The sequence below is a fragment of the Gymnoscopelus braueri genome (genome assembly GCF_963280865.1).
Source record: "Gymnoscopelus braueri genome assembly, chromosome: 13".
Lineage (NCBI taxonomy): Eukaryota > Metazoa > Chordata > Actinopteri > Myctophiformes > Myctophidae > Gymnoscopelus > Gymnoscopelus braueri.
The window spans coordinates 28,552,416-28,624,504 of record NC_137615.1 but is presented as its reverse complement, the minus strand read 5'-3'; the positions used below and the strand labels follow the sequence as shown (position 1 = coordinate 28,624,504).

Here is a 72,089-nt window from a genome sequence, read left to right as displayed (position 1 = left end):
TGTTGCATTGTGCTGGAATGCTGCCATATCTCTTTTCTATGCTACATTGCGTTGAACGCATTGCACTGAAGCAGGTCAGAGTAATGTTGGAGAAATAGCCTGATAGGCAGATCATGAGGGAAGGTCCCTCATGAATACTGTATTGCTAAAAGCAATAAGGTATTCATAATAGAGGAGATGAAAGGCTTAGCATATAGGCATGTGTGTGTGTGTGTGTGTGTGTGTGTGTGTGTGTGTGTGTGTGTGTGTGTGTGTGTGTGTGTGTGTGTGTGTGTGTGTGTGTGTGTGTGTGTGTGTGTGTGTGTGTCATACATTACATACCGTATGGGGAGACATAGCTTTTTGTATCCTTAATTGTCTTTGAACCTTGCTGACCGATACAATATTTGAATTGTGTGTGTCAATCTGCAGCAGCTGGAGAGCCTGGTGTGGGAACGTACTGGAAACTCCTTCGTCAGTTCCCATAGCGACGGGGGATATTCTGTGTGGCCTGTAACCAGCGGCAACCCCTATATTCACCAGCCAGTGTCCTCTACTATACCTTATGGTGAGACAGACACATACACACACACACACACACACACACACACACACCTCTACCTTATACCTGATAAAACCTGAAAAAACACCTGTTTGTCACAGGTCCATTCCCCTGCAAGGCCATTAACAAGATCCTATGGAGGACCACACAGTCAGGGTGAGTGGCACGTTGACACAATGAGGAATTGAGTAAGTCAAAGTAATGATATTACAAGTTCCTTTTGCAATGGATAATTCAAAGCAAAATCAAAGCTGCAACTCCAGTGTTTCTCCCATTACTCTTTTTTTTTTTAATAGAGCTTGGAAAATGGTGTTATGTATTTTTTTCATCTAATGACTAACCCAACTGGGCACTTTTCCTCGTACGACCCATTAGTACATAAAAAAATATAAATCCTACGCTAGTGCTTGCAGCTCTCTCCTTTTCCATTTCATTGTGTTAGAATGGAGAGCCTTTGTGTTGCTTTCATTTTTTCTGTCTTGCCATGGAGAGCCTTTGTGTTGCTTTAATTTTTTCTGTCTTGCCTTGGATAAGCCTGATTTATACTAAGTTACACGCCAGTGTCACCCGCAAGAATAGCTGGTCTACAAGCGCACGACGCATTGCACCCCAACCTACAGTATAAGAATAAATTGGGCTTAATTCCAACAATATCAACTATTGTTCCCCATCCCATTCTCTCCTCCAGTTCTCCAGTGTTGTTGTACAGTGGGGGGATGCCCAGAGCCAGTTATGGAGACCGCCACTGTCTGTCCATCCAAAAGGACAAAGAGCACATCACTTTAGACTTCACATCCAGAGTCATTGACTTCTTCACTGTCCACAATGTGGAGCAGGAGAAAGGTGAGGGGCTTCATACAGTGTATATACCCAAGCAGCTTGCCTGGTGTTGCCAGGGATATTGCGCTGACAAGGTGTTGCATTGCGACGTTTTGATCAGCGTGTTCAGGCTTCAGACTTTTCAGTCTATTGCCCTCTCTTTCTTTCTCGCTAATCGAGCTCTGATCTGAAGTCACACACAACAGAAACCGTTGCTTAACAATTTGCGCAAATCAGCAAAGACGTGCCTGATGTCTGTGCAAACCAGCGTTTTACGCAACGGTTAACGTGAGCGCAAATATCCGTTCATTCCGTTGATAGACAAAAGCTTCTGTGTGTGTGTGTGTGTGTGTGTGTGTGTGTGTGTGTGTGTGTGTGTGTGTGTGTGTGTGTGTGTGTGTGTGTGTGTGTGTGTGTGTGTGTGTGTGTGTGTGTGTGTGTGTGTGTGTGTGAGATGTCAGACCAGAGCTTGATCAGCAAGGGAGAGAGAGGTAGAGCTCGATTCGCACAAGAGAGACAAGGGGAGGGAGAGATGGAGGGACGTGTTGTAAGCACAATAACCCTGTCAACACCGGGCAAGCTTGATAAATGACAGAAATCATGGTTACTTTTATTTTTTTAAGAGGATCTTCCATACCACAACAGACACTTGAATATATGAGTTTAACTTTAAGGTTTACAGAGCCTCTATCCTCCCTCTTTTCTTTGACAGAGTTTGATGACCCCTCGGCCGTGGTGGTTTTGTTAGAGGAGGAGTTGGTTGTAATCGACCTCCTGACCTCTGGGTGGCCCTCTCTGCCCACACCTTACCTGGCTCCTCTGCACTCCTCTGCCATCACGTGCTCCTGTCACGTCTCCGCTGTTCCTCCCAAACTCTGGGAGAGGCTGGTCAACGCAGGCAAGGCCCAGCAAGGACAGCAGCGTGCACACAGGGTGAGGCACAGGTCCTAGCCTTTGTGTTTGGTGTGTTGCCCCATTGGTAAGGTATCTGTCAATGCACTGAATTTACTTTGGAACTGGGAAGGGGACTTCACCCTAAAAAGTGGGAGCCACAGTCCTTGCCTTTATGTTTTTTTTTTTTCCTAAATTTTTATCCCTCGATTTTGTAACCCTTTTTTCACCCGGTGCCAATTTGCTAAGTGATCCTGGGCACTACACTCCCCCCACCAGCCTAGGGAGGCCAGGGCCGAGCTCATGCCTCCTTCAATGCATGAGAGCCAACTGACCTTCTTGTCACCTGACAGGGGGGAGTTTCCCTGGTTGGACGTAGCGCGTGGAAGGAACACGTTATTCCAACCAGTTCCCTTCCCCTCCATCAGGCGCCCCGGCTGACCAGGGGGAGGCAGTATAGTGACCAGGATTACGACATGTTTTTGTGAGGGTATTAACTACCCTAGGAGACACGGGGAGAACATGCAAACTCCACACAGAGTAGGCCCTTTCGCCAACCCCACCTAGGGTATGGGCGCTGATGACACGGAGGAGAGGACACGCCCCCAGCGCCCACAGCATCCCCGGCGGGAATCGAACCCAGGACCTTCTAGCTGTGAGGCGACAGCGCTACCGACTGCGCCACCGTGCCCCTCTTGCCTTTATGTTTGACGCATGTAAAGGTTTTTTCACATGGGAAGTGACTGACACGTAGTAATACATTTTCAATGAGAGGCGAGCGGGCAGTTAGGGAGGCGAGGGTGTGCTTGTCATGCACACGCCTGCTCACTGCTAGAGTTGAAATGTGTTTCACTTTTTTCTACTTGATGCGTAGAACTGTGTTCATTCACATGAGGAGCACTGTGTGACCCCTTGGATCCAGGCGAGTACGCAGAGTATAAATACCTTAAACGAACACTGAAGATTTTAGTGTATGCATTAATCGTGAGTGTACACATGTATTAATTAACATACATTGTTCGCCTATTATGACATGCTAGGGTTCAAATGATCAACGCTCTTATTTATTATTTACTGCTGTAATAATTTGTCTATATATGTACTCATTTTGTGCGAAAGAAGGCATACTCTGATTAGACTGAAAACCATCTTGAGGAAGGTAGTTGTGACCGAAATGTTTATGTGCTTTTAATCAATTCAATGCAGAGGTAACTTCCCTGCACCACAGACGAGAAAAGCTATTTAGTGTGGATGTTGCTTTCAACTTATCTTAGACGCACACCTTTTCCACATTATGTAGTAGGCTAGCTGACCTGCCAGTACTCAGTAATGCACACGCACACAAACACACACACACACACACAAACAAACAGGATTGCAGCATTATCTGGGTTCCTATAAAAATGAACTGATAACACTCTACTGTATAGAGTTAAAGTTCCTCAGTTAGATCGCTGATCCTCAAGTCCTCCTGTATCCACAAAGCTCCTGGAAGTACCACAAGGCTTAAGTTGTAGCAGTAGCAGGGCAATGTCGAGTGAATGCTAGTAAGTCAACAGTGTAACTAGATTTTGTAATGCATAGCTTTTAACTTGGTGTGGCATTGGAGAGGTTAATTATGAGGGTAGTCTATCATTAAAGTCGTACCTCAGCTTAAGTCTAGAGACTGTGTCTGTCATCAGGAAAGCCAATTGCCATTTGAGTGTTGGTCTGCTGGCTGAAGCCTGTTAGCTTAAAGAGCAGGTGGAGGTGGTTAAAAGGCTTTGCAGTGGCTTTGCTGCCTGTATCAGCTGTTTGATTAAGGACAGATTGCACGCATGCACATATGCACAAACTCACACACGCATACCCACACATGCACGCACGGAGCTGAGTTCATAAGTTCATAAGTTCAAGTCCTGCCTGTTTGTGTGAGGTTGGCATCAGAACTGTGTGTGACTGTGTGTGTGCGTGTGTGCAGTACATTCACAAATGTGTTCACATTTGTGCCAGGACTAGTGAATATTTGAGTTGGGGTTGAAAACTAAATGTTATCCTGCCAGGCCCTTACATCTGTGTATGCTGTTCAGAATCAGGATAAATAATAATACCTTCCTAATGTTTGTCTTTTGTTGGTAACTTGGTGCAGAGCTGGCCCATATGTGGAGGGAAAAACCAGACACCTCCACCAAAACACCAGGAGCTCCTCCTCACTGGGTATGTACACACACACACACACACACACACACACACACACACACACACACACACACACACACACACACACACACACACACACACACACACACACACACACACACACACACACACACACACACTAGGGCATGGGCATTTCAAGTACTTTCCATATTCGTGTTTGAGTTCAATTATTATAGATACTCAGAAAACAACAACAACAATCTCCTGTTAAGGGGTATTTTATACTTGGTTGCACAGTGTCGCATACAGAAAATATTCGATCTACAAGCTCACAACCAAGTATAAGTATAGTTCGGGTTTTTCAGATGATTTCTAATCCAGGCCAGTGCTGCACAGCAATGAGTGCAACAGCACAACCAGCACTAATTCCTAAATGAATTTCAACAAGACATAAAATATCATTTAAGGACAACTTGTCAAAGTTGAACTCATTCACTGTCAGAGTTTTTCAGAACAGTCTGCAGCCAGTGCCAGTGTTTTTAAGCATTTTTACTAACCTTTCAAGAGCCACAGAATATTTCGCTCCAGGACGACAGAGTGTCTCTGCCTCCATCGGCGAAAAAAGCATGTCACCGCGGCCCTCCGTTCTTGAGTTATTGGCTGTTGAATATAGCCCCTCGCCAAAAATGCAGAAATAAACAAGAACGCAGAGATTTTTTTTTCCTTCTAAATCCTGTAGCATTAGATTGAACAGGGCTGGGTTTGTTGTGATGTTTGTGTTATTTCCGGGTATACTCTTCTCCGGAAGTCATAGGATCACTCATAGGTTGGCGAAGAGCGCCATCTAGCGTAAACACTGAAAACACTGTTTTGACGTGTTACACGTCATTGGCACTCTGGGCCGTGGAAACAAATGACGTGTTACACGTCATTGGCACTGTGGGCCTTGGAAACAAATGACGTGTTACACGTCATTGGTACTGAATGATTTAACACATTGAGTGCCAAAAACGGTCCGGACCGTTTTTCATAATCCAAACGAGGTGTGCCAAAAACGGTTATAACCGTTTTTGGGGGGGAAAAAAAAAGAAAAAAAAATCCCTTCACAGCACCAGGAGATATCATTTTTCGAAGATTTAGACTTTAATCCACTTCCTGGTTAACTTATGACTTCAAAAGCCTGTATCTCGGCTCCTGTGTACTTTTTTTTTTTTACTATGTATTTTTGACTATTTTTGACTATTTTCAACTGGCTGCAACTATGGAACGGATTACCGAATGTTTATCATTTTTTCCCCCCGATTGTACGAGACCTCTATGTGTGTAATGAGGGGATCACCGTGAGGACGGTGATCACTGAAAATATTTTGTGACTACTTGAAAAAGGTTCAAAAATGGTTAAAAATCCAGGCACTGACTGTACCCTGTTTTTAAAAAACCCTGGCACTCAATGTGTTAACTCAGTGTTTTTTGACAAAACAGTTTTTTGACAAAACTGTCAACTGTTCTGCTGTGGTTTGAAACCGTTGCCCTGGGAAAGGACATCAGAGAAAAAACTGATGGCTAGCTAGCTAACCTATAACATTTGTATTTATTTATGTATTTAATTTGAGGGATTTGTTTTGCAGTTATTTGATAGTTACAGTGTAGAGAGACAGGATTAACGTAAAGAGAGTAGGGGAGTGAAGAGTGGCAAATTGTCCTTCAGAACCGGGGGACTCGCTGTCAGGTATTAGAGCCCACGTGGTACGCGCCCTAACCATTACGATGGTTAGGTCGATTAATTAACGATTCATTTTAATTATCAGCTGAGGTTGTTTTCAATCTACTTTGAGCCCACCCCTCCCTATTAATGTACAACAGCTGATGTTGACATGTCTGTATCCTCTCTACAGCCACGAGGACGGTACAGTGCGTTTCTGGGACGCGTCGGGCGTCGCCCTGACGCCGCTGTACAAACTCAGCACCGCCAGCATTTTTCATACCGACTGTGACCCTAACGACGACCCTCAGGACCCTAGCAACGACCCCGATGCGCAGCAGGAGGAGGAATGGCCACCCTTCAGGAAGGTGAGAATTGAGAGCGTGTGTGAGAAAAGAGTGGAGAGAGGGAGCGGGAGAGAGAGTTGAATCTTTCCTCTTGAGATCAGACTTGGGTTCTCGTTTTACAGGCCCTGGGAATGAAAACAGTCTGTTTTACACGCGCGCGCGCGCACACACACACACACACACACACACACACACACACACACACACACACACACAGTCACCCCTGCAACACTACATCTGTGGCCTAATTTCCCTCTCTGATAGTTTTCATGTGTTTGGTGTGCAGACAGACCCACCCCATTGTTTCCCCTGACTCTGAACTAACCACAGTCTGATTCTGTTTTAATGGCCGCGTCCTGCTCCGAATAACATTCAAATAAACTGATTCAGCACCAAGGCACACAGTAGATCTCAGCATCGTCGGATCCCATGAGATGTGGCGAGGTTTGTAGCTCTTTCAGTACTGGCAGGGAATCAAGATTGGTCATGCGGCTTTTCCCTGGTTGAATATTTCAATAAACCAATACAGTGTTAGGGGTTTGAGCTTAGTCACAAATGGCGCCTGTAGATGAATGTAAACAAACAAACTGAACAGCAAAATTTGTTCCTAAATACGGTATCCATTTGACTGAATTTACCCTGTTTCTTACTCACGGCATGAAGATGACCGTATCTATATGACAAAGATGAGGTAGTGTAGCTGTGACTAGTTGTTCATGTATTAGCCTAGTTCAAACTTGCAGCATACAACAGGATTGTGTACATTAACCCATTAAGACCTGAGGCCGATTCTACAAATGCCTTCTAAATCAGTAGTTCTCACACTTTCAAGATTTTTTTTCTTAAAAATTTCAAAATTAGCAGATGTACAAGCTCGCAGCGTTGCTGCGAGCTTGTACATCTGCTATTTTTGAATAGCCAACGCAAACATCTAAAATGACACAGATGCCTTTCCGGTTTTAATGGCTTAAATGAACGGTCTCAGAATTTGCACGTTAGCATGTAACCACTTAAACCCCATACTGTATACAAGGTTGACTGGGAACCCCTCTTTTCCCCCTCTATAGCAAATCCCTTTGTCGAAAATAGCCACGTTATGAACTTGTAGATCTGCTATTTTGGCAGAATGTTTGCCTCTTTCTGCCAAATGTTCATCTATTTTCACTGAATGTTTGCCTATTATTATTACAAATGTATTCATCTAATTTTGGGGACAAAGAAAAGCTCTCTAAGCTCATAATGCATTGCAATATAAGACAGACATGATCTGGTAGATTTGTTGTCAGACAAAGTATATAGGGCTTAACTCCCATGCAGACACCTTTTAGGTCCTGTGTTCACACTCCTTTTACAATATCTTCATCTATCATTCTCTTCCTTTTCACCCCATTCTTGTACTTCTTCACTGTCCGACCCGCTCCTCTTCTGCATTGTCCTCTACCTTTCTCTCCTGTCCTGTAACCCATGGTAACAGAGCTGCATGCTCTGGAATGTAGCCCTCATATGGGATGAAGAGCCTTTCCCTGTTTTCCTCAGTAATGAAAACCAGATCCCTCACTCTGTGTGTGTGTGTGTGTGTGTGTGTGTGTGTGTGTGTGTGTGTGTGTGTGTGTGTGTGTGTGTGTGTGTGTGTGTGTGTGTGTGTGTGTGTGTGTGTGTGTGTGTGTGTGTGTGTGTGAGAGAACCACCTCTCCTACTCCTTGTTTTGCCAAGACACAACTCTCTCATGAGAGAGGATACCGTTGGAATTCCTACTGTGTGTGATTTAGTGTCTATGGACATGCATGTTGTTTTTCTTATGTTTGTGTGTGGTGGTGGTAGAAGAAGGGATTGTCCAGGAATTCTCGTTCTCAAACCTTTTACTTTCAAGGTCCCCCATAACTCTGAGAGTGTACAAATGGAAATGTGCACACTCTCAGAGTTACAGACCTACCTGTATGAGAGTCCATTTGGAACCCCCCCCCCCCCACACACACACACTTTGAGAACCACTGTGTAGAAGATTTGGAAATGGAGACTGTTCTGTGGAAGGGTTCCAGGAGGTCGCTCTGACATTCCACCCTCCGTCCAGAATGTGTTTGTATTCTAAGTTGTAGCATACTGTCTCCAGGACATTGGGCTGCATATTGTGACTGAGTGCAATTAAAACGGTCTGTGGTTGTTTTACTGTCCTAATGAGTTAAAACCCAACTATTTTGTGTGTGCGTGTAGGTGGGATGTTTTGACCCCTACAGTGATGACCCCAGGCTCGGCATCCAGAAGATTTGCATGTGTAAATACAGCAGCAAGCTGGTGGTGGCAGGGACTGCTGGACAGGTACAGTACATACTGTACAGTATATGTAACTTGCAGTACACACACACACAGACACACACACACACACACACACACACACACACACACACACACACACACACACACACACACACACACACACACACACACACACACACACACACACATCATCTCTCTTAACACATTCCATGCCAGACGTTAATCTCATAATGTACTCACCAGTGCCAACGTGTTATTGTTGTTTTTTTGTTTTTTTCACGTCGCCATAGATCTTGTTAAAATCCTTAAGATTGAGCTGTGCACTGTCTGTTTACATCCGCGAGATCTCACTGAATCTACCAGTGAAAACCACATGTCAAACGGAGCTCCATGGTTGTAGTTAGAGCGGATTACGTTAAACAGTGATATGCGAGGAGAAAAAACTACAGGAAGAGAATTGAGTTTCAGTTTCGTCTGCAGAACGAGGGCCGACGTGATCGGCAAAACCGGATCCCAAATAATTCTGTTTCCGGTCTTCAAACCGGAACCGGAAATGGATCAAAAAATTCCGAAAGTGCACCTGGGGGCGGGATCTACGCGAACCGCCGGTTCGCGTAGATCTACGCGATTGGCACGCTGCGGCTTTAAATAGGTTCGCGTAGATCTACGCGATTGGCATTCAATGTGTTAAGGTGCGTTCCACCGAAAGATAAAATATTTGTTCGAGTGGTGCGACATACAAAATCAATGCAACAACGCGACTTGGTGCGACGTTGGGTCATACTGTAGGTCAGTACCAACTGAAGGGGAGCGAGGCCTAGGGGTATTTAAGTCACTTTTACTCTGTATTGGATCAGCAGGGAACCAAATCTGAGGTGTGAGATTAATGAAGCAAGAATTTGTCAAAGTTAGATGGATCCTAGTTGAATATTTCAACTTGTGCAAATTAGCTAATTCAGACAAAATTTACTTCCTATCACGTCCTTTGCGTCACCAAATTTGCATCTTTGCATTGACTTTGTATGTAATTGCGCCGTGATAATAATTGACTTTAGTCCGGTGTGAACGCACCGTCATAATTCCAAGGATGTGAAATGATCACCAGCGATATGAACAAATGAACTCGGAGGACTTCACTGTTCAGACTGTGTAAACCCGTCTCTCTGTCCAGGTGATGGTGATGGGTTTGAGTGACGAGCGTTCGGAACACATGGTGGACGTGGCTGTGATGGACCTGCTCCAGGACAGGGAAGGTTTCACCTGGAAGGGCCACGATAGGCTGGAGCCGCGCCTTAAGCCCGCCCCCTTCCCTCCAGGCTTCCAGCCTTTAGTGCTTGTGCAGTGCCTACCGCCGGCCTCGGTAACCGCAGTGACGCTGCACGCCGAATGGAACCTGTTGGCCTTTGGGACGAGTCACGGCTTTGGGCTGTTCGACTACCACAGACGCAACGCTGTGCTCGCCAGGTGGGTACCAGAGCGGTGCCGGAGGGGGCACCAGGGCAAACATTGTGTTCACCAGAGCAGACAGGAAGAGGGCATGAGCTTGATAGGGTGCTGCCATGTTAAATGAACACACTCTACTAGATAACTATGGAAATAGTTAATTGCAGCATTTTTTACCTTTGGTTATAATTTGGTCATTATATATAACCAAATTGATTTGACTGTTCTTTCAGAATTATAGGGCATTGTAGTCTCTGTATTTAGTATTTGTCTTTGTCATGGGTTGCACTCATTTCTTTCTCTTTTGTTTTCTAGTCACAGCTCTTGATAGGGTGCATCCTTATTTTGGGTGTCTGTCTGTCTGTCTGTCTGTCTGTCTGTCTGTCTGTCTGTCTATCTATCTGTCTTCTCAGGTGTATCGTTCATCCTAATGTCACTCTGTCACACTGCCTCTCTCTCTCTGTCTGTCTGACTGTCCTCTCAGGTGTACCCTGCATTCTAATGTCACTTTGTTACACTGCCTCTCTCTCTCTCTCTCTCTCTCTCTCTCTCTGTCTGTCTGACTGTCCTCTCAGGTGTACCCTGCATCCTAATGACTCTTTGGCTATGGAGGGCCCACTATCCAGAGTCAAGTCTCTGAAGAAGTCTTTACGACAGAGTTTCAGGCGGATCCGCAAGAGCAGGGTGTCTGGCAAGAAGCGCCCCATCACCACCCCCACCAGCAAGGTAACACACACACACACACACACACACACACACACACACACACACACACACACACACACACACACACACACACACACACCCTGTTCTGCTGCTGATCACTGCCCATTGGATGTGTGGAATGAAACGCTGCACTGTCGTGTTGTGTGATGTATACATACGGTATGTGTGTGTGTGTGTGTGTGTGTGTGTATTTGTCTGTAGGTTCAGGAGGCCAATGCTGCGCTAGCAGCAGAGCAGGAGGAGGTGGCACCGGTACAGCGTAGGATTGAGCCCCGGTCAGCTGACGACTCACTGTCTGGGGTGGTCCGATGTCTCTGCTTCGCCGACACCTTCCTACGAGACGGTGCGCTAACATACTTACACATGCTTGGGTCATAGTCCATTCATTTGGAATAAAACATTTAAATAAATAATTGTTCTTGGTTGAATGTTCGAACTTTTGTGAGAAAACATAGTTTGGTTTAACCACTTGAACCCCAGCATCCATATTCTTGAGGCAGTATCAGCCAAAAATAGAAGATCTACATTGTGACACGTTGTGAGCTTGTAGATTTATTATGGCAAAGACATTTGGTGTAGAGGGAAAAAGAGTGCACCAAGTAATTCACATCCAAATATAGAGGGTTTAAGTGGTTAATTAATATTTGTTTTCTGCCTCATTGTCTGCTCTCCAGGTACGCATCACGGCCCCACGCTGTGGGCGGGCACCAACTCGGGCAGCGTGTACGCCTATGCTCTGGAGGTACCTGGTGTGGGCGGCGGGCGTTTGTGTGACCGAGGCGTTGCTGGCGAGGGCAGTGCGTGCGCAGAGGCGGTGCTCGGTAAAGAGATCCAGCTGATGCACCGGGCGCCGGTGGTGTCGATATGCGTGCTGGACGGCCGGGGGAAACCGCTACCGGACCCCTACGAAGCAGCACAGGACCTGGCCACAGCACCCGACATGACCAACGCACACTCAGTACTCATTGCTTCAGAGGAACAGCTCAAGGTAAAGGAGGAGAACAAATTATAAATATAATAAATATTTCAGAAATGTGTGTATAAATATATATTATGTGCTGCGTGTATATGTGTGCGTTTGTATTTTTTATAAGCATTCAGAATTTGGGATTTGTTCCTGCTCGGGCTACCCAAGCTAAAAATACATTGTTGCTGTCAGGCAGAAACCTTGTATCTCCATATCACACATTTTTGATAGTGAAAATGGTTAAGTCTGTGGGTTTAAATCATAACTACATTGGATCAATTGGAACACAGGTTCCTTTTTCCATTTCCTGAAAAGTAACATGTTTTGGATATGCGGTACAAGGTTTCTGCTCGACAGCAACAGCACATACACTCCAGTAAAGCCAGTAAAAGATGCATATAATTCAATTGGGTCTCGCCCCCCCCCCCCCCCCCCCAGGTGTTCTCCCTTCCTAAGGTCAGCGCCAAGACCAAGTTTAAGCTGACGGCCCACGAGGGCTGTCGGGTGAGAAAGGTAGCCCTGGTGGTGTTGAGTTCTACAGCCCAGGAGGACTACAGCGAACACACACTGGTCTGTCTCACCAACCTGGGAGACATGCACCTCTTCAACATACCTGCCCTCCGACCACAGGTAAGACAGTGTGCATATATGTACATGTTCAGTATGTGTGTGTTAGAGCCAGACCAATATATGGACCATTGTTTGACTTTTTTGTCATTATAGCCCAAAGTAATCTTTTCATTATAGCCAAAAATAAGTCATTGTAGCCCAAAATAAAATAAAAAAATTAAAACCTTCATCAAATCAAAGTTTTTCAATTAAATTGAAAAACTTTGATTTGATGAATGTATTTAAAAAATCACACCCAGTGTGAAGTGGGCGGTGTGGTCACAGTGGTCATCACAGTGATGGAAGTTCACTTAAAGAAAAGTAATATTGTGGACCAACCATTGTACACCCCTAACTTAAAAAAAAACATAATTGTGTTTTTTGTGCATAGTCCTATTTATAGGGCTATGCACATGTGTCATGTTTCACTAGCCAATCACAGTCCTGAATAGACTGTGATTGGCCAATCACGGTGCAGGGTTAGGGGGGTACACTGGTGGCCAATCACAGCGCAGGGTTGGGGGGGTGCAATGGGTGGTCGATGTCCAAACCTCACATATAGGGGCGGTTTCACCGCCCAAAAATTTGGAATAATATTTGTATATGAATTTATTTTGACAATGCGTATATCTTATATTAAAATTGGCTAATGGGAGGGCGGGCGGACCTCTGACGTCATTCTTACTCAGCCATAAACAAACCATGGCCACGTCACTGTGACAACATAAGCAAGCCACGTCACTATGACATCATAACCATGAACAAACCACGAGTCAACTCCATATATGGGCGCAAAAGAGGGCATGCCCATATATGGGCATATACTGATGACATCAAGGATCTCCATATATGGGCATAAAAGGGACAAGGACTGACAGATACATATCTCCATATATGGGCACAAAAGAGAGACAGACAGACGGCTACAACGGGTACTCTGACAAAGCCAGACACTATGACTCAGACATATTGGTCGGATCGGCAGTGCGACGCAGGTACGCGGCCCGAACCTCTAGTCGTTCAGAACATCGGTAATCGGTGGACTAGGACTCTTGTCCCAAAATCGGGATCGGGCACTTGTGTTTGTTTGAGAGGCTACATTCTTCACTAGGTTATTCTCACATTTCACTGTGGTCAGAATGTGTTTGTACATCTCTTAATGCTGTCTGGAAGGATTTTCTGCCCACAAAACCATGAAACGACTTGGATGGCGCGAGAAAGAGAGGATGAGTGAGAAGAAGAAGAGAGAGAGAACACGTAAACATGAAAAGGAGAGTCATTAAGTAGTAAAAAGATAATGCAGAGAAATGGTGATGGGAAGGAGTTCTCCAGCTGTGTTGGAAAGACAAAAGAAGGAACTGAGAGGAGAGAAAGAGAGGGTGACGTGAGGAAAACAGAGCTGTTCAGCTGTTAAAAAGAAATGACGAGAGGATAGAAAGAGCCGACTGTGAACCAGATGGACATCTCTGTGTGTGTGATTACCCACAACCAGTGATGGAAGAAGTACTCGCATGTTTTACTTAAGTAAAAGTATCAATACTGATACAGAGTAGATATACTCTGTCAAATGGCCTAAATCTATATAGGACTGAATGCATGTTTCATAATAATAATCAAAATCTACAAAGTAACTAGTAAAACGTTTTAATCTTCATGAAGTGAATAAAACTAGAGAATATAATAGAATGCCTGTTTTGATCAGAGTTTGACTGTTATTTCCATACCTACAGTAAATACTGTAGATGGTAAATGCATTCTGGACAAAATGATGGAGCATATTGGAACAAATCCTGTCCAAAAATAAATGTGTTCTTTGTGGTCCCAGAAATAATGTTTTTTATTAAATATTTTATTGATTTCCACAAAGCAACACATTTTACCAAAATAAATGAATGAGAATCCACCCCAAAGAACAAAACCATTAAATGTAAAAGGAAAAAAATAATGAGAGGAGAAAGAAACAATGGAATAGAAAGATAAACAAAAGTTAGAAGAAGCCTCCCATTTCATCACCATCAATAGTTTGTTCTGTATAACGTACAAGCATAACAAAGCCAGCCATACAAGCCATGCCACATTAACACATACCACAGGGGGGGAAACACCTGCAGAAAAAAGCACTTGGATATCTTGAAGGCGGTATAAGCGCTCCGATAATGCTACTGAATGAGTAACCATATTCAATGTGCCGTCAGCCACATTCAGAATCATTCTACTTAGAAGAAGTTTTCTAATCAAAGGGGCACTGACTTTCAGAATGAGCCGGGGGATCTCAGAGGGGACATAGTTTGAAAGGGAACCCAGAGCTTTAGGAAATATCTTTCATTGTCTAGAAGTACTGCACCTATTCTCTCATGGGGGAGAACACTAAAAATCTCTTTATACCAAAGTGTAACAGTAGGAGGGTTGTCTTTGATCCAATTAATTAAAATACATTTCCGGACAAGGAGTTGGAGCTTAAATCAATTAAATTATAATAATGTGACAAAGGAATTGTGAGCTCTTGTGAGGGGAAGCCCAAGATAAATAATAATACGTTCACATGATGGGAGAGACGGTAATTTATCATCTCTGTTCTATCGGCTGTATGTATGGTCTTGTGAAATGTACTTTTCTTTGCTACTCTTGACATGTGACCCTGTGTTTCCTGTGTCTTCAGGTGCGCTACGACTGCATTCGTAAAGAGGACATCAGTGGCATTGCGTCCTGTGTCTTCACCAAGAATGGACAGGGTGAGGAATTAAAACTCCTAGTATTCTATGAAACACACTTACTCATTCATTCAAATGTGTAATACTGACCACCATCATATTTCACTCTCCCCTCTCCTTGAAAATAACACAAAATGATGGCGCTTGCACAAAAACAAATTTGCGACAGTTGATTCTGATTCTGACTCACACTCATGTGCACTCAAACACTGACTGACTGAAGTAACTCTCTCATTGGAAAATCTCCCTAACTCACTCTTTTGGATACATTCTCACTCTAAATATCTGGCACACTTCCTCTCAGTTATAAGCATACCAACTCAAATATTCCACTCTTACACTCATCTTGCAGCTTTTCCTTCACTCACTTCGTCAATGGCTGTAGACAGACTGATGGCAGTTTGAAGATTCCTTTGATAGTGATATTTAGAGTTTCCACCAGTGTTGATTTTCACAGCACATTTTGATTTAGTTTTAGTCATAGTCTTTTGAAAAAGATCTGCAATGTTTTAGTTTTTGTCTAGTTTCTAGCAACTGTAAATTTAGTCGACTAAAATCTTATGATATTTAGTCGACAAAATTTACAGTTGATTTAGTCGACTAAAATGTATTTTGGCGGTGCCTTGATGGCGTCGTAATGGCTGATTTTACACTTGTTTGCGTGCTGAAAATAGACGATCTACAAGCTCACAACACGTCGCAGCGCGACGTGTTGTGAGCTTGTAGATCGGCTATTTTCAGAGCGCAACACCCAAGCGCAACCAAACATAAAATTAATTGTCTTTTAGATCTCTTCTCCACTGAGTCCTCAACATTTTAGTCTACCTTTTATTTGTTGACGAAATTGTCAGTATATTTAGTCTTAGTTTTAGTCATCATAGTTTAGTTTTTATATAGTTTTCTCCAGTGAAAAAAAGGTAGTCGACGAACATTTTTCGTCATAGTTTTAGTCGACGAAATCAACACTGGTTTCCACACCTTTGTTTGCTCCAGGTTCTCAAGGCAGCTGTACATTTACATCCTTAGAGCTCGATTACACTGGCTTTTCTGGTATGTTCTTCATGTGTGGAACAGAGAAGCGGTTTGACCATAAGGCTTCAGGGTGATTCAAGGGTCATTCAACATTCATGGCATTCTCGCACAATTGAAATGCACGTCTGTATTATACGTTTCAACATACGGTAGTAGTCTGTCTAACTGCTGTCTGTCTATTATCATGTCCAGGTTTCTACCTGATCTCCCCCTCCGAGTATGAGAGGTTCTCGCTGTCAGCCAAGGTCCTCACTGAGCCACTGTGTTCTGTTCAGCTGGATCGACCCTTAGAACACACACTCACCAGGTACAGTAGTACACACACACACACACACACACACACTCTTAATTATTTATACTTATTTTGGAGAAGGAAAACTCTAGACGCTAGTTAAGATTTTTACAGTCAAGGCTTTATTGTGAGTTTAACGGTTGTGATGACATAATTGTCATGTGCTCACATCGTGACATTAGTTTGTGTTTTCCTTAGCGATGGCATGACAGCTCAGCGCCAGGCCAACGGAACCCACAAAAGCCTGGCTGAGGGTATGTTAAAACACACACCCACACACACACACACCCCCACACACACACACACACACACACACACACACACACACACACACACACACACACACACACACACACCGTATTTTGCTTCTGTCATCACTCTTTATTTCTCTTACTTTCTCTGTGGCTAGCCACTCTTTCTCTCCCCTTGCTATTGTTTACCTCCCTGTTCTCTGCTTGCTATTCTTCTTCTCATCCCTCTCTCTGTGTTACTCTTCTCCAAACCCCTTCAGACCCTGAGTAGGTCTCGAAGGGGGGTCTGCTCTGGTCTCTATGGTAACCATTCAGAATGCCCCCCAGTTGCCAATTGGGGCCCGGCGTTCCATTCCCTGGCAGGAAATGCGAGTTGCCATGGAGACTGGCTGGAGTAGGGTTTTGTTTACATGCTGGTGGGCCTGTCACCCCTCTTAGTCGCTCCAGAACAACTGTGTGCACGCCGGCAAGAGAAAAACAACTGAAGTTGACACTTACAATTGATCAATTTCAAGCATTTTCTTTGTGTTCGATTGCAGAAATTGGTACATTTTACACACTGAAAGTAAAGGTCGTCTTTTAGTCAGCTTTCTATCCTTTGCAAATGTTTTTGATATCACGCAAGGATCCAACCTGCATTGACCATATTCACACGGTAGATATTCTGGTCTTACAGAGAAGTGTGGAAAGTATGGCATAAGAGCTAAATATCTGCTGCGAGATCAATGACACCCCCTGTCATTGATCTGTTAAATAGAGCCAGATTTAAACTGGTTCCATCAGAGGACCCAATTAAAAAAACAACCTTCAAATCAAAAACTATGCACTTCACCACCTCTGAAAGCTTTGACCTTTGAACTTCAACCACTTAAGCCGTATTCCAAAATGTTCACAAATTGCTGATCTCCAAGCTCACAACGCCATGGAAACTTATTGGAAACTTGTCGCAAAATTTCACAAACAGTATGATTACATTCCCACAATGGGGACAGCAGGGTGACGTTGGTTAAAGCTCTGCTCCCCTCTCAGGGCTAACAGAAGATCCTCAGAGTGCGTTGTCCTCCCCCGGCCTGGACACCCCACTGGACTCCCCTCTCAGCTGTGCTGACATCACCCTCGACTCCACCGGAGAACTGACTATGGAGGACGTCAGGGACTTCCTAACGTAAGACACACACACACACACACACACACACACACACTCACACACTCACACACTCACTCACTCACTCACTCACTCTCTCACTCTCTCACTCTCTCACTCTCTCTCTCTCACTCACACACTCTCTCTCTCATTCACTCACACTCTCTCTCTCTCTCTCACTCACACTCTCTCTCTCACTCTCTCACTCTCTCACACTCTCACTCACCATAACATGACCAGTGTACCCAAAAAGAATCCTTGACAATTAAAGTGGAAAAAGCAGCATTCCAAAATAAACGTGCAAGACAGGTCTCAGGTTTACCATTTTTAATCGGACACGTTTCGGCGCAAGGCCTTCATCAGAGCAAGTTTTTTTTTTAAAAGACCAGTATAACCTCAGAAAATGTTGAAGGTTATATTAAAATCTATAGTTTTCATTGTAATAGTAGCTGATGTTGAAATAGCTACTGTAACATTAATACAGTCAAGTGTTTATTGTGCATATTCACGTAGAATAGTGATGAGACTGCAGCACTGCAGTTATCTGAAAATAATGCACACCCTCTGGCATCAGAATTGAGGATTCTCCATGGCCATGGTATAACATGATTTATAATATTTCAGTTTCTGAAGATGTAAATTGACGTGTGTGTGTGTGTGTGTGTGTGTGTGTGTGTAGCACTGTGGATGAGGCAGAGAACAACTTGAAAAACATCAAAGAGGAGGAGGGTCGTCCTACTGGCATCCTTATCAACTGAACAGGTGACAGATCATACACACACACTCTCTCTCCCCCTCTCTCTTTCTTACACACACACACCTGTTTCTAATGGAGCGTGTCCAGAGTGTGTAAACTTCAAAGGGTTTTTCTGTCTAAGCGCTTACATTCCTCCTCTGTCCATCACGTCTCTGGAGGAGGAAAAAAAAGCACAGATAGCGTCTCCCTAACAAGGCAGACATACTTGACTGCTTTTACACTGCATAAAATACAGAAGACCACTGAGATGAGAACATGCAAAGCGTTAGCAAAGCTAATCTGTTTATACATGGCACCATTTTGTTTTGCTACTAGCCTTACCTTGTTCAATGAAGGAGTGAGATAGAGATACATAAGTTAATTAGCCCAGTGATGTGGTATAGTATAGTATCGAAGACCAAATATAGAAGTTTAAACTTTTGTCTTCGATACTACTATTTATTATTTATTCATATTCATATATCTACTCTCTTGCTACCTTTGATTATGCTGTCCAATCCTTTCTTGTTTATTGTTAACTCTCTCCTTCCCCCTAGTGGCTGAGTCTGGTATTGAAGATTACTTACACCTTTAATGCACACTGACTGCAATACACAATATTATTGTTCTCTTTTACACTGTTCCTCCTCACATCATCCTACGGTTGCCAACTCCCAGAGATTAAAATAAGGGACACCTATTGCGAAAAGATTTGCATAGAAAGATGCATAGAAAACTAGGCATTTTGGCACAGTTATACCTATAAGTAACACAATACAAACACAACAGGTCTTACACCTGCATTAGGCTACTACATCACACTTACTGTAACATGGTTGTAACAAGTTCTATTCATGCCATAATCTCAAGGAAATGAAATGCAATGCTTCAGCCATACACAAGATATGTATTGTGTATGTATGTTTTGCAGTTTGACATTGGCAGTTGTTTGCTAAATGTGAAAAAGTAAATAATAAAAGTATGCTTTGGAAAATGGTATGAAATAATTTCAAGTAGACTAGTATACATGATTTGAACCTCCAAAAGGTGCCCTTCAACTTATTGTTTATGCCATAATGACATCCACAGGTTTTATAGCGATTGTTGAAATTAGGCCTTAAATGTGAACTGTTCTACAAGCATGTTCAAATCGGGTACAGGATAGGTGGGCACTAGGGACATCTGGGCACCTCGATGTACAATTGGTTATTTAGTCCAAAATGTTACAAAATACAATATTTGAAAAATTGTATTAAGTAATGTAAAGTATACATGATGTGAACATGCACGGTACATCATTATCATTAACACTGCCCACTCTTCCTTGGTGCCCACCTATCCTGTTACCTTCAAGTCATGTATATTTTACCTTATTTCTCACCATTTTCCAAAGCATGCCCACTCTTCTGGTTACCCAGTACTAGTTTAGTCATATTGGCATACGACAGTAAACAGTTTTTTCTTTAGATATCCAACTTATGTTCTGAGCCGGGTAGTACTGTCGCATTGTCATTTTTGCAGGTTTGTTGTGGTTCGAATGGAGGGAGGGTGTGGGGGGCAGAGACCGTATCTTAGCAACAACAAAAAAGGCGCTAATTCTCAACAATTGGTCATGTCATGAGTAAATGAGCCAATGAGCTACTCTCAATGAGCTGAGGCCATTTCCAGACACCAGAGTCCAGACCCAGACTCGCACTGCACATTTCACTGACAGTCACACAGCAACGAGAGGGGGAGAGTAGAGTGGGAGCAAGACAGCAGAATTACCGTAATTTCTCAAATAAATCGCCCTGTCATTCATATTGATTCCCCAACCTCAAAATATGGAACAAAGTGCGTTCTGTATCAGTTAAATCAGTCTTTTAGTTTCCAAATACGGAACGATTCCGTATTTTAAGGGACCACTCACGGTTTAATAGTATTAGGCGGTAACAACGAACACATTTCAGCTGAAGTGGCTAAAAAGCTGCTTTTGAAGTGTTGAGGTTAGTCTGTGCTTTTGAAACCAGGATGTTCTGAGTGTTATTTTCATTGTTTGTAATTGGCTGTTGTTTTGACAACCTTGAGCAACCTTTTGATTGTCGTTCAACTGTTTCAGGGAGGAAGTGAAGTGGGATGGAACAACACAGCTGGATGGGGTTACATGGTTGGACTACAGACAGACAGACGGAAGGACTGACAGGCATGCTATACTTGCATATAGACGGATGGGTAGTGGACGCTCCAGCCCCTGTCCCACAACCCTCCTCCAACCCCCTATCCTACTGTAGAGCCCTGCCACCCTTCTTCTTGTATGATCCTCCACCTGCCTCCCGGTACCCTGGCACAAACTGGGAGGAAAGCCTTTATATGGACAAAGGAAGGAGAGAAATGCAGGACATCATTTCGTCATCCCATGTGTTGGAGTCAGTAACACTTCATCAAAACATGACATCGCATAATATTTTGAGCCGCAGACAACACCCTCTGAATCCCAGTCCGAGGTTCTTTTCACCACATGTGGATCGTTCTGGATGGAATGGCAGCCTGGTAAGTCCACGTTCTTACGTGGGGTTCTGGAACGGAATGGCTGAAGATTCTGTGTTCTATCCATGTGGGATGTGTTGTCGAGCCTTCATTCGTCCCTTGCTCGTGGAAACACTGACTGGACATGCCCCTGCCTGCAGGGTGGTCATCAACCAATCAGGGCAGTCACAATTAAGGTCGATAGAAAGGGACTGCTACCTTTTTATGACTGGGAGATTTATCGGCGATGTTTCTGCAGGATTATTTTCCTTTTCCCCCCCCCGTTTAACACATGTAATGTGCCATGTTTGATTCAGGGGTGCATTCAAAGTCTCCCCACAGTTTGAACTGGTGCTCATTTGGGAAGTATGCTTGTTGTGAATATTAACGTGCACAGTGGTGGATGTATTGAAGTGTTTCACAACACCACAACCTTTGTAAACTAACCAAGGATGAACTGTGAATCTGTAGCCGAGACAGAAAGGGAACATTGTAGCGATAAAGAGGGCAAGATTCTTATTTTATTTTAGAAAAATGAAGTATATGGAACATCTGTGAGAACTAGAGAGCAGTAGCATTTCCTATTCTTTCTAGCCTGGGTGTCGGTAGAGGCAATTGACTTGCCTTACCTAGTGTCCTGTGTAGGCAGGGCTCAGTCGCCTCACTACCGCCCAAGTTGTTCCGCAAATCAAATGCACCTGGACTTAGTGCTGCACAACAATTGAGGAATATGTTGTCATCACACACAAGCACACTATCACTGAAGTTATCTACCTACTCTCTTGGTATTAACATCTCATGAAGGAACAAACTTAAGTATCCTGATTATGAAGGTTTTTCTCTTTCTATTGAACTGACTGATAGTCTATTAGATGTTTTATATGGCTTTGGGGAAAGGTAATGGTATTTTGTAATGAATAAATGGCAACAGACTCAGATCATGGAAGAAGGGCGTGAAGTTGTGCTTAACACTACTGCTTCTCTAGCCTTTGGTCTTCTTGGCAGGGATTTTGGGGGGAAGGTGACAGTATGTTGGCCTGAGAGGATCAAACTTGGCCAAATAATATTTTTTTTGTTGATACCCTTGATCAGAAGCCCTCATGCTTGCCTTGAGCGCTGCATGCATGCCCAGGTCAGCATCACCAACACAGAATATGGTTAACTCTAAAACACAGTGCAGCTTAAAACCACTTGAACTCTAGCATCCCTATTTTGCGGGGAGCGTTCGCCAAAAATAGCCGATCTACAAGCTCGCAACGACACGTTGTGAGCTTTTAGATCGGCTGTTGTCGGCGAAGAGATTAAGGTGTAGAGAGAAAAAAGAGCAGACCAAGTACAGACCCGACCTTGGTCAACTAAGTATTTGTTTGCGTTTACCAACTATAGAGGGTACAAGTGGTTAAAAATCACTGCGTATTTTGGTCCTGATCTGAGATGGGACCTCATAGAGTAAAGGAGGAGACAGTGATGTCATAGGGTTTTGAAGGTACAGTGCATGTACAGTTAAGAGAGTACTTGAGGTATTGCACATGTACGATCGTACGTACGGTGAAAATTCTTTAAGGTACGACTGCAGTGAGAATTTTGACCAACATTTTTGTGTAAATAAATAAGGTGCCAGATGGTTTGCAGACATCCTGTCTGATACCCTCATCAGTGTCCCCACCTGTTCTTCTTTCTTGGGCTGAGGGGACGGTAGATCAGAATAGATATAAGGGTAAAGGGGCTGTGACAACCCACCGAGATCAATGGATTGCTGGAACAACCTGTTGAAGGAGCTCAGACTTGTTTGTGATGGTAGTTATTTTATTTTTTGGCTATTGTTTTTATTTGGCTAAAGTACTTTTTTTGCCTTCTACTTGTTAACTCTAGGACAGGTGAAAAGCAGTATGGCACAACTGCTTTTCCTTGTTCATCAATTTTCCAGTGGTGCTGAAATAATAAAGTGAGAAAGACGGGCTGCTTGTCTTATTCTTACATTCCCCAGACATCTCATTGAGAAGTTTATTGTCTAAAACATTGTGCGGGAAGGAAGGAAGGTCACTTTGTTTAAGAGTATTCAACTAGCAGGTGAAGACCCTGAAGTGTGTTTTGTGAGACCCACAGACCTGTGTATTAAGAACTTGGAAAAGGGAATGCAGTGTTTTCGGTTACATCGAGTCTTGACTTGACAGGGAAGGTGAATGCTTAAGGAAATCCAGTTGAGAACCATGGCTTTAGATGATGTGAAAGCTAAGCAGATGCTACAGTATAGACTGGTGATGGAGAAAGAAGTACTATGGGTTTCTGTGAAGCAGTGTGGTCTGGGCAACGTTTGGCTAGTGGAAGCAAGTGCTTGGATCACCAGTATTTTAACCCTTTTTAACTTTTACTATGTAAAAAAATATATATATCTAGGTTTACGGCCTTGAAGTAAAGAGACAGGTTTATTATGCCAAGCCAATGAAGGAATAGAATGTTTAGAATCTTCTAGAACCTTTTTGTTCCAGTAGCCTAGCAACCGTTCAGTATTCCATGCTTTTGTTATATCACCTCATGTAAAGAAAAAAAAGGGGGGACCTCACTGCTAACTAATGTAGCTCAAAAGATAGGATTGGTGATTACGGTGATGCCTTTTTATGTGTTTATTAGTGTTTCGTTTATGAGGCAAGGGTCTTGTCGACACACAAATACTTACAGTAACCCTTTCATGCTACAGCTGGCACGACTTACTTTATGATTCCACAACCACGATGACTTTGTTTTCTGTTAAAGTCTTTAATTTTTGTGTGTGTAGAGTTTTAATTGGATTATTTAGCATTTTGCTGATGGAGAATGGTGAATGTTAATAAAGTATTTACTCTAAATGATGTGCATAGTATGGGTGTTTTTTCATGTGTCCTGTGTGGGATAGAATTCAGTTTCATTTAAATTTTGTCCTCACTATATATATTTTTCTAGATGGACCTTGAGTGAAGTCAAATGCTTGCAATGATCAGTTTATCACCCTGTGTCCCTGGACGGAAATATCTTGTATTCAAGTTCTCATTAAAGTCTTTACTGTGTAACCTTTGAATTAAACAAGTTATTTTTGATAATCTTTCACTGGTATGTTTTTCACAACCATTCCACTTAAATTATGTCAAAGTGTTTTTGACAACTCTAAACACTCACATTTCAAATGTCTGCCCCCGACATGCATCGAAAATTTACCAGAAATGTATTTATCTATTTTAAAGTTAATTGGTAAGTGACAATGGGTGTTGGCAAGATGACAAAAAAGGCTGATTCTAAAAATGCCCTCTAAACCCTAATAGTTTTCTGGCCTATCTAAAATCTAAAATAACATGGATGCTTTCCTGGATTGAATGGGTTCAAATCTTATTTTAAAGGCATGTATCAGGTTTGTACAACATTACAATTTTGTCATGTTGGGTTCATGTCATTTGAAAAGACATTTGCATCAATTTTACAATGAAATATTTTGAAAGTGTTCTCATAAATCAATCAAATAAATAGATTTGATTAGCATTACCTCTAGTAGTTTTTGTTACATTGAGTGGGACATAATGCTGTTTCCTAAATATGTTTTTAATTGTGTTTGTGTGCAAAGCATGTCAGTATCATTACAGTATGATGTGTGTGCGCGAGAGAGGTGTGGGTTTTAGAGGGTCTTGAGTCCCAAGACTCAAGACCCAAAAGAGAAATTTGATGTCTCCCCGGGAGCCTGGGTCTTGACTCAAGACCCAAAAGAGAAATTTGATGTCTCCCCAGAATCATACGAGGAAGTAAAATGTATAGTAAGCAAGAAAGGAAACACGGCCGCAATAAATGGATCCAGGGAGAAAGCGTGGCAAATTATTGCCGACAAATTAAATGCACAAGTCGTCCAAAAATATATACAATTTATATACAAGTCCATAAATATATAATTCAGCTAGGCTTAAACATGAGTGTATAGTGAATATTGGAATTATCGCCTACTAATCTACAATGCGATAGCCTATTACAGTATATGCGCCATGCATCCAACCAATATGTCTGAGTCTGTGCTCAGGAATGTGTCAAAAACAAAAAAAATCTCCATGAATTCAAGGCTTCATGGAGTGTGTAATTGTAATTGATAGAAAATAAGTATTTTTTGGGTGAACTATTCTTTTAAGTGTCTTGTTCAGGGACACTTTGACACATTGCTGAGGACTGGGATTGAACTTGGGATTTATGGCTTGCCAGGCAGGCTCTCTAACCATCCAGCTATGGCCACATCATCAACAGAGATTCTAAGGCAGTTCTACTCTGTAACAGTAAAGGGGTTTCAGGGGAAACCAGCAAAATGAGGAATAATATAATAAAAGACGGTCTTGCTAATAAGGCGTCATGTCTCTCATTTTTTACAATGTATTTGATATTACCTTTATATTATGGCGAAAAAAGACAGTAGACCCGTAGGAGCCAGATAGCTCAGATGCTGAAATTCCTATGCTGGGATTCGATCCCATGACCTTGTGGTCTGAAGTCAAGAGCTCTTCCGACTGAGCTATGGGTAGAACAAGCCCTTGTCAAGCAGAAAGTAATATCTTCAACCCCCACCCTTGCCAGGGTCAAACGCTTTATATTTGAAATCCGAACGTTCATGTAGATGAACGGGTCAAAAATTGAGAAAGTGCAAACACCAGGTTGAAGTTCATCCATGATGGTCATGACAGATCCAGACTGCACTAGCGGTTTGTTTACATTCGACCGGATGGGTTAGGGTTATGTTTTATATATTTTGTTTAAGACTTACAATAGGCTGCCTTGCCCCACTGGAATACAGTGACTGATATGAATTAATAATATATATACTGGACCATACGTAAAATGAAGAATACCTTGTGATAGCAAAAGTTGTTAAATCAATGTAGATTTTTGGTTAAGGTTGAAGATTGATGGTGGAACAACCTTAAATGTTGAAAATTTCTACTTTGGTACTTGGTACTTTTCTTTGAAAAAAAAACAAGACTCGCGCAACATAATTTGGCAAGACACACCATCTCCGCTTTACTTCCCGTATCTGCATAGTCTCGCGTCTCGCGAAGCTATCTGCATGAAGTGGGCCTGCTTCCGGTCTCCTAAAAAGGCGTCCGCCCACTTCACGCAGACGCGAGACGCGAGACTATGCAGATACGGGAAGTAAACCGGAGATGGTGTGTCTTGCCGATTTTTGTTGCACGAGTCTTGGTTTTTTTCAAAGAAAAGTACCAAGTACCAAAGTAGAAATGATTTAATGACCCCAGGGGTCCTTGGGGGGGGGGGGGGGGTTCCAGGGGGTCCCCAGCAAAATTTTATTATTAAATATGGCTCTTTTATTGCTACTTTTAACTTTTTAATGGATCCTATGTAAGTAAAGCCTGATAAAAGTGTCAAACTCCCTAAATCTGGAAATTACATCTACTCTGTTAAAAATGTCCTGGGGGGGGACCCCCAGCGTGGTCAAGAGGCAGGGACATTAGCTGGTATTATTATTATTATTATTTTTATATAAATGCATTTGACTACAAAAGGCAAAAAGTCATGTGACTATCAAGTATTTTGGTCTCATGTTGTTGCCGTGACACCTGCTGGCTGAAAAAAGTCAATGCAGGGATTCACTGACAACATAATTATTCATAGCATATTTTTATTGTGTATATGTCGATACATTACTGATAGCATTCTTTCTATGTTGGTGGGGAAATGTAAGGTTTGTGCGTGATGAATCTAAAACTTGGCTTACATTTATAGGAAGGGGGGAAACAATACTTGACAATTATGAATTATGAATTCCACTTAATAAACTTACAATATCACTGGTGTTCACCGTTCACTTAGGCTACAGGGTTGGGAAAAGCCATCTAAAACTTAAAATGCAATCAAAAATCCATAATTGAAGTTGCACAAAGACGTGTCTTTTCAACAGACGTCTCTACCCACTGGGAACACAATACAAAACGCCCAAACGCCGTGCATACGCCGTCCATACGACGTCCAGGTCAGACGTGTGTCGACGTCGTTTCAACGTATTTTTTGCAAAACAGCTGCTGACTGAGGTCTGACTCGGACGTCGTATGGACGGCGTATGCACGGCGTATGGGCGTTGTATTGTGTGTGTGTGCCCAGTGGGTAAAGAGATATTGAAAAGACACGTCTTTTACAACTAATGTGTTTTTTATACTTATTATATTATATTATATTATATTATGTTATATTGTATTATATCATATCATATCATATCATATCATATCATATCATATCATATCATATATCATATTATATTATATTATATTATATTATATATTATACGGCCTAATAAAAATGTAAATGTATTATTAACTTGTTCAGGGACACCTTTAAATTACAATAACCCTGTGTCTGCTTTAATTGGATGATAAAGCTAATACTAATTAATTAGTAAAACTTTAGCTGGGAAGGGTTCTTTCAGACATAACCCCCCACCTTTAACTATCAGGAAACAGGGGAGGGACGCAGTCCCCCCGATGGTCCTCCGTGTACATTGATGGCATGGGACTTGAACCTGCGAACTGTTGGGCCCTCAGCAGGTGTCTTCTAGTGCTTTTGACTAGCTTTTTTGTATTTTGGCCTTGAAATTTTCAAAGTACTACAATATTGAAGAATGGGACAACTGGGATTTGAACATGGAACCTCTGTGCTGAGAGTCTGATCACATCCCATTACACCATCTCTCACGGTCTCTCGCAGGTGTCTTCTAGTGATCTTGACTTGCTTTTTTGTATGTTGGCCTTTAAAATGTTCATCTTACTGTGGACATGTTTGCCTGAAAATGAATCTTTGAAATGTTTCATAGTTTTACAAATATACTCCTTTAAAAGTTCAGAAATGTATAATGGAGGTCGATGGAGGATTTTGGCACCTAAAAAAAAACGTTCACCTAGAAACTCCATTCACAATTTTTAATGTATTGTCAATGCAGCAATGGACATGGGGGGACGTGGGAATGACCCATCACGTTCATGTAATTATGTCAATGTACAAAGCTGAGTGTGCTTGTCTACTGTCATTACCATTAGTTGTGGTATAGACTCTATAGCCGTAGAACCATTTACAGTTATCGTTCTTGGTGTGGAGGAACAGCCCTCTACACTTATTTACATTTCACATCACATTTGTCATTGTGTAAAATGATCTAAAACACAGCATGAGCACTGTCAGGTTACTTTTGGTCAAAGCGGGGATCGAACTGGCGACCTTGGGATCCATACTTCCCCTTCTTAGAAACGCTAGTTTTAACATTTCAGTGCTTTTTGAAAATATTCGGATACATAATTGATTGCAGCAGGATTTTACATGAAGCTGAGTTAGAATTGCTTCCATTCCCTTGCTTTTTCAAAAAAAAATCTCTCCTTTTCCCTTCTTTCTTCTTGATAGGTTCTTGATCGTTATCTTAAACCCCCTTGCTGTTGATCACACACAGATAAAGAAGACACGTGACACACGAGATCTCTTTTACTCGACGAGGATTGTGACCACCATGTAACTCACTTCACAAGGTCCAAAATCACAATGGCGCACTCCCCTCCGTCCAAGCACTTTATTAGAAAAGGGGAGGGGACAGAGGAGTACAGAGGAGTGGAAACTTACTAACTGATAAGGACTGTCAGACATATTACACATTGGATTAATACATTGTAGGATATTCAATTAAATGAATACAATCAAAGAAAGAACTTATATACACATTATATATATCTTTATAGCTGCATCTAAATGCTGTAAACCGATCCTGTCATTTCCTGCTTTTGTTCATTTAATTAATACTCCTAAAAACATCAATCACATTTTTCTTGCTTTCAAAATGGATATCATACCAGGATTTTTATTAATCAAACCAACAACTCAACCATCTGCCTCTTCGCTTCCAGTGGCCTTGGGACTACTTTCTATGTCACTCTCAAATAGGGCTCGAAGAGAATCCACACTCTCGTGTGGAGTGGAGCACTTGGGACAAATATCGTCATCAGTCTAAGACAACGCCGCATGTCTGCACGACCTTTTCATTGACCATACACTAATGGTCTTGCTTTGCGTCACTAACATTCTTGGAATTAATGTCATCTGAAATAAAAAAAACACCACATGTCCTTTTTATCAGAAACGCAGACCCCTCCACTCGCAGCAGTCAAAAGGTCAAGAGTCCATCTATTCTGGACGGCCATTAACGACGCTGACTCAAACTCACGGTTTTGGGCCTCTTCAAATTGTCATTGTAGCATTGAGGAACAGGCTACGTCTATAGTTAATTGTCTCTACACGTAACATAAGCTTTCCCACTCCAAGATGGGGAAAGAGAGACAAACCAACCTTATTGGCACGGGATTACCAGTGAGATTGTATTTTTCTTACAACCTCCAATTCTTAGTTGATCTAAACAAACACGGGGGAGTCAGCATTAATGTCTGTTGACAAGTGTGTTCGTTGATCTGACCCTTCTTCACAGAGCCAGCGTGGACATAACAAAGGTTAGGCTTCCGAGTGACATACAGGCTTAACAGTGCTATTTAGGGCGTATTTCAACTGATGGTACGGTTTACACGGCAAATAGCTGCTGTTAGTTCAAAGTCATTTTCTCCCAAGGCTCACCAGCGATATTGGATTTCGAGGCATGTCACTTCTCATGACCAGTTGTGTGAAACAGATATATTTATATGTGTGCAACCATAAACATTCACATTTTAGTCTTAGCGATTTGATTAGCGTAAAAATATACCCAGCATTTAGATTTAGACGGTGAGAAACATTTTCGTCACACTCCTCGATTTACGAGTAACTTTAATAATACAAATATATAATACACTCATAGAAATTAAAAAACTCACAAAAATACCAGGGGTGCAATTCTAGGTGTAATAGGAATGGGGAAGGGGATATTCTAATGGGAGTCTTCTCCAGGTTTGGGTCTGACCGTAGCGCTATCAGCTCGGCCCCACCCGCTGCTGGCTTTAGCACTCCTATTACTTAAATGTCTGATAATGTTCGCACCAATTTATAGTGGCCTTTTGTGGATCCAAATAACACGTTTCACAGCAATTGTGTTGGTGACCAGGACTCGGAACGGACCCTCTCAGCGCAGAGTTGGTCCTGGTCCTGTCGCTTGATGATCTTTATCACGGCATGCAGATCACCAGTGCTTCAGTCCCTGTAGGGAGAGAGAAAAGACTAGACAGATAATTTGCACTTTGGACTATTTTCATGTAAAGCTCCACTAATGTGATGCATTATGGCTATGGCCGTTTTGACACATCTGTACTTCAATCTAGTTTTACAGTATCATCACTTTTCAATAAGTGGAAATAATAGTCTTACATATGGCCTTTCGTTACCTTTTCATTGTCTAAAAACATGTACAAAACTGTTTAGCATAATTTTGAAAATTATAAGTGTGAAAATGCTGCTTAATTATATATTATATGTGTACCATCCCTCCTGTTTGAGATATGACCTATGGTCATGACTCAACTTCAGATCCTAAGTGTGAAATGGTCTGTGTCACTGGTGGCAGACATAACAAATAAAAACTCTCAATGTGAAGCATTGCTTCACAGCAAACAAACTAGGTTCCTTTTTATCTTATCTACATAAGCGTTTCCCAGGCGTAAAAGTGCCTCTGCTAGTCTACTGTGCAGCAAAAAATAAACAAAGTAGAAAATGCATCTTGGCTATTATTGTAGAGTCAGACATTTAACATCGATGCCCTTAGCGGCCTTGGGGTTCAAAAATACCACAACGAACTTTAGTGAGATGAGGTTGAGTACATATCAAAAATTTACACAGGTTCCAGGTCTTAATGGGTTAAGAGACATTTGGAGTAAAACCTAGAGGCCTTCACTTAGCACCTTACTCTTTCAACAAGACATAAATCATTTAAAAAAACTTCTTTAACTTCAGCACTTTGGATAAAGGACTTAGTATAATCAGGAAGGGCCAACACAGAGACCAAAATGTGCATCATCTGTCTTAACTTAACAAAAACGTCTTCTGCTTACGCAATTCAAACTATATGGGGCATACTGCAAGGAGCTCTCTCTTATTCTTGGGTTTTGGTGCTTGTATCTAAGCTGCTCTTCTATCTGAATGTAAACAGTGGCCTGCTACTCTTCCCCCATACTTTCACATGTGGGAGATTCTACTACTAAATCAACACAAGAGATAACGTGAGACGAAACCTGACAACGTGGCCTTAACATTTAGCTATTTCCCTTGAGAAAATGGCTGGACTATTAACAAACTCTTGCTGATACTTGACTTCACTGACACACACACGCACACGCGCACACACACACACACACACACACACGCATGCACGCACACACACACAGAGGCAGGCTCACTGGAGCGTACACACACACACTCTCCAGTACTCAGTCTCTGTCTCTCTGTCTCTCACGCACACATGTGAACACACACACACGCGCACACATGCTCACAGGCGCACACACAGACAGTCAGACAGACACACATACAATCTGCACATTTCAGACTTCATACTCATGCATCACTGTTATAAAATATATATACTCACTCCTCTCACACACACAGTACCTGACACTCTCCAACGTAAGTGACGTCATTCCACATGCTCCAAACACACACACACACATTCTTTTCGGTACATGAACCTACACACATGCACGTATACAAGCACACACGCACGTCATAACCCATTTGTTCACACTACTTTTGCTACCCTTCACACTTTACATATAGTACATATGTATTACACCCAAACACCACATTCACTTACAATTCATGTACACTAACACCTGAACACACATGCACACTCTCTCTCTTCCTCTTCTCTCTCACTCTCATTTAAACATCACTCCTTACATGTCGTTGTGCACCACGACATGGAATTTTGAAATGTTTAAATGATTACTGCATCTATTTGGGGCATTCATACAGATCACAAAAAATGCACATTCCACTCTCTCATTCACACATCTTTTAGACAAAACAAAACGTTTTCTTCTTACTACAATCTCTCTCTTTGTAGCTGTCGCTCTGATGCGCACAGCCTCCTAGCTTCTTCTCTTTCTCTCTTCTCTAATCATCCCAGCCAGACATATTGCATGACTCGCAAAGAGCCAGTCCGAAGAGAAGATGGCCCTTACGACCACATATACAACATGAGTTGGGGGCCCTTGGTTGGCCTTTCTCTTTCCTCGTATCATCCCATCCATGTACTGTTGTGCTTGATATACAATCAGCCACAAAATGGCCTAAACGACCACACCTAAAACATGATCTGGGGGCCCTTGTTTGGCCTTTCTTCTTGCCCTGCTTTGGCTTATTTCCTTCGTTGGTAACATCGACTACAATCACTTGTTTCCCAGGATCTTCTTTTTCCTTCTCCATATTAGCAGTCAATTACTATTATGTGGGTGAACTTAAATATGTGTGGTTATTATAATGTTCTGTTCAATGTGTAGAAATTATTTTATTCACTGTAAAGATCTTGTTCTTATCCTAACTAAGTGTACAGTATTTCAAACTTTATCTAGGCACTGCTGTATACTGGCCAAAAACTGTATCACACCCAAATTCACCACGTCCACCACGTGTAGACGTGCCCCAGGGAATCACGCACTTATCACTCACTTATCACATCCAAACCATACACCGTACACCCCTGAGATTGTTATGGGGGTTATACTAGATATATAGAATAAATATAGACAAAGCAGTTTACACGACTAGATTTCCCCGGAGGGGGCTGTCAGACCCACTGGCTTTCAACCACCGTGACAAACACACACTCAACTTGTACCAGTATACTCTTGCAGCTAATAAAATGCAGTGGCTTTCGCCACTACAACACAACTATAACTGTAGTTGCTTATCTATGCACAACTACAACACACTTGTCAATATTACACCTAAGTAATAACAACAATATGTCCACACAAGGACCACACTTGTCAATATTACACCTAAGTAATAACAACAATATGTCCACACAAGGACCACACTTGTCAATATTACACCTAAGTAATAACAACAATATGTCCACACCAGGACCACTTACATGTTTCTTATAGGCGTGTGATCACGTTCAGATTTCGGCAGTCGTTCGTCGAAGAGAAGATTTCGGACTGGTGAACACCGGCCTGGCGCGACTTTACACCCCAGGGCTTGCAGGACCCTCTCAGATCTCTGGCTATCGATAGACTTGCGATGCGTCCTCTTCTCCTCTTCCAAAAACGACGTAGAAATCCGACACGAAGGACCAGTGAAATGATAGGTTCTTGATCGTTATCTTAAACCCCCTTGCTGTTGATCACACACAGATAAAGAAGACACGTGACACACGAGATCTCTTTTACTCGACGAGGATTGTGACCACCATGTAACTCACTTCACAAGGTCCAAAATCACAATGGCGCACTCCCCTCCGTCCAAGCACTTTATTAGAAAAGGGGAGGGGACAGAGGAGTACAGAGGAGTGGAAACTTACTAACTGATAAGGACTGTCAGACATATTACACATTGGATTAATACATTGTAGGATATTCAATTAAATGAATACAATCAAAGAAAGAACTTATATACACATTATATATATCTTTATAGCTGCATCTAAATGCTGTAAACCGATCCTGTCACTTCTCTTTTTCTTCTTCCCTCCTTCTCGTGCCTTCTTCCCCTTTGTCACCCCCCTTCCAGTCTAATGGCACAGGGGGTTGTTGGCCGGACAGGTGTACCATGGGTCGTGGGTTCGACTTCAGCTCGGGGCGCTGCACTTCTCGAACATTACAATATATATGTATATGTGTGTGTGTATATATATATATATGTCAGTCAGACATTTTTTATAATATAAAAAAAAATCTGTAATATATTATCAAACATCTAACAACAATATGAACTATAGTGTTAACAGAGTGGCAATGACATATCACATGAGTCATTGTGAAACAATTATGATTCATGGTCACACTCTATTTCAGTAATATAATTAAATTGGTTATATCTTATTGTATTTATTTCATTTTATTTGAATGCAGGGTCATTAAAATGAGTCCATATACAAACACATGTGTTGAATTAACTGTGGAAAAACTTGAAGAACAAGGCACTGGATTAAGTAAGCTTGGCTGTGACCAGGCTAACTTCACAGCTAAATTTCCATGGTAACTAAGGTAGGATTGCGTAAATTTTCTTTCGTGAAATCGAGTCATGGATAAACTTATCCAGGGTGCTCTGGCTAAAATAATCTGGCAAGATAATCCAGCTTTCATGAAACCGATTCATCGCTAATCCTGGCTAAATTAAGCCAGGATAGGTGTTAAATCCAGCCAGGATAGGTGTTAAATCCAGGCTTAAAATGTGAGTACTTTGCCCACCACTAGGTGCAATGGAGCTACCAGAGGTGTAAAAAACTACTGAAATGGATTTAAATGTAGAAATCAAGTAAAGACTAATACCAAATTACAGAGCAGCTTCAATGGCAAAGAACAGAAATGATATGTCTGAATTGATCAAAAAACGCCACACAAATGACAATGTCCGGTAAAAGATTATAGTGACGTGAAACTTTAATTTTTAATATAAAATACATAAATAAAACATCTGCAGGTGGCATCAAGAGCGTGTGCAAGACCACACACATTTGTGTGTGACAGTCAGCAGACAGACAAACATACAGTTCACCCAACAAAAATACAGTATAACGAAAAGAGGGTTGTGGTAAGCAGCTGTTTTGTAAATATATATAACTGAGCTATCATTTACTTCCATCAACTGGCGCTTATTGGACCAATCCCTGCAGACTGTTGTATATACTCCACAGTAAAGCTGCCCCTGGTAACACTGATCTGGAATCAGTTTAACTTCACATAAACCATTGTTATTTAATTACCAATGTTACTAAACATTGGTAATTGACCATCTGAGATCAGACGAACCAGGGTTGACTTTACATTTATCAAGACATGTTTCTAACATGATACATACAGTCTCCCATTTAGATTGTGTCCAGATTGCCAAAAATATCCCTTCCTAAACCTCTCTGGTAAACAATTTTACTATCAAGGCTGTGGAAAAATAAGAAGGAAGAATCTTGATAATGTGACTGCAGCCTGTGACTTTGACAAGAGAAAGCACTGTCGCTAACAGTTTCGGTTTATACCGAGCTCTACTGATTGCACGTTTAAAACAGCTCTGTCCCTAAAAGTTAAGGTAACACTAGGCTCTGTACCAAAACTCTGCAAAATGTCATGTCTTCCTTTCTGCTCTCTGAATGAGGACCACTTAAAAAGTAAACAGACAGGATTGGTTGATGGACTCGACCACATTACTTCCATTTGTCTTAGTCAGGGCCAAAAGCATCTTAGCTTAAAAGAAATAACTTCAAGCTAGTTGATAGCTCTAATGTTGTACTTGCAGAAGAAAAGAGAAATCATGTTTTCAACCATTCAGTAGCTCTAATGTTGTACTTGCAGAAGAAAAGAGAAATCATGTTTTCAACCATTCAGTAGTGGTTCTCAAGTCTAGTGCTATGTGACAAAGCACTGCTGGTTTTGATTCTAGCTTGCCAATCAGAGACTAGTTTAAGCATGAAGTAACCAGGTAAAACAAGAAAAACAGACTACAGCGAATAATTACTGACCTACACGTATTGTATGTGATTTTCTGGGTATTTTCTCTTTTCCACCTGGCCAGACATGAAAATAGCAGAGTTTGGTCATAAAGGTGTCCAACTATGGAGATGAGAAGACTGACCATAGAGACAAGTTATTTGACTGAAGGCGTCCAGGGTAAACACGCATAAAACACGATCTCATGACGTAAAAAACGGACATAAAAATATATAAACAGACATTCCTCAAAAAGGAAAAATAATGATGCCACTGCCTGTTCTGTCTCTCAGTTATGATGTAGACAAATTAATGATACAAATTTTAACCTGTTTTAGGGCCACCTTCAGGTGATGTGCACGTAATGGCACCGCAAAGTCAAAGAGTAGCAAAAACGGCCATAATGGCGAGCATGGTGGTGCTGCCCCATGGAGACGTCTTCACCTGTGCGATATGACATTGTCCTCATGCGAGTCACGTGACGGAACGATATGTTAGCTGGGGAACAGCGGCGGAGCACTCTTTACAAAACATCTGTACACCTTAGAGTTCTCCAACATAAATCTCTGCTTTTCATTCGATAATGATGATAATCATGCCTTCTGCTGCTGATAAAATGCTCAGCGCACAGAACATTATTTTAAAGTCACCATCTTGCCCAAAGCCACAGCTATGATGAGATCCCTTATCTTACAGAGGCAGAAGCAGGTAAAGATGTCAAAGAGACAAAAAAAAAAGCATAATTCCCCAAAATGTGACCTTAGATTGCTGTCCTGCAAAAGTAGACACTGAACCAAAGTATCACCAAGATTGCGCATTACACAAAAGCCAAGATGCCTTAAAAAAAAAATTAAGTCGAGTTCCTGGACACTGTATTAAAAACATTTCCCAACTTCCATTCTCATTTTTCTAGACAATTACCTTACACATAGAAATGTTGAAGTGTTCTGCTCATTTGCTGTTTTTAGCTTAAGAGCCAATGCCTTCCAATGTAGGACACAGCTGAGTCTTTAAATCAATGTCTCAGTCTAACAGAGAGAAAGAGACAGGGAACAGAGGTGGACATCAGATAAAGCTGGGAAAGGCATAGGCAGCTTTTGCTGTAAGAAAGAAAAAAAAGAACTACATGGCAGCAAATGTGTTGGTTTGTGTTTTCATCTGTATGTATGTGTATGTGGGTACATGCATGCCCGCTTTCACTGTATGAATGTGTCAACAGTGTGTACATGTTATGGAAGGGCGCATGTATTTGTGTGTGGTGTGTGTCTGTCTGTGTGTGTGTGTGTGTGTGTGTGTGTGTGTGTGTGTGTGTGTGTGTGTGTGTGTGTGTGTGTGTGTGTGTGTGTGTGTGTGTGTGTGTGTGTGTGTGTGTGTGTGTGTCTATTTGAGAGGGGTTTTGAAGGCTCCCCAGGCGTGGAAGCAGCGTGTGAAGCAGTGAGGTTCGTTTCCCTTCCTGACAAGTCGCAGCTTCCTGGGGTGTTCAGAGTCTTTAGAGCGCATGTGCTGGATGTACACCTAGGAGAGGAGACAAGTAACCACAGTGACACCATTTACAGACATACAGCACAGTAGAGGGATATTATACACAAATGTAGACAACAGAACCACACGCATAAACACATAAAAACACACACACACACACACACACACTTACCTGGCAGGCTTTGAGACTGAGTTTGATTTCCACCTGGCTGGTCTGAGTTCCAACCCACATGTAGACCTGTGAGAGAATGAGGCAGAGAGACATTAGACTGAATATACTACTACACAACCTTTGGACCATACATTTAATTATCCTGTACTACTACACAACCTTTGGACCATACATTTAATTGAAATAGTCATTATTTTTAAGATTATTATTTATTTCTGAAATTCTCTTCAGAAAAAAAACAGTGGTTCTCAACCTTTTGAGGATCAGGGCAATGAAAATCTCCAAAGCGATCGTGGCCCACCCACCTGATCTGACCACTTCACGGTCAGCTGCCGTGTTAAGTGGTCAGATGGGTGGGCCGCATGCATTTTCAGAGCATGTCATGATCGACCAATCGATTGTTCTGGCCTGGATCAATGGAACTAATCTAATATACTTTAAGTTCCTATTTATCGGGATCACGCTGAAAACTACATTTTCAAGGTTTTAAAGAAGAACATTTATTTTTATATATATATATATTTTTTTCTCTAATCATTAAAATCATTGTGTTTTACCAATTATTTGGTGTCCCACTTGCAATATCCTCATGGGCCACAGGCTGAGAAACACAGTAATAAATCATTTGTACTGACCTCCTTGCCGTTGTCCAGCAGCATGATGTCGTCATCAGCCAGGTCATCTTGGCAGAAGTCTGAACACTTCTCTGACACAGAGAAATATCCCTTCTCATTGGAACACCTGGCACACAGCACAGAGGGAGGGAAAGGTTTATACAGTGTTTGTTTGACAGGTAAAATGTAGAAATAGCAGATCTTCAAGCTCACAATGCATGTCATTATGTGACGCGTTGTGAACTTGTAGATCTGCTATTTCTACCACATGTCACCGCCATACGATGAAGTATAAATCGTGCCTTCGAACAGATAGGAAAGGCACAACGTCTCCCTCAGTGCCACATGCATCTCACCTAAAGAGACGAGCGTATTTCATGTAGTCCGCATCCTCGTCGTACGGCTTCTGGGAACCAATCCCCACCCAGAAGAAGTTCTCTGGCTCCTCCCCCTCGTTAATTACCTAGGAGACGGGTAAGAAGTTACTGATGAACCTCTTTATATACATTCTGTATACATTTTTTGTTTGGTTTGACCAGGTAGCAAAGAAAAGACTAGAGACAGGTTTTGCATTCATATTTTAGGTCAGAGGTTCTCAAAGTGGGGTCCAGGGACCCTCAGGGATCCGTAAGGGGGTTCCAAATGGACCCTTACAGGCTTGTAACTGAGTTATGGGGGTCCTTGAAATTAAAAAGTTTGAGAACCACTGATTTAGGTACTAATGATCAAAAGAACATGCATGCCTGTGCGCACTCTCTCTCTCTCTCACACACACACACTTACCTGTTTGCTGTATGTGTCATCAAACATGTTGTTCATGATGTCCTCAGCCAGCTTGGCTTCATCGGGGTCAGCAGCTCGTCCCACCCAGGTGTAAACGATGCCCTGGTTGTCTGTGCTCTCAAAGGGAACCTGACACACACACACACACGGTCAGTCTACCTTCTTTTATGGGCTTGCATGGATTGCATATCAATATACTGCTCACTGTGCTGAATGTAAATTAGTGAGGGGACACTGGACAAGGTGAGGTGGCTGTTTATGAAAACTAAGTACTGTACACAGTGTTCGAAAGATAACGCCCTTGTGAAAACATGTATAAATCACAAGCCGTTTCACTTTCGGCAACGTCCTCGTGAAAAAAATAACAATCTCAAGCCGTTTCACTTTCGGCATCCATGATTCAAAGACACTCACCTTGAGAATATAGCAGAACTCTGAATTGAGATGACTGGAGTCTGTTCCAATCTGGATAGTCCTGAGACAGAGAAAGAACAAGTTAAACTGGATAGTCCTGAGAAAGAACGTGTTAAACATGAGGAGAGAGAACCAAGTCTTTCTTTAGCATTCTGTCTGGGACCACTGTGAGTCTACTGCTCTTAGGGGCTGTGTCCTACGAGGCATATTTTCATGAGCAAAGCTAGGTTTTGCATTGTTTTCAATGGGAGCGCCGTGTTTTTATGCTATGCAGGAAACCTCAGCGGGGTGACGAGGCACTGAGCGTCTACTCTGCGCTGCACGTTCATGTCTGGTGTTTTTATCTGGGCTCCCGGGGTTGAAATAGTAGGAGAGCGCCTTGCGTTTTCAGCTGGGAAAAAATAACCTTTGGTGACACTGGACACACGGCGTAACCCATTTAGACCTGGAACCCCATTACGTAACTATACCTTTCAAGCCGGGAACCCCTTTTGGCGTTCTTGTTGCTATGTACAGTATATAGCGACATGATTTTTTTGTAATTTTTGAATAAAACATTTTCAGAAAACTTCAGGATTTAGAAGGCGTTTTTAAAATTGGCCTCAGATCTAAATGTGTGTGTATGTGTAGGGGGTGTGTGGAGGGGGGGGGGGTATACCTGGTACAGAGGGCACTGCCATTGGTGCGAATGTGGTAGAGAGAGGGCTGGGCGGAGTCTGTTTTCAGTTTCCTCTTTCCTTTATGAACGATGAACTTTCTCTTGAAATGCGAGAGGAACTTGAGGTTCTCCTGCTGCTGGGTCATACGCACCACCTAGACAAACACAAACAGGTTTTTATAAAACATAATAAACCTTTGTTCATATAGTGCTTTTCATACACAGGATGCAACTAAATGTGATTTACAGAACCTATTTCTCACTTATACAATGCAAGGGTTTTTCAAGGGAGACCGGACACAAGAGAACAGCAGCAAGAGTAGAAGTGAAGACATTTTGACAGAACTCAGGGTTGAGATTTAGGGTCAGAATTAGGGTTATGTTTGGGTTACAGTAAGAGCTAAGGGGAGGGGGGTTTGGGGGCAGGGCTTATGTGGTTAAAATCTGTCCCCCAAAAAAATCTAACCAAACTATGTGAGTTTGCTGTGAGTTTACCACTTATGCTGTGTGTCCATCATAGTTTTTCCCCACGGCTGAAAATGCAAAAGGCATACTGTACCTCCAGTTTGCCGGGGAAGAGGCTCTCAAACTTCTTCTGCAGGGAGAAGGTGAAGGTGAGCCAGCCCATGTTGGAGGCCTGCCTGCCCTGCCAGAAATACACCACACACTGGAAGTCTTCCTCTGGCTGCTTGTCGTCGTCTTCCTCGCCTCCTTCACCACCTCCTCCTCCACGGACTCGTCCTCCTCCTCCCACTTTCCCCTCCTTGTCCTTGTCATCGTCCTCGTACTCTACTGCCACCCAATATCTATGGAAACATGGTTGGAGGTCAGAAGAACGCGACGGTTTTCTTTTGCAGCGAAACAGGACAGACATTGTGGTTTACATGATTCATTCTTATGAAATAACATTTACACAAATACTCTTTTATCTGGTGTAAAAGAATAAAACACTTTTGCAACCCTTATTAACCACTTTAGCCTACACTGCTGTACGACAAAAAAGCAGATCTATAAGCTCACAACGTATCGCAATGCGACTCAATGTGAGGTTTTACCTTAGTAAAACACACAGCACACAAATGCATTATGTACATCATCCACACACCTGCACAGGAAGACGTAGCAGTCCTGGGTGTGGAAGTGTCCGAATTCCTCCTCTGGCAGACGGGCAAACTTCTTCCCTTCCAGCACGAATCCCTCCATGCCGTCCAGATCCTCGTTCCACTCCTCCATCATCTGCTCTGCCTGGATGACAGTCAGTGCAGGTCAACGTTCTGTTATGTAACTTTACTCTGTCACACAGTTCAAAGGGAAGCTAGCTCTGACAGAATGTATTCATTCAGGGCTCCCACACTTTCCCCACACTTTTTTAACACATTGAGTGCCAAAATTCATTCCAAAATTATAGATTTTTTTTAAGGTTCCACAAGAGGGCGCTCTAACGCAACTTAGGAATGATCCCTAGACGCTGATAGAAGGAATGGACAGATGTGACATCATCCCAAAAAACTTGACTTCCCTCCATTCCTATATTAGGATTTGTAGAAAAACACTTCTAGCTCGGATTTTTTTTTTTGTGTGAAAACAAGCCATTTTCAACGGGCGATGGCAACAGAATGGCCGATCGCGGTAAAAAATGTCTTTGTTCCAGTGGATAGACGAGACCCTCTCCCACCCACGGAAACTTTTTGTTTACGTGCACGTCGTGGCTTCTGTGGATCTCCACAGATCGTCAAAACACAGTAAAAAAAACGCTGGCACCCCACGGATGAAGCGCATGCATAGTACCTGGCACTCAATGTGCTAACAATTAATTTTCAAAACTTTTCCATAACTTTTTAAAAGTATTTTGCCCCAATTCCAGACCTACATCAATCATATGGTGCAATGATGAGGCTCTTACACCGACTAAAGACTGACTCGAGCGAAGGTGTCACGTGACAAAAATAACTTATCAACAAGCTAACAACGTATCACGGTGCAACAGATCTATTATTTTTGTTAGGCCGCACTCACACAGCTCGTGCAGCACAGCACTGCATTTTAACATGTTACATATTTCACGTGATGTTATTGGATATTTTATGAACAAAATCAATAGCCAAAAACAGAAAACTGGTTTTTCTAACTTTAAAATATTTCCAGGGGACCGTGGGAACCCTGTTCATTAGTGAAATGCCAGCTGGCTATTTTAGAGAAGCAACTTGTTGTGGTGAGATTATAAGTGTGTGTTCATGGAGAGGTTAAGGAGCTGTGTGGTTTACATACAGAGAAAAAGGAAAGGAAGATGTGTTTCTTTGTTTTACCTCAGTGAGGGGCATGGTTGGTTGTCTAGGGAGGAAGAGGGCAGTGAGGTCAGCCTTCATCTGGTCTTTTTTCTCTGCATCCTTCTTCACCTGGGATGGGGGGGGGGGTAGAGAAAGAGAGAGAGGAGAGAGAGAGAACATCAAGTTGACCACGAAATTAGAGTGTTATTGGTCAGTCGAGTCGACAAGTCACAACACAAATTCCTAATTTTTGTTTTTTTCTTCCATGCTTTTGCACGTATATATGCTTACCTTGCCCTGTAGATTATCTCCTCCTTTCTGTTGTACATTTTCAGCTGCTCTGGTGTAGTCCACCTTCAACACATCATCCCAGTTCTTAAACTTAGACTTGAACACCTTGGGCAGAAGAGAGGAGACAATTAGTCATTTAAAGCTACAATTCATAAAAAACTCCCCCAACTAAGCCTATGTTTGCAATATTATTACACACATACTGCACAAGCACAGTGTGCAAGCACAAAACACCTCACGTTTACTGTGACCAATGTGTATACTGTATTTATTCTCTTCCAAATATAGTTGCCACATTGTTTATCATTATTGCTATTCTTTATTATTATTTCATTGTAATTTTACTTATGCTGCTACAAGGCTGTGTTGAGGAACCAAAACCAAAAAAAAAATCACTCATTCATGTAAACAAGAAAATCTTGAATCTAAGATTTTCATCTCACAACAGATTGAGTTGATTGCAACTGCAATAACACAACACATGGGAACCGAACCCGGTCCCCCACACAGGAAACCAAACATCTACCGCTGATGAGGTGTAAGCCCAACATCTCCCCTGCTTGGCCAGGGGAGATATTGGGCTCATGAGCTTAAGGCAGAGCTACTTAATGACTAGACGTCGTACTGGTAGGGAAGAGCAGGGAGACCACCTCTAACCACTGCAGATGTGCTACTTATAATTATATAACATTGTATTAACCCATTTCAAACTGATGCCAGTTCAAAATAACAAAACAGAAATCCTTCTATATCCTTGCTATATACATATATACGTATAGGCTTTCCCGATCTTAATGGGTTAACATACAACCATACCGATTTGTTAACATTTATTAAAACTAGTCCATACCGAGGCACGTGCGCACTCAAATTATTTGGAGACTTTGGGTTATATTATACACAGTATATGCTTAGTTAAACTTTGGGAGAGCTGCCACTGTCATGTACATGGAATGCATTGCATTTGTATTGCTGAAAAATCTCTGAAAAATCTCTAATCAAAGTCGTAGTAGCAACTATTAGCACCATTCAGGTGAATGAAGAAAGCTTAGCTGGTAATTGGTCATTGTAGCCCAAAAAACGCTAATAAACAGCTTGAATTTGGGAAAAGGGAAAAATATTGTTCCTGAGTGTCTGCACATGGTAATGATCATGTCCTGTGTGCAAGATAGAAGGATAAGTTCTGAATTGCTGTTTTATTATTAACTACAGAAGTATAGGTACTATTTGATGCACTTATGAGGAACACTTAGTTAATTCTCTGCAGATGTGCACACAGTAAAATCTGTAACATTAATTTGTATTGTACACTTTACTGCATAGATTTAGCTTCCTGTATGTTGTGTGTGTGTGTGTGTGTGTGTGTGTGTGTGTGTGTGTGTGTGTGTGTGTGTGTTACCTGGTTCTCCGTGCCCTCCAGGTTGCGTGTAACACAGGCATGTTTGGGTCGGTGCAGCATGGAGCAGATCTCCTGGCCCAGCTTGAGAGCAGCGGCTCGCACCAGGCGGGGAGACTTCCTGCCGATCCAGATGAACACGTCTGACCAGCAGTCCAGGATGTAAACACCCTTAGTGTCCAGAAGAGACTGCAGCTGCATGGAGGGAGAGATGGGACGGGGGAGGGAAGGAAGGTATGGCGAGAGAGGAGGAAAAGAGTGAGAGAGTTGGGGAGAAACGGATAAAGAGAGAATAAGGGTGGAAATAACAGGAGAGGGAGAGAGGGACAAGGGAGGTAGGGAAATGGAAATACATTTTAAGAAATTGATTCCAACTTAAAGTCTACATTTAGAGCTGCAACTAACTTTATCTGCCGAAAATCAAATCTTTTTCAATTGTTCGATTAATCTAACACAAGCATTCATATTTTGGTGAAGTTGTAAATAGCACATATGAGACCTTTTTACATGATACATTACTAAACCTACAATTCAATTACTGTAATTGAATTAATTCTGTTGATTAGTTAATCGATAACTCAAATGTCTGTGCAGAAGTACCTACCAGTCTGAGCTCTGGCTTCATGTCCAGTTTGACCTTAGCGTCTTTGTGTTCAACCGACAGCTTGTAGTTGATCTGAGGCAGCTCCAGGTAGCCCAGACCCAGACCAACCTACACACACACACACACACACACAAATTATGTCACAATGGACGTGTAAATAAACATGAAGTAAATGCACAACCAAGACGTTCAGCGATAGTCATCGTAACAGTTACAAGTCCTAGTTTTTACACCATGCTTGCTGCACTTTGGCTCTAATTGACCATAGAATAGCGTACCAGTAGAACATGTCAGGTCTAGTGTTATCGACTGTCTTTGTTGTTTTTAACGGTTTACCTTATATAGTTTGGGTCTGATGGGAGAGAAATCATCTGGTACGTGTTTCTTGATCTCCTCAGGTTGTCCTCCCAGGACCTCCCAGTAAGTTGGAGGTTCCTGATTCTGAACCAGAGTGGTGATCTCTGCCTTTCCCTTGCGCTCGTTCTTATTGATCTTCTCTGCAAATAACCTTCGGGATGACAACAGTACACATAAATCACTGAAATCCTATCCCTTGTAGTCACTGCCCAAACTCTATGCCCAAACTAATTGTAACTACTTAATCTCACCAGACTTTGTGTGTGTGTGTGTGTGTGTGTGTGTGTGTGTGTGTGTGTGTGTGTGTGTGTGTGTGTGTGTGTGTGTGTGTGTGCTAACCTGGCTTTGGTGGTACCACTGAGTGTAGCGTTGGCTCCTCTCCAGATAAAGATTTCCAGCCCGTTGTCCAACAGGAAAACAAAACTACGGAGGGACAGAAAGACAGGATGTCAGCACCACAACATTCGCTATCAGAGGAGTCTGTGTGTATGTGTGTGTGGGGTGTTTCAGAATGTGTGTATGCGTTACCGTGGGTCCAGGGAGGAGGCCTTCAGAGGAACAGACTCTAATCTGATGTTCTTCTTGCCATAAACTCTGTACAACCTGGAAAAAGCAGCCATGATCTGGTAAGAACACTATGTAATCATAAGACTTAAAATCAGGGTTTAAAACGGATCTGCATTTATGTATCTTGTATACATACATGGTTATGTTTAGGTATTTGATTAGATAAAGTTTAGGTATAAAGCTAGAAATGAATGATTACATTTGTATTACATTCACTTTCACTTAAACCATCTCTAATATAGGATAATAGGATAATTCCTTTAACAGGTCCGTTCATGCAAGTCCTTGCGGTCTTGTTTCCAATGAGGGCCTGTGAGCAATTAGGGGTTAAGAGTCTTGCTCAGGGACAAATTTCATTTCATCGACACATTTGCTGGCCTGGCCTGGAATCGTACCTGGGGCAACCAGGGCCTCTGGCTCCCTTGGCGGGCTCACTAACCACTCAGCTATGGCCGCCCCATGTAAGGGCCCCATGTAAGGAATAAGTATACGGTTAAAATGGTTGTGTTTAGGTAATAGGTTAGAGAAACGCGCTGTTGATCCATTTCATTTCACATTGCTGATGATTAACATACTATACAGATACAATACAACATAAACTGATAGGGAATTCCCAGTCTTTCTAATTTGGGCATTCTCTGTGTCCTACAATTCTCATGATGCATTTTGCAGTTTACTGCTTCACTAAATACTCACTTGACAGTGTAGGACGTGTCCTCCACAGTGTAGAAGCCACTGGCTGTTCCTCCCTCAATGTAGGAGATCTCATTGTCAAAGACCTACAATATCACAGTTCCTGTTAATGGAGCTACGAACACTTTTAATAACTAGGGGCATTCCATATGAGAAGATCAGATTTGACCAGGTACAAGTTGCTAGATATGTTATTTGTGTTTGTGTGTGTGTGTGTGTGTGTACTGTGCCATTGTGGCATGCAGATCTGTTTATGTATATGTACGTTTGCTCTAACAGTGATAGCATTTAGCAGACTGACTTCTAACAAAACCAACCACAATAAGTTTGCGTTTGAACATTACAGCACTCGACAGACAGAAACCGTTACAAGAACCAGAAACATGCTTGTGGATGGATCTATAACATCTGTGTGTGTGTGTGTGTGTGTATACATATGTATTTCAACGTACAGCGCTGAATTCCTCGCTCTCGTCGCCCATCTCCTCCCGTATGGTCCTGCACTGTGCTCCCAGGAAGTTCCTGAGGTTGACGGCGTGGATTGCAGCGCCAGCCTTCTTGTCAAGCGTGGCTTCCTGTCCAATCCAGTAGAAGATATGCCAGTTTAACGCTCCGTTGTCATCCAGGAAGGTCTGCATGGAAAGAAGGACAAGGATACAGAGGGAGATGGAAGGAGAGATGGAAGGATACAGGGGGAGTGATGAAGGTAAGATTGGGCGGAGAACCACTTTGAGGAGATTTTAACCAAATGAACCCTAGTATCCGTTCCTGGGCATGTTACAATAGGCAAACATTTGTCAAACATAGCTCACAATTAGAGATTAGAGGTAGATTTGCTTTTTTTGGTTGTAGAGGGAAAAAGGAGGGGACACCGTCAACAAAGTATATAGAGTATAGGTGGTTAAATTAAACAAAAATATCTGCCATCAAACTGGAAATATGTATCTAATAACTGACAAATGTATAATAACTGACGAGAGGGTCAAGTCACCAGATTATATTATTCGATTTCTTCCCCTGCAGTGTACAGTAAGTGTCCAGAAATCAAGAAATATTACAGTAAAAAAGAAAGTTAAGTGATGTTACCTTGAGGACGATATAGCAGTCGGCCTCGTAGAACTTTCCATGGAAGGCTTCTTCCACCTGCATGGGGATAAAGTTCTCTATCTGCCATATGCTCACGCCAGGAACCTGCAGGGAAGACATGGACACAGATGTTTGGATCTAGTTTGTATATAAACCAAACTGAGACATCAACACTTACTACAGATGTTCTGCATGTTTGATTTAGAACTTATTCAGCCAGATGAGTTCAATAAGGTTACTGCTTATAAGCAAGGTGGACTTAATGTAAGCTGTGCCTAATGATTTTTAGAATTGAGACAATTGTGATTTTGCCCTTTAAATCAAATTGAACTTGAAGTAAGGTCAAGCATGCGTTCACTCTCTCACACACACACACACACACACACACACACACACACACACAGCTAACGACCAGTTGTATCCACACACACACACCTGCCCAATGTCCTCCAAGTAGAATTCAGAATAGTCCAGCGCAGGTTTCTCCAGACTCTGGTCCCATCGCCGCACTTTCAGACTGGCGTAAGTCAGGTCACCGTTCTCCTGGAACATTTAACACAGACGTCAGTTTACTGAAATAAAACATCCATGTTCTTCCCATCCACGTCTGAACACCCCCCCCCCCTCCTCCTCCTGTATACTGGATACAATACCACTAGTTGTCTAAGTGACATTTCTAAAGGTCAACAGATTCATGACATTCATTATTCATTCATTATCCGAGGCACTGTTCGTAAACCCTTGTTTGCCATCCCTGTGTTAAATCTAGATACTGTATGGGTCTGGTTCTCATGAAAAACTGAAAAAAATCTGTTTGTTAACCGCATTAACCCTTGTGTCCCTATTTTTGGGCAGGTCATGTATTTTAGGTGAAGAATAGCAAAAATACCAGATCTATAAGCTCACAACGCGTCACAATGCGACATGCTGCGAGGATTGATTGATTGATTGAATACATGTTTGTTTGTTAACAGTCAGTCAAAAAAGCTATGCTAAAAGGATAACACAAAATGCCCTGGGGGGCTCGTTTCCATTGTGGTCCATGAGCCTGTAGATCGGCTATCTTTGCTAATCTTCGTATGACAAAGTATATGGGGCGTAAGTGGTTAACACGCTTAAACGCATAAACAAACCATACATACTGCTTCTCTCCTTACCTCCATGTTCTTCTTTTCCTGCGCTACATCGGTCATGCCCTTCAGGACCTGCTTGGCCTGGTCATCATCCTGAGAAGAGTCCTTCCTCCTCCTGAGCCTCATCTTCCTCGCCATGGGGTCACGGGGGCTGGCTCCTGGACACGTACACACTCATTTAACTCATTTGTTGATATACAGTATACATCTAAAGTTAGAATTGACTTGTATAGGTGCAAAGGTCTTTAAAAAATGGCCAGTGAATAGACAAAAGTGAATTATCTTGCCCTTCAAACAAAATGCATGAGCAAACGTGCTCTCTCACACACACACACACACACACACACACACACACACACACACACACCTCCTCCGGCAGCAGCTACAGTAGCAGCGGAGGCCCCAGCCAGCCTCAGTTGGTTCTGCAGGGAGAAGTCGATGTTGTACCACTCAGCAGTTCTGTCCACCGGCTTTGGAGGCATCACCAGGTTGGGGTTCTCCCTCACATCCAGCATCTACCCAGAGGAATATTAATACCAGTGTTTCTCAAACAGTGTCTCAGGATGCAAGAGTGGCCATGAATTTCTTTAGACACAATAAAACACAATTAACATAACATTGTTATTTATGTTGCTCCAATGCGGATCTAGTCGAGATCCACTGCTTTAAATTAGCGTTATCGTTACTCTGCAGCATTTTATTACTATACTTTGTCAGCGTGTTGTTTACTGTACCTCCAAGTCAGTGAGGAAGTGAATGGCTTCAGGTAATGTTACCAGGCGGTTCTTATTCAGTACCAGCTTCTTCAGCTTACCACACCTAGACAATAACACAATAATAACACAACACTAGAGTAGGAGCTTACATTTTCATCATAACTTCATTAAATATTATTCCTTGCATTAAAACAGACTCCAACCCTTTTGATTCATTGTTTCATGTCTTAAGATTGGCTTTTCTGATTAGACAATGCAGAAAACTCCAATCCAATGAAAACAAGCGGATTCAGCCAATAAATCAACACATCCCTAATCTTTATATGCACATTTGTATGTTTGTGTGTGTATGTACAGTATGTACGGTATGCGTGTTTCCTACCGGCAGAGCCCCTCTGGGATCAGCTCAAGGTTATTGTTAGCAGCCATGAACTCAACGAGACTGGACAGCTTCCCCACTCCAGATGGAACCCCATCAAAGTCCAGCTTATTGGAGTTCACATACAGCTTCTTCATCTTGGTCAGCTTACAGATCGCTGACTGAATGCAGAAACACACACAATGTTTTTCATCTTTGAAGTGCAATGCTTCACAATTTAGTGTCTCACGGCATCAATAAAGGCCCCATCTATCGCTTCCCCTAGCATACTCTATCTGCTGAGAAATGTTTTCGCTTACCATTACATTTCTACTGAGAAATGCCTTCTAGAAAGGAGCGGTCAGATGGACACCATAAGGCAGTGCTACAAATGTATTTAAACATTTATATTATATGATCATAGACCTTTATTTTATATATTTACTTTACCACCAACACTGAAAACATTCATTTTCACATAGACTACACAGTAGGGGTGTGCACTAATTTCATTTTCAAAAAAAGCTTATGATAATATATGGGGGGGAAAAAAAGCAAATGCAAACAAATACTTTTTTCAAAACAATCAATTTTTTTCCCAAAACGATACATATCATATCGCGGGACGATATATCGGCACACCCCTACTACACAGTGTACAATGACAAAGCTTGTGACGATCACATAGTGTGTTGACAATTGCAGATACATTTTCACTTTTCGCCCGTGTAGGGCTTCATCACGGGCGAAACGTTGTTAATTATTTTTGGTTAAATAAATAAAAAAGATGGGAGAGCAGTTTATCGAGTCTGCGGACATTCCCTTTTTCTTCACTTGATTATTTTTGAGTCCAGCACCGTGTTTAAAGAGCTGTGGGGATGTGCCTGTCCTACCTTTTTTCAGGGATGGTCACACACTCATTGATTCACTCCATGCACAACAGTCGGATCTCGTATTGGCGATCTCAGTAGGCCAATAGAATTAAATGAAGGCAATCTGCATCTAGATCTCAAATCTTAATTATATACTTAAACCCTATATACCGGGGTACCCCAGGCGTCAATTTTTGGTCCCCTCCTTTTTTTCCCCTCTACACCAAATCTCTCATGTGTTGCGACGCATTGTGAGCTTGTAGGTGAAAGCTCGATGAATGTCTGCCTGTTATGCCCAGAATAGCGATGCTAGGGGTTAAGTTGTTAATAATTGTGAACAAGCAGGATTGTTCCTTACAGGCAGAGAGGTGAGCTGATTGCGGCTGAGGTTGAGTGTCTCTAGCTGAGTCCACTGGTCGATGCACAGAGACAGCTCAGAGATCTGGTTGCTACTCAGGTTGAGTCTCTTCAGACTGCCCAGCGTGTACAGACACTCTGGCACCCGCGTCAGGTCATTACATGACAAGTCCACATCTAGGAGACAGAGATAGTAGAGAAGAACATGATGGCATGCAGGTGTTTTTTTTTTTTTAAACACAAATTGTATTATTGCACGATGTATGTTTATTGTGGTGTGTTACCTGCTAAGTGTGCCAGTCCCTCCAGGCTAGTTGGCATGTTGCTCTGGGTTCTCTGTGTGTTCCTCAAGTGGAGGGTCTGTAGGGCCACCATGGCTGGCAGCTGGCTACTCACACATGCACATGTACACACACAGACACACACATTTTAGAACAGTAAAGAAACCCTAAATGGTACCGTACCTTTAAAAGTACTGTACCAACACAAAAGGCCTGCCAAAATAATTCTGAAAAGTGTCCATTTACCGTAGCTGTGCGTGCATCAGAGGATTGTTGTTAAGAATGAGTGTCTGCAGGTGGACCAGACGTCTCATCTGTGGCGGGAGGCTGTCCAGCTTGTTGTCACTCAGGTCCAAGTACAGCAGGTCTGTCAGGTTGATGAACAGCTGGTTGGGGATGGAGTCAATGCCATTGTGGCTCAGGTTGAGCACCAGCATGTTCCTGCTGTTCTCCAGGTCCCTGGGGATCTCCGTCAGCTGGTTGTAGCTCAGGTCCTGTTGTGGAAGAAGAGACACATTTCACTGTCCCTGTACCCCTTCTTGCCACCTTTTCTTTTGATTGATGTAGACGATTGTCCAAGATATGGCTACTACTATGCAGACATATTTTGGTCACTTTCTGAACTACAATATTAAGAATGTGATTCAGATAGCATGTTATTTAGACAGATGCTAGGTTCATTGATTACCTGGTATCCTAGTTTCTTTGAGGCACTACACTGTTCACTCTGCACTCTATTTATGTGATTTTTTACATTGTTTATAGACTAGAGAATTCATGCTTGCTCTTATCCAGAGCTACTTACAAGTGCGAGATCGGAATAGGCAGTGTCTGCTAAATGCCTAAATAGTAGATGGGGTTGAAGTGGCACGTTTCAGTTTTTATTTAACTTAATCATTGAAACCAAGCGAAGAGGGTAGGGCATGTTTGAATTAGAGGTGCTCCGATCGATCTGCCACCGATTTAAATTGGCTGATTTTCACTCCAAATGACCCGATCTGGAAAAACCGAGCTAAACGTTTTAAGTGGTATAAAAAAGTCAATCAGATATTAGAGTTGTTCCAATACCAGTATTGGAAAAGCTGCCGATACTGCTTAAAATGCTGGTATCAGTGAGTATGATGATATTTAATTTACAGTCATATTTTGAATGCTTCAGTTGATGTAGCACGACATCATACATCATATACTCTTACTGCACTATTTTACTAACTTCTAGCTGCACTTTAACAATTATGAATGGAATTTGTATTTATTCCTAGATCAGTGGTTCTCAAACCTTTCAATTTCAAGGACCCCCATAACTCTCAGAGTTACAGACCTGTAAGGGTCCATTTGGAACCTCCTCAAGGAACCCAGATAGACCCTGAACCGCTGTCCTAGATTTGTTTAGATTACACACTGGTATCGGATCGGTACTCGATATCGACCGATACGCAAGTTATGGGAATCGGTATCGGGAAGGAAAAAAATGGTATAGGTACATCTCCATCAATATAGTATAATATTGCTTCGCAGCTTTGTGAGAGGCCCAGACATGCTCCTGTGATAGAGCTATACTTTATTTTTTATACAATTGAATTAAAGGGTCTACACCATGAAAATCACTTTTTTCTTGCTTTTTTGTATTTTTTGGGGTCCCCAGTGTCTCTTGTACCCAAAAAAATGTTTTTTTTTTAAATTCAGTCATTCCTTCTCATTTCATGGATTTCCAGAATGGGCGTGTCTGAACAGGCGATCTCAGAATGGAAATGTTTATGATGTCATAAACATTAATGATGGCAAACCCAATGTTAAATGAAAAGTGCCCGAATCGCTCCGAAACTTTTTCTACCCCCCCTAAGTGGGGGTCTACGAACAAATACTTCGGGCTCGGATTTTGGCTCCGCCCCCCGGAAGTGGGTGAAACAGGCACCTCAAACACTTGGTGGAATTGTTCAAAAATGTTCAAAGTGTTTTTTTTTCGATTTTGTATTTTTCTTAGATGCTTCTTTTTATGCAGAATTTTTCCTTTTTTTTTTTTTAAATATTTTTTTTTAATATTTTTTTTTATTAACACATCCACTGCCAAGGGCTAATCTCATAATGTACTCACCAGTGCCAAGGTGTTTTTGTTGTTTTTTTGTTTTTTTCATGTCGCCATAGATCTTGTTAAAATCCTTAAGATTGAGCGCTACACAGTCTGTTTACATCCGCGAGATCTCCCTGTATCTCCCAGTGAAAACCACGTGTCAAACGGGGCATCCATGTTTGAGTTAGAGCGGATTACGTTAAACAGTGAAATGCGAGGAGAAAAAACTACAGGAAGAGAATTGAGTTTCAGTTTCGTCTGTAGAATGGGAGCGGGCGTGATCGTGAAAACCGGATCCCAAATAATTCTATTTCCTGTCATCAAACCGGAAACGGAAGTGGATCAAAAAAATTCCGAAAGTGCACCCGGACCGCGCATGCGCGAAAAGACCGCAGCCCGTAGGGCTACGGTCTCGGCGCTTAACAGTTGGATTTAACGGCCCGTAGGACTACGGTCTTGGCAGTTAATGTGTTAACAGACAGAATTGCTCAGTAGCCCCCCCCTGCCCAAGAGGACGTTTTGGTATTGCAGCTGAAAGTGCTGTATAAGCCAGAGACAATTGACTTGGGATGAGTATATCTGAGTGATGATTTAGGCTCAAACCTTTTGAAAAATGTTTGAGGGACATACACCATATGATATTAAATATCAAATTTTTTTTTTAAATTCATGGTGTAGCTCCTTTAAAGATGAGGCCTGTAATTGAAACCCTGCAGATGTCCTGTGGAGTCATCACAGATCCAAAATGACCTTGCTTTATACACAGCATGACTCTGCAGCAGAATGACACAGGCAATAATAAAAGTTGCTGACTAGCCGGCACATGTTTCACTGTGGTGATACAGTACACCCGTGATAAGCCATACATCAAAGTTAATATACAGGTTAGAGCGAAAAAGCAATTACAGCATCGAGTCACTTAAGTAGAAATATGGCTATGGAAAAGTGAAGCACGTCAGGAAGATGTAATGAAGAGGAAGGAGAGGTGAGTTGGATAAACATTGAAATTCTTGCTGAATGTATACATTTGAAATATGAACAGTATAAACATACAGTTTGCAAAGAGTGGGCCTGTAATGCTTAAAGGACCATACCATTGGTCTGTCATGTTTAACTCATTGACTACAACCGACTGTTTTCCAAAGTGTACTGTCACATTTAGATTCTTGAGGCCATTGGATTCCATTTACTTCAGTACAGTATAAAAGTCAAATTGCAGAGACTTGAAACGTAGTTGATACTGTAAGTAATCCAACACAGAGAACTTTACTGTGCCTTTAATTTAGGCACATTGTTGTTAATGCGTTTTAAGCGCCGATTGAGAGAAAATACTTTTTAGTATTAGTATTAGTAGTATTAGTATTTAGTGAGGCACAAAGAAGTTAACAAGGAGATAGTGAGGGCGGGGTGTCAGGGACTGAAGTTTGTGTACCAGCATGGATGTGTGTATGTGTGGGAGGGGGGGCTGCCAGGGAGTGAAAGTATATTAAATATTGATTGTATACCAGCACAGAAAGGTCATCCAGCTGAAAGATATCATCAGGGACTCCAGAGTTCTTCAAGTTGTTGGCTCTGGCCACCACCGCCTGCACGCACACACAAAATAAAACATTTAGGCCATTATTATAGTTTCATACAAAGAAATAACAAAACATATAAGACTGAACATTGTGCGTGTTAGTTACCCGCAGGTTAGGTAGGCTGGACAGTTCTCCATGTAATGTTGTCAGACTGTTGTGACTCACTGAAAGATGCTCCTGGGGAGGGACAGAGAAAACAGAGGTAGGTTAAGGTACACACACAACCACAAAGCATTTCTAAAAGTCATATTGTGCTCCGTTGTAAAATGCAACACTTGCACTGAAGCCGCAGTTATCGCTGACGCCAGCATTACCTCACCACAACAACACGTAGACATCGGGATGGGTGGCGGAGATAGAAGGCTAATGTTATTGATGTGCTCCATTAAAAGATCAAATGTATTGCATAGAGGTCTGCGTTTATCCATGACCTGTTGTTCACATACCATACCAGATCTAGGACATGAAGATTAGATAATACTTTCAGACACATGAAGGATTAAAGCAAGGACCTGTGTTTTCTCAGTGAGGTCATGCTTCACAACGTGTACTGTACTACTGATAAGTCTAAAATGCAGGGAATTGGATATATGGAATGATTGACTGAAACCTTTAAAGCATTGGTATTTATTCAATCATGGTCCACAGTGATACAGCTGGTTTCCCATCCTACTGGGAGGTTAACGGCATGATTAACGTGGTGTCCCTGTCATTGTAGTTGTCTAATTAGAGACCTGGCATACCAAGTGAACACAATTGATGTGCTCCTGGCATAGCAAGCATTATGCAACTGTGTGTGTGAGTTTTTAGTGTGTGTGTGTGTGTGTGACTGTGTGTGGAGGGGGGATCCTAGCATGATTTTGGTCCACTTGTCTCCTTAGAGGGAAGGGACTCTGCAAATCAATACAAAGCTATTCTTTATCCGATGATGATCCTGATGGGACTGGTCTCTGCCAAGATTACAATGCCCCCATCCAGAGGGCACGAGGGATCCCTGAATGGTTTGATGAGTATAAAAATGTGTGTGAATCATATGCTATGATTAGCGCTCTGTGCCATCGTCAAAACATCAAATGAGGTCATATCTTTTGTTAGAATGTTTTTTAAATTACATCCCTCCAGTTGAGTTTCAGAATTGTGTACAATCTACATGTATGCCAAGGTGCATTGAAGCTGTTCTGGTAGCTTGTTGAGACCCAACACCTTACATAACCCTAACCAAACTGGTCTCAAATGAATATTAATGCATGTGAGTAACTACCTGACTCCTTACAGTGTGTATAATGTGACCATGTGACCAGTTTCTATTGTTAGTTACCTAATGTCCTACTCAAGAAAAAAAAATCAGTACAGCACACTGCCTTCATATCAGGGCAGTCCACCACTCCCCTTGGTATTGTTTGCTTAGAGCATGGTTCTCTCATAGTAAACACAACTCATCACAACCCAAGGTTCATCCATCCATTCCATCCATTTTCAATACTCTGCAGACAATGTAGGGACGTTAAAACAAGTTAGTAAAGCTGTCAGATGATCTTATCCATTGTGCATAAAGCTGATCCCAGTGCTATTAATTACACGAATTCTATGAATAAACAGCATTGTGTGTATTAGGTCTGGGTAATAATGTGTGAATATGCCTGAAGACCTCACCAGCTTCTGCAGAGAGGCCAGCTCCTCTGGGAGGTAACACAGTCCCGTCCTGTTTAGCTTCAGCCATCGCAGGCTGCTCATAGACTTGACATGCTCTGGGAAATAACCACCCTGAAGGAGGATAGAGGAGGGGAGAAAAGGTGAGGAAATTATCATCGAAGGTCACAAAATAATAATTACAAGGACAGATGACTGTCAACAGCAGCTGTGAGAGTGATCTTTATTAGTGATATGTATATGACTGCCTCGATAGATCTATGTGAAATTCACTGTGCTGATGACTGACAATGAATACACCAGAACAAGATCAAATGGGCAACACAACACAACACCAACTGTAGTTCTCACAAATTATCTGACTTAAGTATTTACATATAATCCTAGGTAGTTTACAGTGGGATTTGTTTATCTACAACTGTCAGAGATAGCAATGAACAGGGCCAGAACATAACTATTTGGAAAAGTATTTGTTTGAGTGATTTCACTTGAGCAAGCCTTTTCTAATATTTGAGATTCAGACCAAAAAAAAAAAAAATTATGTTGCCTGCCTGATATCAATCAGAGATTGAGAGAGGGGGAGAGAGAGACAGAAATGGTGCTGGTATCGGATTGATATCGGTATCGGCTGATATTTAATAAACGCACTGTATGTATGGGATCGGTATGGGTACAAGACGATACTCAAGGCTGCAGTATCGGAAGTGAAAAAGTTGGATCGGGACAGCCCTATTTTGTTTTATATGGATGACAAACTGGACTGGATGTTGACTGTAAGCCATATATTTGTGTTGAAAAAACAGCATAATCGAACTGGCAGCCAATTGCAGCATAATCCCAATATCTCCTCAAAATTCTACAGATTGTTTTGACCCAATATATGGCCAACAATGAGATAACATTTGGCAAACACGTGCATAATGTGCGCGCCTGTGTGTGTGAGCAATGTGTCAACATACAGGATGAAAAGATGAATCACCCTCTTCCTGCTTTCTTTGCCCTTGCAGGGTGTGGGTGACGGCACCAATTTGGCAACCACAATTTGGTACTGTATGCTAGCAAGTTGATTTGTAAAAGTTGAAGACACACCTACAGTCCTGACTCCTGTAGCTTGTAGGCAGAGGATGACTACACAGTGTACATACAACTTGAGCTTCTAGTTCAGCAGATGATGACAAAGCTAATATCCAACGTACTGACAGACTGACATGGCAGCTATAAAGCCATACTATACAAACAAACAGGCCAGTCACTTAATGCAATCCATGCCAGACCCAGGCTGTGCCAGCTGTCATTGCTGCCGGGCGAGACCGCTATTTTTATCTCCCAAAATAAACTCGCTATGTGGGTCAAAACAAACAACTGTGAAGACATTATCTAGCCTATTGACCTCTTCAAAAGCTCTGTTCTATCTGGCACTCACTAACGGCTAAGTGTTGTAAGAGAAGTTATCAGAAAGGGCTTGCGGTGACTTAACAGTAGTATGCTAAAAAGTTAGCCAACATCTAAACAGTCTAAAACAGCTACATTTGCCAATTTACAGTTTGAGTAACAGCTGTTTGTTTTATCTGATCTCTCCACACTGAACAGTCATGGAGAGATGTTAACTGGCTAACCTATATTCCCCATAACAGAACTCGGGAGCTTTTCTAACATGATAATAACCACCAGGCCAGAATATGTACTTTAAGCCCCTTGTTGGTCAAGACCATGTCAAGACAGGAAAACTCATGTCACAGTTTGACAACTGGCTAACGCCCAGTGCTAGTAAGCTAAGCCAGTGAAAGCTAAAAGTTAGCAGCTAGCTTAGCATCGCTGTGTTGTCTTGTAAACACTTGCCTTGTCGCTAAGCTACCCAGGCACATGTCTGCTAAACAGATATTAGTATCAAACCCACACATAATACACAAAAAACGCTTACTTTGAAGTCGTTTCCACTGAGATCTACCCCCCTTATGAAGGGAAGAACTCCGGTGGCAGCCATTTCTGGTTGAGGATCTCAGCCGCTGTGAGCTGAAGTGTTGCCAGTCTATTTTGGTAGCCCAGTGGCTGCGGGAGGGTTGGCTGGTGGCTGACACCAGTGTTGCCAGATTTTGTGAAAGAAATAAGCAACCAGGTCTAGGAAAACGAGCCCAAAAGAAGCAACTAGGCTACATGAAAACTTTAAACCTATATAGCCTACTGCTATTTGTGAGCTTGTAGATCTGCTACTTTCAAAATAAAATAAAATGTGGAAGATTTTTGAAACATCCTAACAGCACAAATCTGGTACAGGGGCTCCCTGGCTCAAAACATTTTCAGATGGGGGTTAGGGGACAAATACATATTAATTTGGGGGTTGGGGCCTTGGCTTGACATGAAAATGTTTGAGAACCACTGGTTTAAATAATAATAATGTAAAAAAAATAATATGCAAGACCAAATGAGCCAACTACACTTTAGAAACAAGCCCAAAACAACTGCTTATATAAGTTGCTTATAATAAGCGGACATGGCAACGCTGGCTGACACCCGTGCGACTGGAAACACGCAGGAGGAGACACGCTGTCACCGCCAATCAGAGCCTTATTTTTAACTCTATGATCAGAGCTGAGAGGTGTGAGTACTGCGCATGTGCCATCACCCTCACGGCTTGTTTGTACGTCACCGTCCGCTCCTGTTTTGTTTCATCTTCGGCGTGCACTGCCGTTGAAGGAGGCGTGTTGAAAAACTTCACTACCGACTGCTAGCTCTCCATGCTCCCAAGCAGTGGTGGAAAAAGTATTCACAATTCACATGTTTTACTTAAGTAAAAGTATCAGTACTGCAATGTAGAAATACCCTGTTAAAGAAAGGTAGGGTAAGTGATTTGCGTTGGTTAAAAATAATTGTTAAATAGCTCTATATTCTGATAGTACTCATTGCTATAGAGTGTTTGTTCAGTATTAGGAGTCTCCTTGTCTCTCCACCTCTTTATTAAACAGAAAATGCATTTTCGTTTCAGTTTCAGTTTCGTTTCCAATTTTATCCAACCAGGACAGAGAACTCAATCAGGATACAGATTAAACAAGTGAAATTGGAAGTGATGACACTTAGAAATGAGCAGACAAAATTGGAACTGGAACACTATACAAATTAAGCTTAAAAATTGGTACTTTCTAGTTTCTCCTGATTGGCTGAGATTTTGACACCTACCGAAAAATGTATTTTCTATTTATTAAAGAGCTGGAGAGACGGGGAGACTCCTGTTACTGAACAAACACTCTATAGCAATGATTACTATCAGAATATAGTATTTGAACCTTTTAACAAAATACTTTTTGTTTTAACCAAAAAATATCACTTACCCTACCTTTAAGTAAAAGTCCAAAAGTATTGATATGTACTTAAATGACCAAAAGTAGAAAGTATACTCATTTTGCAGAATGTCCCCATTTCACAAGTTTTCAAATGTATAAAATGTATAGGGCTGAAGTGGTTAATGTATGTTTTGTAATTAATAGAGTTGTTTTTCCCTATGACCCACACAAAGTACCAGATACTTTCATAAAGAGGCAACAAGGAAAACAATCGTCCAGCCGTCGGAGGTGTAATCTTGCCATTGGTGGAGAGCGATGATGCTAGTTGTCGTCAGATGAAGATGATGATGATGAGGATGGTAGATGATGAAGATGATGATGGTAGATGATGATGATGGTGTGACAGTTTATCTCTGGACAAACAGCGTCCCCATGTCTGGGTCAACACGTTGACATCGGCTCTGACCTGTCACTGGTCAGTGGTGATTTGGTGACACTGAAGGAAGGGAGCTGTAGAAAAGAACATCTAGATACAGTGTTCTCAAAACAATAGATAGCCACAGAAAGCCTGTAGCTTAGTTTGACCTTGGCTTGCATAGACAGAAAGACTGGGAGTACAGAGTACATTTAAAAGACTGAAGTACAGGCCCAAAAATACATCACTATATTTAATTTGACATCTTAAGCAGGTTTATGACACTAGACAAATTAGGATCAATCAAGATTAAGATCAAACGAGATTAACTCTATCAGTAATAATAATAAAAATCTACAAAGTAACTAGTAACTAAAATGTTCAAATAATTGTAGTGGAGTAAAAGTACTGTGGTATCTGAGCTGTGGGTTACCAGGCCTGCTTGGAAGAAATCTGTGGAGTCCGGAGGCAAAGATACATTCATGTCTTTTTCATTCATGTCATTTCCATGAGATGATGACAAAGTCAAACGTCAGTGACATTTGGTTTCCCATATCGTAACGTGTGTCTCCCGTAAACCCCCTGTTGATACAAATATTTTGAGTGAACTTGCCCTTTAATAATAACGGGACAGGACCAAGCGCGCCGAAGATTGTATTGCACATTCTTATTTTCCCATTATTGTCTCCGCCAGAGGTGGAGAGTATGTTTTCGTTCTGTCCCGCTGTGTGTCCCCCCCCTAGCCAAGCTAACATTGGTCAAGCTTCACGTGACACGTGACAATATGTTGTCACCAATGCTTTTGATTGGCTAGCGAGACGCATGACGAAATAAAATCATATAAATAGGTGTGTCACTTCAAAAAGCCATTTATGTTTTTGAAGTGAGGTAACATTGGTCAAGCTAACATTGGTCAAGTGACACGTGACAATATGTAATATAAATAGGTAAGACAGGATTACTGGCGGAGACCTGTGCTCCGAGGAGCACATTTTCTAGTTTCCAATCAATTTGTGTTGTTATGTTGCTTCCTTTAAAGGCCAAAGGTCTCTTTCAAAAGAAATTTCCTTTGAAAGAGACCTTTGCCTCTTTGGACATAAACAGTAGCTTCAGATGGCACATGACGACATGAGATAATAAATCTCACATCGCTATTGGTGTAAAGACCGGCCCACTGAGTGGTTTATCTCGTTCTGACTGTTTGATCGTGAGACAATTCACGGAAGATATGGTGACACAGATTGAATCAGCTGCTGCCATAGAGTTAAAAGGCTGCTGCCTATGAGACCATTCTGTAGTTGTTCCTTCAATCCTTCCTTGTGCTAACGTGAGCTTGTCAGCTAACAGAAGGAAACGGCATCAAGAAATCCTGCCTGATTGTTTTGGGGGTTTTTCCATTATGGATAATAATCTCAGGAGGTACAGTGTGCAGCTGTACATCTATGACATGTCCAGGGGGATGGCCCGCAGCCTCAGTCCCATCATGTTAGGTGAGTGAGAGTGACAGGTAAAAGAAATCTGTTCCTATTCCTTGTGGGGCATTTCTATGGTGATCTGGTCTTTTGAAAATCGCAGATTTACAAGTTCTCAAGCATGGCATTGCAACGCATTGTGAGCTTGTAGATCTGCTATTTTCAGATGTCGAAATGTATACAGAGCTGAAGTGGTTAATGTATGTATTGCAATAATAATCTAAATCTACAAAGTAACTAGTAACTAAAGTTTTCGAATAAATAATTGCAGTGGAGTAAATGTACAATATTTGCCTCTGAGATGTAGTAAAGTAAAAGTATTGAAAATACTCCAGTAAAGTAAAATACCTCAAAACTGTACTTAGAAAACGTATATGGCGAGATCCTACAGTATGTAGAAGAGAAACTTATGCAGTAGTGAGATCCTAAAACTAGAGAAAGAGGATAGGGGTTAGAAGGCCTCTAGAGCAGGATATTGAGTAAAAGTATTTATGCACAAAGAGCAGATGGGGAAACATCTACTCTGAGTTCAGCAAATATTCAGCGCCACTAGGGCAAGGGTCTGAATTCCTTGTCTGGGAAAGAGAGCTAGATGTTTTAACAAGTTGTGTGTGTACTTGCTTGCCTATTTATCACTTGTTATTTGCTTCTCTACTTTCTGTTTACAGGGAAGCAGCTGGATGGAATATGGTATGAATCTGATCTATTCACTGTTATTTTGCCATTGGTTTAGTCTTGTGGTCCAGCACCGGACTGTTACTTACCTCAGGCATAGTAACATTAGGGCTATGACAACAGCTCCTTTGCATTTCTATGGAACCATTAGAACAACAAGCAGGCCAGACCTATCAAGTCAAGTCTGTCTGTACCTACCCACTAGCCTGGCATTGCCAGACTGATTACGTGGATTCACTCACACGTTCAAAGTGGAGGAACGTGTGAGTGAATCCACGTAATCAGTCTGGCAATGCCAGGCTACCTATACCTAGCTCATCATTGATTTGAGTCACATCTGTAGGCCTATGCTACTCAACTGGTATGGCATTGTGGGTCTGTAGCTTCTAGCTTCTTAAATTCAGATGTGTCTGTGTTATTACTATGTTTTTTTATACGGCATATATACAGTGTATATACACATATTTACACACACACACACACACACACACACACACACACACACACACACACACACACACACACACACACACACACACACACACACACACACACACACACACACACACACACACACACACACACAGTGATTCAGGAGTCCCGAGTTGGTGTTGGCTAGATTGCACTCTCGCATCGCATATAATGTGTGTGTATACTTCTATTTGTGTTTTATACTTCCAGGCACACGGCTATAGTGGTGTATGGAGATGAATTCTTCTTTGGTGGGGAAGGGCTCTCCACCTGTCCACCGGTGAGGGTTAAACAAATGAAGTGACTGAATGTTTACGCTTATATACAGTGCAGAATATGATTCACATATGCAGAGCTACTAATAATGACTACACAGTTGTGGGACCTGTATCTTGCTCAAGGGCACTTCCAAAGGACACATTAGCTGTTATGAGAGTCACTGGTTCTTGCGGCCGGGGTTGAACCTCTGACATGTTCCACAGAGTGAGCTGCTCTGCCAAAATGTTTTGTCAAGCAAGCTGATGTATAGTATATGGCATATACTATACATCAGCTTGCTTGACACTCATTTTTAAAATGAGTGTTATGGCCCATCTCTAGTAGCACAGTGTGCTTTAATGTACCGTAGCTTCTTCACATTCTTCTCGCAGATCTTGATATATGCAGTAGGCCAGCCGTCTCACACTGCTGCACCACTGACACAGCAAACAAGAGATTTACAAACTGTTACTCTTTGGTGCTACAGCCCTTTACAGTTACACATTAAATCCCATGGCACACAATTATAGAACAGTACTACCTATCAAGCCTATAAACATGATGCATGGTGGGTTGGCCTAGCGGTAATAATAGATGGATTACTGGTTTGATTCCTGGCACTGAGTGGAGCAGTCCCATCTGTGATGCGGTTGTAATGTAGTTGCCAAATGCCCTTGACTAAGACCTCTACACTGGAGACTCAGCTCAGCATACTCCTCTGCTATCATTTTATTTAACTATTTGTACTGCTCTTCCTTATAGGGTGGCCGTAGCTGAGTGGGTATAGAGGCCGCCTGGGAATCGGAAGGTCGCTGGTTTGACCCTTTGCTCGCTCAGTCTACATGTTTGAAGTGTCCCTAAGCAAGATACTTGACCCCTAACAGCTCCCCCAGCCCTTGCGCTCACCTGAGCCATCTGAGCAGCTATCTGCTGGGTGAAGCATTGAAAGTAATTTCCCCTCCCCGGGGACCAGCATATACAGTACTTTCTTTCACTAACCCTTGTGATCTTTAATTTACTCATTTACTCATTATGTGAGAGTCTCTCTCACTGATCACACTTTGACATTAGTCTTACTGGCTTCTCAATGGCCGTTGAACTTTTGGAAGTCTACATTCTCCCTGGCTCCAACAATAGTAGAACTGAATCAGTAAATCAGGTCAATATATATGTCTCTTAAAAACATTGGACTATTGGAGGTCATTTAGACCTTAGACCCCTGAATGATTCATCATGTATGTGTCTGCAATAACCTTTGAACTGTGGAGACATTATAGATGTTTTAATAATGTTGCAGTAGTAGTGCTCACATTCTTTGAAGAGACTAGTGCAGTGTGGAGAACCGCTGATCTGATCAACTTCACACACCCTTGGGTCTTCAGCAGTACACCTGCCAAGTATGAAGTTTATCGAATCAACAGTTCTTGAAATAATGCGAAGGACAGACAGGGATTCCTGGAAAGAAAAACAATTTGTGTGTTTGTACCACTGACTGTGTCTTTACACACAATGTAAATCCTTTTGTTTGAATTTGGTGATGTGTGTGTCAGGGTGGGACAATGTTTGGTCCTCCAGACAGGGTGGTGGAGCTGGGAGAGACCGAAGTGTCAGAGGAGATTTTCATGGACCACCTTTCCTCCCTGGGAGAGAACACGTTTAGGTGACACACGCACGCACGCACGCACGCACGCACGCACGCACGCACGCACACACACACACACACACACACACACACACACACACACACACACACACACACACACACACACACACACACACACACACACACACACACACACACACACACACACACACACACACACACACACACACACACAGATGCATATCTCTATTTTATGGTAGCAATCACTCATATCCAGAGCAGCTTTATGATGCATGCCATTGACCATATTCAGGGCTGCCATTTTGCTTTTATTTATACTCCGGTCAGAATATTGAAAAAAGTTATAACATAAAAGGTCAGTTATAATAGTAAAAGTCTATGCAGAGGAAACTCAATCTGTTGTTCTCCCATTAGATTGAGTAATAAGTGTTCACCACTGTAGACGTTTGTTAACCATTTAACCACAAAAGTTGTTATTCATTTATTCAAAAATAGTATCAGCTTTTTTAGAAAAATGCCAACATTTCTAGCTTTTCTTTTTCTCCATCTATAATGATATGACCAAAATTGGGATGCCAGGAGAAGGTGGTTAACCACGCATATATGTATTTTTTAAGCGAACATTTGTAACTCAAATCTTTGCTTCTGGGAGTCCCTGGAACAACATATTTGAGATGGGGGTCCTTGACATGAAAAAGTTTGAGAACGACTGACATAAGACACTGATATTGGTCCTCTCGTTCTTTTCTCAGAGGTGACCGGTATCGTTTGTTTGAACACAACTGCAACACCTTCACCAACGAGGTGGCTCAGTTCCTCACAGGCCGAACCATCCCCTCCTACATCACTGACCTCCCGTCTGAAATCCTGTCTACGTGAGTGGAGCTCAGAAAATGACTTGTTGTTGACACTTGTTATGTTGATTCGATGCGGGAATTACCAGTGGTGGAAGAAGTATTCACTCAGATATTTTACTTAAGTAAAAGTAGCAATACCACAATATAAAAATACAAGTAAAAGGCCTGCTCAAAATGTTACTTGAGTAAAAGTACTAAAGTATTGGCATAAAAATATACTTAAAGTACCAAAAATAAAAGTACTAAAATGTCTCACAACGCGACGCGTTGTACTTAAGTACAGAACTTGAGTAAATGTACTTAGTTACTTTCCACCACTGGGAATTACTGATACTCATTCCTGGTAAGCATTAATGAAAGGCTAATTTGCAGTAACTACCACCAAACTTGATAATGATGCAGTAAGTTTCCATGGCATTTTCGGGGCTTTTCATGCAGTGCTTTGCTGGCCACTCTCCATGTGGAAGGTCTGGAACAGGGTCCCCTAAAGAGCTTTGTTGAACACTCAGTGCTTGCTTGAAGAAGCTTCCACAGGTCAAGATACAGGACTTGAACCTGGGATGGGGGCGGTTTCTCTACTCTCTGTCTGTCTGTCTGTCTGACAGTTTATAGACAGATTCCTTTATTATGCTGCGGGGGAAATTCAGTTGCCCAGAAATTCAGTTGCCCAGAGGCAGTTTAGGTTAAGGTTACAGAGTATATATATCTCTTCCTATATCTCGTGTTTACATTACAGAGCATAGGGCAGTGAAGTTTTAAAGTATTTTATTCTATTGTGAGCAGCATTGCTTCTTTAGAAGTCATTCTCTGCAGGGAGGAAAGGTGTCTGAAACGTAGACCATGCAGTTTAAACCAGTGGGATGTTAAAACTCACTTGTAAACAATACAAATTAAATCCTTAAAAATCATTCTCCTACATTACATTAACAAACACTTGGACAACCCATCATAGATGCAAATAGATACACAGACAGACACATTTGAGTAATATTTACAGTAGTGGAGTTAGTTCTGAAAATGTTTACTTTAACAGGCTTATATTTAAACCCTAAAAGGAATTAAATGTTCTCACATATTTTTCTTCCCTCTCTGTAGGCCGTTTGGACAGATACTTCAGCCCATTCTGGACTCCATCCATATTGACCTTCCTGGCGATAACGTCATTAACGTCATTAACCGGGTTATTAACCGGGAGCGTCACAACTAAATCAAAGCACACCCAAAATCACCAAACAATATATAAGCAACTTTACAGAAAAACAAAACACCACTAAGGCCTTAAAAACAAGGCTCCAGACATCCCAAAACAAACTGGTAAGGCTACTACTTGGCCTCACACCTACAACTCATCTAACCCCTGCTCACTTTGCTAGGGTCGGATGGCTCAGGGTATAGAGGACAGAGTACAGAGTAGTACAGCAACTTGCAATGGGCCTGGTCTACAAGATGCACCACAACATCCACAATCACAACACCAGAGGTAGCTCCACTGATCACGTCCAACCCAGATTTGGCACAAACAAGGGGTTGAATTGAAAAGTAGTGAAGGAGTGTAAAACCCTACTCTCCTTCAAAACTGCAATTCGAAACTGCCTGCAATTTGTAACTGGCCCCTGTAAAAGTCATACCCCCCCCCCCCCCCCGAACTTTTTACTGTATTTCTTATTTTTCATTTCTAAACTGTTTATATGATGTTCTGCATAGTAGTGTATATATGTCTGTCATTTAATGTCACTATGAATTGAGTACAAAAGGACCCCAATTGAAACAAAAGCCATTGGCTTTCTTGGGCTTTTTAATCCTATTTAGTTGACCTTGTATTTGAACTACTTTGATGTGATTTTTTTCTGCAAACTTCTAAATAAAGTATTCAATCAATCAATCAAAGGTGTGTGACCCCCTCGAACTCTTGATCAGACTAAAAAATATATACTACAGTACAATATTGAGCTTTGCTTGGAGCCCCTAACTTCTAAAATCCACCCACCCTGCCTACACTCAGTCTATGCTCTCAACTCAAGTTGTCCCAACCTCCCAACAACACTCGACAAGACAAGCGAACCTCAACATTCCCATTGAGATGATTAAGTCAAACGTCAGTGACATTTGGTTTCCCATATCGTAACGGGTGACTCCCGCAAACCCTGGCTGGGACGCGATTCAACTACCTAGGAAAAGAGCGTTCGCGGCTGGGACAACATCAACATGTCGATACAAATATTTTGAGTGAACTCGCCCTTTAATAATAACGGGACAGGACCAAGCGGCCACTTGGGGGCGCCGAAGATTGTATTGCACGTTCTTATTTTCCCATTTCCAATCGATTTGTGTTGTTATGTTGCTTCCTTTTCCTTTGAAAGAGACCTTTGCCTCTTTGGACATAAACAGTAGCTTCAGATGGCACAAGGGATAATAAATCTCACATCGCTATTGGTGTAGAGACCGGCCCACTGAGTGGTGTATCTCGATCTGACTTGAGCCGTTTGATCGTGAGACAAATCCACGGAAGATACGGTGACAGATTGAATCAGCTGCTGCCTACGAATAAAAGCCTGGAGATCGAGGCTATACTGCCTACGAGACCCAGCTGTAGCTGTTCCTTTCCTTCCATCCCTGTGCTGTGCTAACGTTAGCTCCTCAGCTAACAGAAGGAAACGGCATCAAGAAAACCAGCCTGATTGTTTTGGGGGGTTTTCCATTATGGATAATAATGTCACGAGGTACAGTGTGCAGCTGTACATCTATGACCTGTCCAGGGGGATGGCCCGCAGCCTCAGTCCCATCATGTTAGGTGAGTGAGAGTGACACAAGCTGTTCCTATTCCTTGTGGGGGCATTTCTATGGTGATGTGTGTGTGTGTGTGTGTGTGTGTGTGTGTGTGTGTGTGTGTGTGCGTGTGCGTGTGCGTGCAGTGGTGGAAAAAGTATCAATACTGCAATGTGTAATTACTGTGTTACAAGTAAAAGTCCGTAATTCAAAATTGACTTGAGTAAAAAGTACAAAAGTATTGGTATCATTAAGTACCTAAAGTATCAAGTAGAAGAAAGTACTCATTATGCAGAAGGTCCCATTTCACAAGTTTTCAAATGTGTAAAAATCTTTTGAAAATAGCAGATCTACAAGTTGTCAAGCATGGCACAGCAACGCATTGTGAGCTTGTAGATCTAATAATCAAAATCTACAAAGTAACTAGTAACTAACGTTTTCAAATAATTTTAGTGGAGTAAAAGTACAGTATTTGCCTCTCTGAGATGAAGTAAAGTAAAAGTATTGAAAATTGGAAATACTCCAGTAAAGTAAAATGCCTAAAAACTGTACTTAAGTATGTAGTGGCAGAAAACCTATGTAGTGGCGAGATCCTACAGTATGTAGAAGAGAAACTTATGCAGGGGTGAGATCCTGTAAAACTAGAGAAAGAGGATAGGGTTTAGAAGGCCTCTAGAGCAGGATATTGAGTAAAAGTATTTATGCACGAAGAGCAGATGGGGAAACATCTACTCTGAGTTCAGCAAATATTCAGTGCCACTAGGGCAAGGGTCTGAAGTCCATGTCTGGGAAAATAGATCCATAGAAGATCCCATAAGAGGGTGATAGCAAGTATACATATCAAATGTTGTCATGATCAAGAATGTTATCAGACCAATGAACTCTTATGTCTCGGAATCAATGGTCATTCTCAGAATTAATATGTCAGAGCGAACTCTTAAATTCTCTGAAAATAGTTAATTTACATGGAAGCTGTTGTTATGTGCCTGATAGATTGAGAAATGACCAGACAATGGATCAGGAAGGAGGGGGCCCGACCAAAGGGACTGAGTCAGATAAAAAGTGTATAAATACTGAGTAAAGATATAATTAGACAGATTCAAACGGACATGAGCTCGTGAGCACCGCCTGCTTCTGCTATGCTGTTTGTAACCTGACTGCACGCAAATAAACTGAGATTGAAGATCCACCTCGACTTGTGTCCTTCCATACACTTGGTGAAAGAGTATCCTAGTCTACAGGTATCCACTTCAAGTACAGTACTTGAGTACATGTACTCAGTTACTTAACACCACTGTGTGTGTGTGTGTGTGTGTGTGTGTGTGTGTGTGTGTGTGTGTGTGTGTGTGTGTGTGTGTGTGGTGTGTGTGTGTGTGTGTGTGTGTGTGTGTGTGTGTGTGTGTGTGTGTGTGTGTGTGTGTGTGTGTGTGTGTGTGTGTGTGTGTGTGCGTCCCGTGCGTGCCTGAGTGATGCTATTGTGAGATATAATATGGATACACTAACGGTTAATCCATTTGTTAACTGTGATTTTATACAACAAGAAATAAGAATTCCACTTAACACACATGTTTAACAAGTTGTGTGTACCTGCTTGCCATATTTATCACTTGTTGTTTGCCTCTCTACTTTCTGTTTACAGGGAAGCAGCTGGATGGAATATGGTATGATCTATTCACCTTTGCCATTGGTTTAGCCTTGTGGTCCAGCACCGGACTGTTACTTGCCTCAGGCATTGTAACATTAGTGCTATGACAACAGCTCCTTTACATTTCTATGGAACCATTAGAACAAGCAGGCCAGACCTATTTTGGTGTGAGCCCACCCATAGTTTAGAGTCAAGTCAAGTCTGTCTGTACCTACCCGCCTGGCATTGCCAGGCTGATTACGTGGAATCACTCACACGTTCACAGTGGAGGAACGTGTGAGTGCATCCACGTAATCAGTCTGGCAATGCCAGGCTACCTACTAACTAGCTCATCATCTATGTTAATTTGAGTCACATCTGTAGGCCTATGCCACTCAACTGGTATGGCATTGCGGGTCTGTAGCTTTTAGCTTCTTAAATTCAGATGTGTCTGTGATATTAAATGGTTGCAGAGGTAAATGCTGCTGTAGGTAGCATACTATATTTTTTATGGCATATATACAGTGTATATACACATATTTACACTCTCATATTTCACATCGCATATAATGTGTGTCTATACTTATATTTGTGTTTTATACTTCCAGGCACACGTCTATAGTGGTTTATGGAGATGAATTCTTCTTCGGTGGGGTAGGGATCTCGAGCTGTCCACCGGTGAGGGTTAAACAACGGAAGTCACTGACTGTTTAGGCTTATATACAAGTAGTGCAGAATATGATTCACATATGAAGAGCTACTAATAATGACTACACAGTTGTGGGACCTGTGTCTTGCTCAAGGGCACTTCCAAAGGACACATTAGCTGTTATGAGAGTCACTGGTTCTTGCGGCCGGGGTTGAACTTCTGACATGTTCCACAGAGTGAGCTGCTCTGCCAAAATGTTTTGTCAAGCAAGCTGATGTATAGTATATGCAGTAGGCCAGCCGTCTCACACTGCTGCACCACTGGCACAGCAAACAAGAGATTTACAAACTGTTACTCTTTGGTGCTACAGCCCTTTACAGTTACACATTAAATCCCATGGCACACAATTATAGAACAGTACTACATCAAGCCTATGATGCATGGTGGGTTGGCCCAGCGGTAATAATAGATGGATTACTGGTTTGATTCCTGACACTGAGTGGAGCGGTCCCATCTGTGATGCGGTTTTAATGTAGTTGCCAAGTGCCCTTGACTAAGACCTCTACACTGGAGACTCAGCCCAGCATACTCCTCTGCTATCATTTTATTTAACTATCTGTACTGCTCTTCCTTATAGTGTGGCTGTAGCTGAGTGGGTAGAGAGGCCGCCTGGGAATCGGAAGGTCGCTGGTTTGACCCTTTGCTCGCTCAGTCTACATGTTCGAAGTGTCCCTAAGCAAGACACTTGACCCCTAGCAGCTATCTGAAGCATTGAAAGTAATTTCCCCTCCCCCGGGGACCAGCATATACCGTACTTCCTTTCACTATCACTTGCTCTTTAATTTACTCATTGCTATGTGAGAGTCCCTCTCACACTTTCACATTAGTCTTACTGTCTCTTAAAAACATTGGACTATTGGAGGTCATTTAGACCTTAGACCCCTGGATGATTCATTACATATGTGTCTGTAATAACCTTTGAACTGTGGAAACATTAGATTTTTTAATAATGTTGCAGTAGTAGTGCTCACATTCTTTGAAGAGACTAGTGCAGTGTGGAGAACCGCTGATCTGATCAACTTCACACACCCTTGGGTCTTCAGCAGTACACCCGCCAAGTATGAAGTTTATCGAATGTTCTCTACACAGTTCTCTAAATAATGCGAAGGACAGACAGACTTACAGACATAGATTCCTGGAAAGAAATACAATTTGTGTGTTCGTACCACTAACTGTGTCTTTACACACAATGTAAATCCTTTTGTTTAAATTTTGTGATGTGTGTGTCAGGGTGGGACAATGCTTGGTCCTCCAGACACGGTGGTGGAGCTGGGAGAGACCGAAGTGTCAGAGGAGATTTTCATGGACTACCTTTCCTCCCTGGGAGAGAACACGTATAGGTAACCACACACACACACACACACACACACACACACACACACACACACACACACACACACACACACACACACACACACACACACACACACACACACACACACACACACACACACACACACACACACACACACACACACACACAGATGCATATACTTATACTTTATATACTTTATATCTATTTTATTATCTATTTTATTTTTCAAAAATAGTATCAGCTTTTTTAGAAAAAATCCAACATTTCTAGCTTTTCTTTTTCTCCATCTATAATGATATGCCCAAAATTGGGACGCCAGGAGAAGGTGGTTAACCACGTGAACCCTAGCATCCCTATTCTGGGCATGTTATAATAGGTGTACATTCGGCAAAAATAGCCGATTCACAAGCTCACAACTGATCTACGAGCCGAGCTTTTACATCGACTGTTTATGCTAGTTGTTGTACAACTATGTACCGTAT

At 42.0% G+C, this 72,089-nt stretch overlaps 4 protein-coding genes across 4 annotated transcripts in view; 3 read left to right on the top strand and 1 right to left on the bottom strand.

Moving 5' to 3' along the window:
* The window catches only part of llgl1 (LLGL scribble cell polarity complex component 1), a 54,413-nt gene extending 30,435 nt beyond the window's left edge, over nucleotides 1–23,978 (top strand). Inside the window, exons 7-24 of the mRNA XM_080448467.1 lie at nucleotides 412–547; nucleotides 643–697; nucleotides 1,230–1,384; nucleotides 2,073–2,293; nucleotides 4,380–4,447; nucleotides 6,286–6,460; nucleotides 8,651–8,755; nucleotides 9,885–10,177; nucleotides 10,732–10,882; nucleotides 11,084–11,225; nucleotides 11,557–11,870; nucleotides 12,288–12,479; nucleotides 15,118–15,190; nucleotides 16,394–16,508; nucleotides 16,692–16,747; nucleotides 17,774–17,909; nucleotides 18,568–18,650; nucleotides 20,723–23,978. Of these exons, the coding sequence (XP_080304593.1) occupies nucleotides 412–547; nucleotides 643–697; nucleotides 1,230–1,384; nucleotides 2,073–2,293; nucleotides 4,380–4,447; nucleotides 6,286–6,460; nucleotides 8,651–8,755; nucleotides 9,885–10,177; nucleotides 10,732–10,882; nucleotides 11,084–11,225; nucleotides 11,557–11,870; nucleotides 12,288–12,479; nucleotides 15,118–15,190; nucleotides 16,394–16,508; nucleotides 16,692–16,747; nucleotides 17,774–17,909; nucleotides 18,568–18,646 (2,466 nt within the window). The 3' untranslated portion in view covers nucleotides 18,647–18,650; nucleotides 20,723–23,978. The remainder of the gene's footprint in view (nucleotides 1–411; nucleotides 548–642; nucleotides 698–1,229; nucleotides 1,385–2,072; nucleotides 2,294–4,379; nucleotides 4,448–6,285; nucleotides 6,461–8,650; nucleotides 8,756–9,884; nucleotides 10,178–10,731; nucleotides 10,883–11,083; nucleotides 11,226–11,556; nucleotides 11,871–12,287; nucleotides 12,480–15,117; nucleotides 15,191–16,393; nucleotides 16,509–16,691; nucleotides 16,748–17,773; nucleotides 17,910–18,567; nucleotides 18,651–20,722) is intronic.
* A 10,704-nt stretch (nucleotides 23,979–34,682) lies between these two features.
* On the bottom strand, nucleotides 34,683–58,171 carry flii (FLII actin remodeling protein). Its single transcript, XM_080448466.1, has 31 exons — nucleotides 58,065–58,171; nucleotides 56,147–56,257; nucleotides 54,599–54,670; nucleotides 54,419–54,499; nucleotides 51,089–51,336; nucleotides 50,846–50,949; nucleotides 50,563–50,738; nucleotides 49,357–49,514; nucleotides 48,993–49,077; nucleotides 48,626–48,773; nucleotides 48,283–48,416; nucleotides 47,561–47,668; nucleotides 47,126–47,230; nucleotides 46,492–46,671; nucleotides 46,043–46,125; nucleotides 45,308–45,382; nucleotides 45,119–45,202; nucleotides 44,759–44,930; nucleotides 44,423–44,530; nucleotides 43,822–44,013; nucleotides 42,423–42,527; nucleotides 42,171–42,260; nucleotides 40,970–41,109; nucleotides 40,424–40,670; nucleotides 39,865–40,019; nucleotides 39,207–39,267; nucleotides 38,793–38,921; nucleotides 38,366–38,472; nucleotides 38,031–38,136; nucleotides 37,396–37,461; nucleotides 34,683–37,256 (listed from the first exon to the last, which is right to left on the bottom strand). The coding sequence occupies exons 1-31, from the start codon at nucleotides 58,125–58,127 to the stop codon at nucleotides 37,122–37,124; spliced, it is 3,828 nt and encodes a 1,275-aa protein (XP_080304592.1). The 5' UTR covers nucleotides 58,128–58,171; the 3' UTR covers nucleotides 34,683–37,121.
* Nucleotides 58,172–61,235: 3,064 nt separating this feature from the next.
* LOC308099495 (desumoylating isopeptidase 1-like) lies at nucleotides 61,236–66,400 on the top strand (the record flags this gene model as incomplete). Its single annotated transcript, XM_080448242.1, has 6 exons — nucleotides 61,236–61,326; nucleotides 61,977–61,998; nucleotides 62,665–62,734; nucleotides 64,263–64,372; nucleotides 65,089–65,211; nucleotides 66,289–66,400. The coding sequence occupies 6 exons, from the start codon at nucleotides 61,236–61,238 to the stop codon at nucleotides 66,398–66,400; spliced, it is 528 nt and encodes a 175-aa protein (XP_080304368.1).
* Nucleotides 66,401–67,522: 1,122 nt separating this feature from the next.
* LOC308099725 (desumoylating isopeptidase 1-like) overlaps nucleotides 67,523–72,089 on the top strand; it is an 8,803-nt gene continuing 4,236 nt past the window's right edge. The window contains exons 1-4 of the mRNA XM_080448468.1: nucleotides 67,523–67,984; nucleotides 69,599–69,620; nucleotides 70,192–70,261; nucleotides 71,523–71,632. Coding sequence (XP_080304594.1) covers nucleotides 67,894–67,984; nucleotides 69,599–69,620; nucleotides 70,192–70,261; nucleotides 71,523–71,632 — 293 coding nt within the window. The 5' untranslated portion in view covers nucleotides 67,523–67,893. The remainder of the gene's footprint in view (nucleotides 67,985–69,598; nucleotides 69,621–70,191; nucleotides 70,262–71,522; nucleotides 71,633–72,089) is intronic.

Bases quoted from the DNA above. Each gene is read 5' to 3' on its own strand.
- flii (XM_080448466.1), bottom strand. From the start codon at position 58,127: ATGGCTGCCACCGGAGTTCTTCCCTTCATAAGGGGGGTAGATCTCAGT. The intron at 44,931-45,118 runs GTTAGCACACAC...GTCATCCCGAAG, and splicing joins AGTGGTACCACCAAAGCCAG to GTTATTTGCAGAGAAGATCA. The intron at 40,671-40,969 runs GTGTGTGGATGA...ATGTTTCCATAG, and splicing joins TGCTACGTCTTCCTGTGCAG to ATATTGGGTGGCAGTAGAGT.